This window comes from Sminthopsis crassicaudata, chromosome 5 (genome assembly GCF_048593235.1).
Source record: "Sminthopsis crassicaudata isolate SCR6 chromosome 5, ASM4859323v1, whole genome shotgun sequence".
Lineage (NCBI taxonomy): Eukaryota > Metazoa > Chordata > Mammalia > Dasyuromorphia > Dasyuridae > Sminthopsis > Sminthopsis crassicaudata.
In genome coordinates, this window is record NC_133621.1 from 75,923,601 (window position 1) to 75,995,689 (window position 72,089).

Consider the following 72,089-nt stretch of genomic DNA (forward strand, 5'->3'; position numbering starts at 1 on the left):
AATGATTTTTGTTGTATCTTTTGTTGTTAGTGTATTGTTAACCTTTGTACTTTGTTATGACTTGTCAGAGCTTATATTACTGTAGCACAATCTTTAATAATCCAGGACCATTTTTAAAATGTGATGAAGTGAGAAAGTCATTATACTTTGACTCTCTTATTTTATATAATTCACTAGTTAGCAGAACATATTAGGGGCTTTTCTTTTGAGCTTTTGATAGAGATCAGACAATATCTGCAGTCCTTGATTAGATCTTAACAAATTGAGGTCACTGTATACTTAATTAGAATTATTTCACTTTCCTAGACAGTTTACAAAGACTGATAGATGGTGACCAAAACCAAAATGATACTGGTTGCTTAATAGCAAAAATGGTAGATATATACATATATTTGTAAGCGTGTATGTGTGTGTATATATATATATATATGCATTCATTATATATATGTGTGTGTATGTGTATATGTGTATATGATTGTGTGTATGTACATGAATCCTTTTTATCTACAAGTGTGTACATAAGTGCACATGCATGCATAATTAATAGTGTTTCTTAAAAGAAGAAAGCTCTTTCTATACTGGCACAGCTCCTTCTATAACAGATTTATGCAATGGCAGTCCAACAGTTGTGGTGCCATTAAATCTTCACAATGCTGAATAGTTTTCAAAATTACAAAGGATGAAACAACTTCCCCACATCTCATTTAAAAATAAACTCTAAATTAAACTTTCCTCTTTTTATGGATTGAAATTTGTTAGCTTAAAAAGTACTTACTTTAGAACTGACCTTAATGTTTCTGCACCACCTTCTTTACACATGGAAAACTTTTACAGGGGTTCTTGACTGAGAATCATTTAATTAAAAAAAAAAGATTTTATTAAATATATTTCAGGATATTTGGTTTCCTCTATAATCCCATTTAGTGAATTGGATTTTACTTAATGTATTTAAATCATTCTTTTGAGAAAGAGGCCACAGGCTTCATCAGACTGCTAAGGGTTTCATAACATAGGACAACTTAAGAACATCTGCATAAAGGCTTAAAGAATTGAATTGAATTGTTTGGATATCAGTGCCTAGATTAGATTGGAAGAGATGCTATGCAAAAGTTCTTCCTAAAGATGAAATGGCTTACAAATCAAAGCTATTATAATTATTAGACATTGATTCTTACCTATACTTCAAAATAATTTTTTTTTCTGGGAAACTTCTTAAACATGAGATATTTTGGTTAAATAGTATTTCAAGAAAGTAGAGAACTACCCATGAAATATCAGACTTTTTAAAAAATCTCAATTTTTATATTTTTAGTGAATATGAAAGCTATTGCTTGAAATGTGATGTTAAGTGAAAATTCATTCTGAAGTGTTTTGTTGCTCCTATCTTCCTACCCATCAACCTTACATATGTCAAAATGCTCTGTTGTACTTAATACAAAAAGAGAAAACTTGATGGGCCCGTTGGTCCTTAAGATCACATTTTCAAAGAGCAGGAGTTTTTACTTTTGTCATCCACCTTTCTTATCTTTTTATCTTTGTTTTTTCCCTAACTTCCCAACAGTGGAGGGATTAAAAAAATAAAGGATACATAAAAGTAAAAGGAACAGAATAGATCATTCTATTTTTTTTTTAGTAGCAGCTACATTTTATACTTTAAAAATCGTAAATAGCTTTATTTCCTGCTAATGGAGTAATTTATATAGTACCTACTATCTTCATTGACAGTGCCTTTTACCCAGTAGCAAATGTGCAGCATTTACTGAATCAATTACTTGAGTTATGAAGAGGAGCACAAAGCTTCATTGCCACTCCATTCTTCTCAATAACAAAGGAGAAAACACATTAAAAACTAGCATTGATGGGTTGTTGTGAGATTCAGTCAATGAGCTCTCCCAGAGTTGAAATTAAAAGGCAGTTAGGAGAAAATTGTTTTCTCTGGTCATCAGTCACAATGTGAAAGGCCTTTTTCACAATGATTAATTAAAAGCCAAAAGAGAGAGAGGAGAGAGTGAACTTTAATAAAGTATCTAGCTGGTTTTCAGTAGCATCATGAGTTAATGGACAGTGGTTTGCCTTGACTAAGTGTTATTGCTCCAGTCCATAATTTCATCTTGAAAATGGGCAAGGGAGTGAATCTTCCTCTTAGTAATTGAGTATTGATTTGAAAATAAATGGCAGTGAAACTCCCACTGAACTGTCAGGATATATTCTGGACAGCACTGACAATAAATGATTTCTGGTTCATGTGAAAGTTATGGATCAGCTTGATACTTAAATACATAGAGGGCTCCTGCAATCAGTCTTCCATTTTATCAAGTTTCAGATGGTCAATAGATGACACCACATAGAAAATAGCATTCAGGCAACTGGGGCTCAGCTCCCTCCCTATTATGATCTTCCTTTGTAAAATGTTTCCTTGAATTTAGGAAGCTTTTTTGAAAAAAAAAATCAGGTCCAGATGTTTGGTTCACCTTCCAAATAATAGTCTTTCTCTAAATACATCACTTAAAGTACTTTTGAATGCATTTTCAATGGAAAAAGTTTAAAACATCATTATAAACATTTCAACTTGTTTCATAGATCCCTTTCCTTTTCCTGTACTAAGTGGTAAAATTGGTTGTGAACTGACCCAGCACTAAAATTGTGCCACTTTCTAAACTGTATTTTATCCTTTCATTCAGACTCAGTATAGATGAAGCTACATGGGAAATGGGAAACTATTCGAGGGGGGGTTTGAAAACTGAACTCAAAGAAAAAAAAAACCTAGAAGAATAATGGAGTAAAATAAAGACAGATTTAAGAAAAAAATCTTAGACTCATTTGAATATATTCTTCTCCGCAAAGCCTCTAAAGTTGTTTTAATATATAGTTTTCTCTACAAAGCCATGTAATTGACAGGTCCCTGGAATAATCAAACAATGTTAATTACAGTTGGAGACCAGCAGCTAACTCTAGTTCATTGATATTCACAATAGCTGAGGCTTTGCTGTCTGCATGCCATCCTGCCATTATGGCTTCCACTCACACACTAGCCCCACAACCTACCCTGATATTTAACATTTCCACATTAGCAATTTTTATGTCATAATAATAATAATAAAAAGAACAAAATGATAGCAGGAGGAAAATACTGCTCCTTATCCTCCTTTCTTATTAATTACCAAGCTGTGCACAGCTGAGAATGTTTTATTAACGACTCAGGAGGTCTATCTAATGTATCTTCTGATTGTTAGAAAGATTTCACAGATTATTTTCCTTATTAGGAATGAAGGGGCTGTTGTATCCTGTCAATTTCAGCTCCAAACTCAGAAAAATGGAAGAATTTTATGATTATGATGCTATCTGAATTGTAACTATTAAATTAATAGACACAGGTTAAGCTAAAGGAAAGGGACTCTACAAATTGCACTTAAATGATATCTCAAAAATAGCAATCACTTCTCCAAAAGCCATTTTAGCATTCTTACTTTTCTCACCTGATATTGAAAACTTTCTCTATCAAAGCACATAGATGATTGCTTTAAAATGTATAATCTTGGACACTGGCATGAGAATACAGTAAGAGGTTAAATACCTTTCCCAAAGTGGTACAATTAGTATGTGTGAAATGCAGGACTTCGACTCAAGCCTCCTTGAAGTGGAGATCACTCTCCATCCATATTTTCTTGTAAGGTTTTCTTAAAAATAGAAAACATGTTAAATCTTCAATGCACAAATACACAAGTTATTTCAGTCGTTTTTTTTTTCCCCCCTGAGGCTGGGGTTAAGTGACTTGTCCAGGGTCACACAGCTAGGAAATGTTAAGTGTCTGAGATCAGATTTGAACTCGGATCCTCCTGAATTCAAAGCTGGTGCTCTATCCACTGCGCTACCTAGCTGCCCCCAAGTTATTTCAGTTTTAACAAAAGTTGCTTTTAATGTTAGTTCTCCAGTAAAATTGTGACTTTCAGACTAGATTATCTTTTTTGTCCCTTCAGATTACTCAGTTGAACCATTGTGAAAAAGTCACTTAGTTCTAAAATGAAAATGTACTCATTATCATTTGTAGACAATAGTTATTACCATGGCAACGCTAAATATTACAACTTGACTTGGGGAGTCTAAAGTTGGAATTGATCCAATCAATGACCTATGAAATCATATTTTCTTATGCTATATTCAGCATACTAAGTGTCAAAAATAAAGTAGTCTTGCCTCAATTTTCTTATATTTATAAAGAAGGCCAATGGGGCACACATAAATAAGTAAATAAATGTGTATATTTATTTATGTATTTATATGCATATATATATATATGCACACATTACTACTATATTTTATACAGCATACTATAATACTCTACACACATACACATATAACCTATATACATATATTTATAGATAGACAGACAGATAGATAGATAAACAAGTATACCAGTTTTTCTGGAACATGTATTTGCAGCTATACTTTATTATTAGCTTAGAAATAGGGATTATGATTGTGAAGAACTGTATTTTTAGGAAATCCCACATTTAGATCAATGTGGTCTACTTGGCATTTTATTCTGTTTAGGAGCAATTCTTCTGATTCATGAGAGTCAAACCTATAATCCCACTTAATTCCCAATTCAAATGGCATAGATGTGATTTATGAAATCTTGAAGAGTCAGTTCAGCCAAGGAAAACCACTCTGCACTTTTCCTAAGTGACAGTTATAAAGTAATTCTGAACTAGGAGAATTTAACTTTCTGTATTTGTTTAAGGTCATTTTTATGTCATAGAATCAGAAAGATTAATGGATATAAAGAATTCAAATTCTATTTTAATGCAATCCAATTTCTCCTCATCACCACTTTTTTGACAGTTAATAATAAATAAGATGATTATATTGGTTCATACCCCATCTCTAATGAATATTATCTGTGTTAACATAGAGAAATCACACATTCTAGAATTTCAGTTTTTTCCTTTGTAAAATGAAAGATTAAACTAAATAGTGTAAATTCTGGATTTGCCCTTAGTACTTTGTTTTTTGGTAGATAATTCTAGGCACATTTAAAAGGTATTTTTGAGAGACATTTAGTCCTTTCCTTCATCTCTAATTGTAATTTGGTATAGAACAAAGAAGAATCAATTCTCTTTTTTGAAAATGAAGCAAAAATTTGGTCCTCTTTCAAAGTAACTCCTTCTAATCCCAAAGATTAAGAAAATTCTAATGCACTTCCTTTTATCTGAGATTTCTCCAACTAAAATAGAAGCTCATCTTTTCTTGTTTATTCTTTCACTGAAACGAAAGACAATCATTATTTGTGGGACTTGATATATTTGCTAAGTTGTTCTTTCTTTTAAAGTGTAAAAACTTCATTGATTCATCTCCATTTTCAACAAGGAATTAAGAAAAAATATTATTTTAAGTTCTATTTTCATATGTGACAAAAGTTTATTTTTAAATGGTTTGGGGAATTAAACTACAAAGCTGTGAATAGGAACTACTTCTAAATGCAAATTCTCTCAATTGTATTCTCCCTTTGCATGTATTTTCTTTCTCATGAATGTTTTCTTTATACAAGAGAAGCAAAATACTAAGTCTGTATGTATGTGTGTATGTACATATGTGCACAAACCTATGTATTTTGAGATATATATCTATGTGTTTATATACAAATCAGTTTATATAGCTGTGCATATGTGCTTATGTGCGTATATATACAAATAAGTCCAAATATTTTTTTAAAGGTAAAAGACAATTTGATGGGAAAAATAGTATTCTAAGTCAGCCATTTAAGAGAGAGATTTGGCAATATAAATTGAAGGATAAGGATTAGTAATCGCATTGCCATAATCATCAGCAAATATTAATTGAGCACCCATATTCAGGACTCAGAATTAAGTAGTGAGGAATCAAAAGAAATATAAGACATGATATTTGACCTTGACACAGAGCCAAAACTAGTGTACTATGAGTAGAAGTTTACCTGAATTCATTAACATTCAGAGACAATTGGGGCAGCTAGGTGGCGCAGTGGATAGAACACAAGCCTTGAATTCAGGAGGACTGGAGTTCAAATCTAGTCTCAGACACTTAACACTTCCTAGCTGTGTGACCCTGGGCAAGTCACTTAACCCCAGCCTCAAAAAAAAAAAAAAAAAAAAAAAAAAAAAAAAAGGAAAATGTTGGACTTTCAGAGACAATTGATAAAATTTATATCCCTTTAGGAGTATAGAAACAACTGACCTTACTTATTATTTAGAAAGAATAATTAGTCAAAATAAGCTACCAGATGATATGTATTCTTTCTCCCACTTATCTGCAACATTTCAGGTCAGCTATTTTCCCTTTCTGTCCATGGAGATTGGGTATCTTTTGGTCTCTGCACTATCCCCTCAAGGGATTCTATCTTCTATACTTAATTTGAAGTTCTTACCACACTGGTTTGTCTTAATGATAATTGCGAAATACTTTTCCTGGAAAGGAAAAAATGGTAGCTATCATTCTGTCTTGGCAGATTTATAGCATAATCAAAGGGACAGGTGTATGTATGTATGTATACACATACAGCTATGTATGTGTGTGTATATACATACATATGTATGTATGTATGTATATACACAAATATATAAATATGTGCATATATGTATGCATGCAAGCATGCATACACACATATAATTAATAATGTGCTTGGTGCCAAGTGATCAGGTCAGACAAAGTACAGTCATTCCCGGGAAGGAAGGATTTCATAGGATTGTGGCAATTCAAATAGCCTTTATGTAGAAGTGACAAATTAATCTTGAAGGAATGGAAAGGATTTAAAATGGGAAAGTACTTAAATTTTATATTGTTCCCTCTGCCAAGAAGAAAAATATTTGGACTGGGAAGAACAGAATAAAAATGGTTAACAGGGAGTTGTTTGCCAAGCTAAGTAGGAAAATAGTAAGAACATTTAATTGTCTTTAATGCACCAAGCCAAAATGAGCCATACCTCAGAGAACTGAAAAAATTGGCAGATATGATTGCTGAGCCACTGTCAGTATATTTTGAAAGACTGTGGAGAATAAGAGAGGCCTTGTCCCTAATTATCATTCTTTCTCTGAGAAGTTTAATTGATATTAAACAGTTGACATCAATCAAGAGGTTGAAAGAGCCCCCACAAGAGCCTTCGTTAGCAAACTTTTAATCTTGCCAAGTGGAGAGACATAGCAGCCAAGAAAAAAACAAAAACAAGCTAACATATAAGTTCATTTGTAAATTATGACAGAGGTGGTTGGCAGAAACTTATAGACAATATCTTCCGCAAAGCAATGAAGAGAGTTAGAAAGTTCGTTAGAAATTAGATTAAGACTAACATGTTAAACTAAAATGGTTATAATATCTAAATATTAAGGACATAGTATCTAAAAATTAAATGTAAATGGGAAGAGATAGTTTGCATAATTATAATTCAGATGCCAGGTATTAAATATTAGGTAAACATAAAAAATAATTTTGGTTATATAATTTTATTTATTTTTAACAATATTTTATTTTTCTAAATACATGTAAAGACAGTTGTTAACATCAAATTTTCAAATATTTCTTCCTCCCACCATTATCTTCTCCCTCTCCATGAAAGTAAGTAATCTGATATAGATTAAATATGTTCCTTTTAAACATATTTCCATATTTTTCAAGTTGTGCAAGAAAAAATCAGGCCAAAAGAAAGAAAAAACACGAGAAAAAAACAAAAAAAAAATACTATGCTTTAATCCACATTCATTATCTATAGTTTTCTCTCTGGATATGATTAACCTTTTCCATCCCAAGTCTATTGAAATTGTCTTGAATTATCACATAGCTAAGAAGAGACAAGATCACAGATCATCATCACATAATCTTCCTGTTACTGTGCATAACGTTTTCCTCTTCTGCTTATTTCACTCAGCACTGGTTCATGTAGATATTTCCAAGCTCTTCTAAAATCAATCTGGTTATCATTTCTTATGGAATAATAATATTCCATTACCATCATATATCATAACTTATTCAGTCATACCCCAACTGACCGGTCTCCAATCAATTTTCAATTTTTTTGCCACTATAAAAAGAGCTGCTACAAACATTTCTGCATATATGGAAACTTTTCCCTTTTTTTTTATTTCCTTGGAATATAGGCCCAGCAGTGAAACTCCTGGATCAAAGTGAATAGTTTCATATCCTTTTGGGCATAGTTCCAAATTGCTCTCCAAAATGGTTAAATCAGTTTACAAGTCCACCAAAAATAGATCAGTTTCCCAGTTTTCCCACATTCCTTCCAGCATTTATTATCTTTTCCTATCATTTTACAGGTTTGATGTTACACCTCAGGCTTATCTTAATTTGCATTTTTTTAATCAATAGTGATTTAGAGCATTTTTCATGTAGCTAGAAGTGACTTCAATTTTATCATCTGAAAATTGTCAGTTTATATCTTTTGACCATTTAACAATTGTGGAATGACTTTTATTCTTATAAATTTGATTCAATTCTTTATAAACGAAGCCTTTATCAGAAATACTGGTTGTAAATTCCCCCATCCACCTCCAGCTTTCTGTTTTCCTTTGTCACTTGGCTGCTTTGTCTTTATTTGCGAAAAACCTTTTAAATTTAAAGTAATCAATATTTTCAAGTTTGCATTTCATAATGTTCTCAAGTTCTTCTTTGACCATAAATTCCTCCCTTTTCTACAAATCTGACTGGTAGACTATACCTTGCTCTATTAATTTGCTTATATTGTCACATTACTTCAAAATCATGAAGATATTAGAATCTTATCTTAGTATATGGTGGTAAGTGTTGCTCAATGTCTATTCTCTGCCATACGATTTCCCAAATTTCTCAACAATTTTTTTTAATCACATAATGTTTTTTTTTCCCCCCAGAACCTGGAATCTTTGAATTTATCAAACACTAGATTACTATAATCATGGACTATTGTGTCTTCTAACTCTATGAAATATTTTTTGGCAATTTGATTGGTACTGTACTAAATAACTAGACTAATTTAAGTACAATTGTCATTTCTATTATATTAGCTCAGCCTACCCATAAGCAATTGATATTTTTCCAATTACTTAGGTCTGATTTTATTTGTGTGAAAATTTTTTGTAATTGTATTCATACAATTCTTGGCTTTGATTTGGCAGCTAAACTCCCAAATAATTTATATTGTATGCAATTATTTTCAATGTGATTTGCTTTTCTGTTTCTTGTTCTTGGATTTTGTTGGTAACATAGAATTGCTGATTATATGTATGGGTTTATTTTATATCCTGCAACTTTGCTAAATTTTTTATTTATATATTTTTATATATCATCAAATTCCCCCCAATATCCCTTCCTTGACTGTCCCAGAAGATCAGTTCATATAACAATATTTTTGTAAACAAAAAAAAAGGATAAAAGAAAAGAAGAGGGAAAAAGCAATGTATACAAAGTTAATGTCAGAAAATATGCAATATAGCATGTGTCCTCTCACTTCTGCAAAGAAGTGAGCACATTTTCTTATGTCTCTTTCTGAAGCCATGTTTGAAATGAGCAATATACAATTTTAATTTTTTAATTTTTTTCTTTCCATTTTCATATGTTTTTATCATATTTATTATTTTCTTGACTGCACATACTTCACTCTGCATGAGTTGATATACTTCTTTTTACTTCTCTATTTTCATCACATTCATCATTTCTTAGAGCACAGTCATATACCCATTACATTCACATATTATAATTTGTTTAGATATTCTTCAATTGATGGGCATTTTCTGTTTTTTTTTTTCACTATATAAAAAACTCAATATTTCTCACCGTATCTGCCATTATCTCCAGTCATCTTCACCTGTGTCTTGCCATTAGACTCAGATGACCTTAGAAGACAGAATAAAGTTGATGATTGCACAACCCTACCTCATTTGAATTCAGTTTACTTATGTTAAGATATCTTCCTCCTGGTGTCATTGGTTCTCTTTGAGAACAAAGGACAAACTACAACAATCCAGAATTTTCTATCCTTGTCTTACCACTCAGATAGAAATCATGGTGTAGAATGTATTTAGAACTCTCCCTCTCTCACCAAAATAATAGCAGATGCAGTGGACAGTGTCAGACTGGAGTGAGGAAAACCTGAGTTCAAATCTGGCTTCAGACACTTCCTAGCTGTGTGGTCTGGCCAGATCACTTAATGCTCTTTGCCTCTGTTCCTCATATAAAATAGTCTGGAGAAGGAAATAGCAAGCCAGTACTGTATCTTTGCTAAGAAAAATCTAAATAAAACCAGGAAGAATAAGTTTTGGCTAAAATAACTGAACAATGAAAACATTACTAAAATAAAATGGTAACAGATTCCACTAGATGATCTCGTGCCTTTTTTGACTTGATATGCTGTAATTTCAACATTTTTAATTTTAGTACTACCTCTAGTTTTAATTAAAATATTGAATTCTTGAAAATTCACTTATCCCCATATAATTTCATTTCTTCTTCTCAAGAATAAGAATAGTGACCAAGGTCAGGTCAAAATGGGCTCATGACCTAAGCATAAAGAATAAGATTATAAATAAATTAGAGGAACATAGGATAGTTTACCTCTCAGACCTGTGGAAGAGCAATGAATTTATGTCCAAAGAAGAACTAGCGATAATTATTGATCACAAAGTAGAAAACTTTGATTATATCAAATTGAAAAGTTTTTGTGCAAACAAAACTAATGGAGATAATATTAGAAGGGAAACAATAAACTGGAAAACATTTTTATAGTCAAAGGTTCTGATAAAGGCCTCATTTCGAAAATTATATATAGAGAATTGACTCTAATTTATAAGAAATCAAGCCATTCTCCAATTGATAAATGGTCAAAAGAATATGAACAGACAATTCTCAGATGAAGAAATTGAAACTATTTCTAGCCATATGAAAAGATGCTCCAAGTCATTATTAATCAGAGAAATGCAAATTAAGACAACTCTGAGATAACACTACACACCTGTCAGATTGGCTAGAATGACAGAGAAAGACAATGCAGAATATTGGAGGGGATGTGGGAAAATAGGGACACTGATACATTGTTGGTGGAATTGTGAATACATCCAGCCATTCTGGAGAGCAATTTGGAACTATGCTCAAAAAGTTATCAAACTGTGCATACCCTTTGACCCACTACTGGGTTTATATCCCAAAGAGATCTTAAAGAAGGGAAAGGGAGCTGTATGTGCAAGAATGTTTGTGGCAGCCCTCTTTGTAGTGGCCAGAAACTGGAAACTAAGTGCATGCCCATGAACTGGAGAATGACTGAATAAATTGTGGTATATGAATATTATGGAATGTTATTGTTCTATAAGAAATGACTAACAGGATGATTTCAGAAAGGCCTGGAAAGACTTACATGAACTGATGCTGAGTGAAATGAGTAGGACCAGGAGATCATTGTATACATTGTATACAACAACACTATATGATGATCAATTCTGATGGATGTAGCCATTGTCAACAATGAGATGAACCAAATCAGTTTCAATAGTGAAGTAATGAACTGAACCAGCTGCACCCAGCGAAAGAACTCTGGGAGATGACTATGAACCACTACATAGAATTCCCAATCCCTCTATTTTTGTCTGCCTGCATTTTTTATTTCCTTCACAGGCTAATTGTACACTATTTCAAAGTCCAATTCTTTTTGTACAGCAAAAACAACTGTTTGGTCATGTATACATATATTGTATTTAATTTATACTTTAACATATTTAACATATATTGGTCAACCTGCCATCTGGGAGGGGGAAAGAGGGGAAAAATTAGAACAAAAGGTTTGGCAATTGTCAATGTTGTAAAAATACTCATGCATATATCTGGTAAATAAAAACTAATAAAATAAAAAATAAAAGAATAAGAATAGTGAGACAGATCTTTTTCCTCAAAATATGAAGTCAACAATTAGGATTAGTCAAATATTAATGTAAAGTCAGCTAAATACTTTGCTCCTTTTACAGTATGTCTGCCTAATATCTCTAACGCTTTCTGAAACAGAATCATATTCTTCACCTGGTTTCTTGAAGAGGCAAAATTTTCATCTGTACATGCCCAGGTTTTCCTCCTGTGCAATTTGGTGACATTTTGTCATTAGTAAAAGCAGCTTTTGCCGCTCACACGGCTTTCTGTCTAACAAAATGAAGCTTGTGCATCACAGTCAGATCTGAAGGTCAATGGTTAAATTGCTCTTGCTTGAGAAGACACGTTTTCATGTGCTGAATTGTATCCATGAGATTAGCATCGTTTGTACTTGCAATAAGGATACAGGTGGGATGGTGCAAAGGGAGTCAGAAGAAAAATGCTTAAAATCTCTCATAGCTGCCTAGAATTTACTGCTGCAAATTATCCAATTTTTATTTATTTGAAGGCTTTTATTGAAAAGAAAGATTTAACTTTTAAAAATTTTGTTTTAAGGAGATAGATTTAGGAATTTATTTCTAAAATAGTAGAATGAACAGTAAAGTATGAGTTGAAAAATGAATTGAAAAACTTGTTTTAATTAGCTTTGACATAACTAGCTATTTCATCTTGTAAGTCATTTAACTTCTCTCTGACTCAGTTTCCTAAGAAGTAATTTTCAAACCTAGCATTCTGTTAAAGGACAGGTCAATTCTCCAAGATCCTCCACATCATAACATCTGAAGGAGTTGCAAAGCAGCCTTTGCTGACACAGGTGTTGCGGACTATGAATGAAATAAATTGTAGGCAGAGGGAAAAGGAGAGTGGTCAGACAATGCAATGGCCTCTCAGTCAGAGAGGTCAGAGAACAGCAACTGCTTCTCAGTCTCCCTGTAAAATCCTCTCACACAAGGAGATCCATTCTGCAAGTCTGGATTGAATCTCCAGCAGGCATTGTCAGGGGGCTCTCTTAAGGACAACAGCATTCTTTGCTTCAGAAGATGGCTCTTTATCCACCATGGCATGCTTCTTCTGAACCCTAATTCACTTAGAGTTGTCAGAGAAATATGTAGGATAAACAAATCTCTTTGCCTGAAACAGTGAAGTGACAACCAAACTGGTGATTAACAGCCAACATAGCCTCTAGTCATAAACATTAGACAGTTTGTACCAATGTCTTTGAAGACTTTCTAACTTGGTAAAAACTTCTAGAAGCTATAATTAACTTTCATAACCTTTGAGATCTCAACTTTACCAACATTTCATGAAAAGGCATTTGGGGATAGAACTTTGGCAAAGCATTTGAGTAAGATAAATAATCAGCAACATTAGCTAAGTGCTCACGGTTTTATCTTTTGTTTGCTCATGAAAACATTTTAATTTTTTGGTTTTATTATTAAAACTTTTTATTTACAAAACATATGCATAGATAATTTTCAGCATTCATCCTTGCAAAACCTTATGTTTCAATTCTTTTCCCCTCCCTTCTCTTCACCCCTTCCCCTCAATGGCAAGTAATGCAGTATATGTAAAATATGTGCAAATCTTCATGAAAACATTTTAAAAAGTGATTATGACAGTAGAAGAAAAAACATAAAATGCTTTTTTTTATCATTTCCTCATATGTTGCCTTCTAGGAATTTATATTCATAGTCTCATTGCTTGGTATTTGAAATATGTTATTCTTATTTTGGGATTTCAATTTAGTAGTATAGTATCATTCAAGGAGGTCAGATGGATTAGTAGAAATGGTCATCCTAATTTACTTAAAATTGTCAGTATAATTTGGGCTATTAATAAACTGTGACAGTATAATTCCCCTTTATCAGAATAGGAAGCCTTGACAGACCAGTTTCCAAACAAATACATGTAGGCTGTACTGTTTTTTTTTTTTTTTTAATAAATCCATGGCTTAAAAAACCTATGGGTATTAAGTATGAAAAGAAAAGGGAATTAGTAGTAGAATGCTAGGGATACTTACAAAAATCAGGTACACAAAACACATTCTACGACTTTCAATTTAAGTTTTCTAAGCCTCAGTTTCCTTATCTGTAAAATGAAAGATAGGATTATATGATCTCCAGGGTCCAGTACAATATAACAATTCTAGTAGTAAAATCAGTTCGTAATTGCTTTATATATATATATATATATATATATATATATATATATATATATATATATATATATATATATATATATATATATATATATATATATATATATGTTTGATGAAGAATGTTAAGAGGGATTCTTCTCTGCTTAAATTTTTTGCATTTCTAATTAGATATACTTGGAGAACTGGACTAGTATAAATCCACAGGGGAGCCCTTTATCTATTTCTGCATATGTAGAATTTTCTTGTGTTCTTCCTGTGAGAAGCACTCTTCATGTCTTCTTAATAGCCATGACCTTCAAGGAATGGAAGGATTATGCTGTCTAGAAATTCTTTAACTAGCTTGACACTAAAACTATTGAATTTTCAGAACTGAAAGGAACATTAGGGATCATTCTTCTTCCTTACTCAGAGAATGCACCACCCAGTTTATTGTCTTCTCTCCACACCAAACCCCATTCTTATATTTAGAATTTTTAACTTATGCTAGGGGATCTTAATCTGGTGTTGTTTTTTATTAATATTTTGGTAACCATATTTCAATATAATTGAATTGCACTTGTAATTCTATGCATTTTATTTTTTTTTTCATCTAAATATGCTACTCTGAAGTGTTCTTAAGTTTCACTAATCTGCTAAAGGGGTCCATGACATTGGAGTAGTTTGACATCTCCCTTTCCAGCTCATTTTTACAGATGAAGGACTGAGGATAACAGGGGTTAAGTGATTTGCCCATGATCTCAGAGCTAGTAAGTAACTGAAGCCAGATTTGAATTCACATCCACTTGATAACAGTACAAATACCTTATCTACTGTGCCAAGCAATATTAGGTGGAAGATACTTACCTCCTAGGTTTGTTGTGAGGAAAATACCTCACAAACTTTGAAACACTGTGAAGAATAAATATGAGTCTTGTGATTATAACTAATTTTACACTACCTAAAAATCCATAAAATCACTCTTCTCTAAAATTTATAAGTAGTATTTGTAAGTGATGAATTTCTCACCTAAAATTAAAAGTATTTTTTACAAAGTGGGATGAGGCCATAGCCACTTCCAGAGTCTAGCACCTGAATTGAGACATGGCTTTTGACAAATGCACTGCTAATTGCTTTTGGCACCAATCAACTCCTACAATGAGTGGTTGTTGTACACAATTTACCTCTGAGACTAAGTGACAACAAAACAGTTATTATAGGGAAGGAATAGGTGAAAAGCCAGTCATTCTGTTCATTAGTCACTGAAACTTCATGTCTGAAACAAAAATATTTTAGAATACAGCTATTTCTCTTTCCAAAGCACTTTCTTACTCTCACTGTTAGTCTTTAACTTTATCATCTTACTATATTATCACCTGAGGGTTAGCATCTGCTTTTTTTTCCATTTTGTATTATTTAATAAGAACACACCATTGGTTGTGATAAAATCATTTTGTTTTTGGGGGAAAGATTTCAGTGGTTACAAAGTTCAATTCATACCTTCACTTAAATCTTCTCAATAACATCCTTATATTGTGTTCATGAAGCCTTCACTTGAAGACTTCCAATAATCAAGACTACCAATTTGTCTATCATAATATAGTACTGTTTTCATTTAAAATGTACATCTTTATTTTTTAGGGAGCTTATTGGTCTTGCATGTAGAAGTTGTATTTCTAGCCATATCTATGAAGAACTACTACAGACTGTAAGTATTGAAAAATCATTTATTCTTTCTGTCTCTCTTTCACTCTGGCTCTGGCTCTCCATCTCTTTATTTTTCTGTGTTTATCTCTTTTTCTGTCTTTCTCTGTTTCTGTGTCTCTGTCTCTATCTCCCTTTCTTTCTTTCTCTTTTGAAAGGTCTCTCAGAAGAACTTTAGTATAAATTGTGAAGCATGGGAGACTCTTATCATTGGACTACTCAGTATGCATGTCTGCATCAAACAAGGTGCTGTGGTCTTTGAGCAAAACAGAATTTCAGTAGCACGAAGGAAATATAGAGACATCTCCAATCTTCAAATTCAAAATTTGTGCCCAACCAAGGGCAGAGTGTTCCAAGCTCATATTGAACTGAGAAGCCACAATTGAAGATACTGTATCTTGCCCTCAACTTCGTGATGTCATTGATGCTCTTCTTTTTCTGCCTCTGTCTTTTTTTTCTGCCTCTGTCTTTTTCTGTCTCTCTCTGTCTCTGTCTCTCTCTCTGTCTCTGTCTCTCTCTGTCTCTCTCTGTCTCTCTCTCTCTGTCTCTCTCTCTCTCTCTCTCTCTCTCTCTCTCTCTCTCTCTCTCTGTGTGTCTCTGTGTCTCTCTGTGTCTCTGTCTCTCACTCATTATCTCTCATAAAATCAAGATAATAATTATAGCATGTGTTTCATTGGGCTATTGTAAAAGTCTTCTCTTAATTGAAGGGTGCTAAATGTTCGGACTGTGATTTGTTCCCTTTCTATTGTTTAAATAAACATATTTAGAAATAAATTATCATGTAGGAGAACATCATACTTATTGTGACCTTTTTAGCTGTTTAAATAAGGTTATGCTTTCAGATAACAAAAATGTTGAAAACACAAACATGAAAATAGCATTTTGTGGCAAAAGAAAAAAATAAACAGAACTGTTTCCAGGTTGTAAATTTTAAAAGTTACCAGTAACAACCAAATATGGTCTTTTTAACTCAACATAGGCTATAAATTGTTTATTGGTTAATTTGTTTTGTCCTGAAATATTTTTTAATCAATATATTTTAGCTCATAGCTGGCAGAATTTTTCTTCTTCAAGGAATGGTAACAGGTTACTATGCAATGCCAAATATTTCTCTAAAAACTGGCCACAATAGGGAGGCATTTCAAATCAAAGAATCAAAAAGACATAATGACACTTTGCCAGGAATACCAATTTGACATCTGAGAGGCACAGAGTAGGAGCAGTCTCTGTGCTCCCTTCATTCTAGGATTGTGAAACTCATGTGCAATTCACTTACTTGATCCAAAAGGCAATATCAAAGCAGTTTTAGCCACTGAAATTTGAAAAACACCAAACTATGAAACTTATATTTAATTTGTTTGTAATTATTTTTTGAGTTATGAAAGTCATATGAATATATTAGCACAAGTACTTTGAGCATGTTGAATTTAATTGACAGAAACCTTTTAATTGCATTAACTCACACCTACATTATATCAGTTTAAAGTATTTTATAAGTTGTCATCTTAAGGTCAATAATTCAAAATATAGGAATAGTCACAAGTGACAGAAAAGAATCAAGGAACACTGAGAAGTTCTGAAAGGCTTTCTGGTTCTGTTTTGTCCTATTCAACTCATCTTCCCACCCCCTTCAGTTTACTGGGACTCAATTCTATCACAGCACAGATTGTCACAATTCACCAATGCAAGCAGACTAGTTTTCCATCATTCATACATACTCCCTTAACCTCTCTCCATCTGATATGGTATCTTTCCTCATTTCTTTTACTATTTCACATGCTTCTAAATGTGATGTGGGAGAGGGATGTTGATTGTTGAGTAGATCCACAGGAAAAAAGTTTATCTGGGTAGCTGGGATGAGCCTCTTCACTATCAGCTCAATCAGGTTAAGCACCTGGGGCTTGTCTGAGTTTAATTCATTTCCTTCCCTCACCATTTTCTCAACCTCTCTCCCTCTTCGAAATGGAGGAAGGTGTGGGAGGAGGGAGAAAAACTTTCTCCTTGTCCCAAAATCCTGAGAGAGGATAGATGAATTTAGTCTCCCCAGTAAACATCCCCAATTAGCTGCACAATAGGAAGAGATTATAATCTGGGACGGAGTCTTGGGCCTGCTTCCTCTGCATAATTTTTCAGTCTGTCAAAGGAAACCTCTGTGAATCTTGGGTGTTACCTTAGTGTCAGTCACCCTTTACCCCAGGCACTAGAGATGAAGAGATTCAAAAAGTATTTGTAGAGAAGAAAAATCAATGCAACCAAAATCATCTAGAATCTCTTCTCAATAGAAGAATGAAGCAGGTAATGGTAAATTTGGCTCATCATTGGTAACATTATGTTTCTATTCTGAATTCCTCTTTCACTTCCACCAACAAATGCCATGGTATGGGACTCAGTATATAATGGAAAGAATTTAATAATTTTTAAAATAGCAATGACTAGCATTTATGCAGTGCTTCAAAGTTTGCAGTGTGTTTACATATTTTTATTTCTTTTAATCCTCACAACCAGCTTGGGAGGTAGGCACAATCACCTCCATTTTACAAGTGATGAAATTAAGTATAAAAATGATTAAATCATTTAGCTTTTATTTTATGTCTCACTTAAACTAGATACCTAAATCACCTATCTTTCTAAACTTGGATATAGTAAGAAGGTTATGGAGGAACTTTTCCCTTTTCTGTTGCTTTGGGATGAGGTAGAAATAGTAATCTGAAAGAAGGAATATTTTAGCTCAGTTTAAAGAGACATTAAGAGGCAATTTAGATAGAACAGGCTGGCCCATGACACATGCTAATGCCAGTACCCTAAACCTGTGTTCTTCACACTATTTTAACAGTGTAGTCTCATCAGTAAAAAAAAAAAAAAAAAAAAAAAAAAAAAAGGTTTATAAATTATATGCATGTATTACATTTCAATATTTTTATATTATGAATCATACATATGATTCATAATATAAAAATATTGAAATGTAATACATTATATATATACATATATATATATATATATATATATATATATAGAGAGAGAGAGAGAGAGAGAGAGAGAGAGAGAGAGAGAGAGAGAGAGAGAGAGAGAGAATGAGAATGTAGGCATTAAAAACAGGTATAGTCATTTTTGTCTTCAAGGCTTTCTTTATTTGATAGTTTGGTTGGCAAGACACTGAATAGGTAAATTAATACAGATAAATTGTCATTTTTATTATGTTAGCTCTGCCTACCTTTGAGGAATTGATATTTTTTCCAGTAGTTTAGATTTCACTTTTTTATGTAAGAAGTATTTTGTAATTGTGGTCATAAAGTTCCTGCGTTTGTCTTGGCAGGTAGTCTTCCAAATGTTTTATATTATCTACAGTTATTTTAAGTGGAATTTCTTGTCTTTTGCTGCTCAGCTTTGTTGATAGTAAAAATGCTAATGATTTATGTGGATTTATTTTATATCCTGCAACTTTGCTTAAGTTGTTAATTGTTTCAAGTGGTTTTTTATTTGATTCTCTTCTCTAAATATACCATCATATCTTCTCTAAAGAGTGATGGTTATGTTTTCTTATTGCCTAGTTCTTCAATATCTGTTAGGATTCTTACAAGGTGCTAATTTATCATGATTCAATACGATTGATCTGATTCTATAAGGAGATGTTATGGGCCAGAAGTTGAGACAAGGTAATTTACTTAGTTCACACCTTTAAAGGAGTTCACTCATTGGTTCACACATTAGACTTACCACCTTTAGAGAGCATATATAAGGAGGAAAGGAAAAGCCTGCTCATGGACTTTGGGGGATTCACAACTAGGATTGATTTGGGTAAGATTCACAAGCCCACAGAAACCCACAATCCAACTCTCAAAGGTGGAGTCAAGAATCATTCCACTTCCCACCTTTGTGCTGGCTGGAGACATTGGGAAGATGAGAGACTGAAGCTGGCAGAAACAAAGGACTAGCAGCAAGAGCTCACGGGAACCAAGGAGAGAGGAAGGCCTCCAGAAAACTAGCCTAGCCCCAAGTGAAGGAGATAAGATTTTGGAAGAGACAATAAAGGAGATGGACTTTAACTCCTGGCTGCATTTGGGATTATTGAACTGAACTGAAACTAAGGCTGCCTGCAGAAGCTCCCCAAGAGATCTGCTCCAAGAGAACGATTATAATTTAGAGAAGAGAACATTACAATCCTTTTCTTCACTTATTGCTAAAGCTGAAATTTCTAGTACAACATTGAATAATAGTTATGATAATGCACATCCTTATTTCATCCCTGATCTGATTAGAAATTCTTTTAAAATACCCAAATACCCTATTACATGGTTTTAGATAATTAAGGCTTTTAATTTTAAGGAAAACTCAAATAACATCTATCATGTCTAGTGTTTTTAATGGTAATGGGTATTGGATTTTGACAAAAGTTCTTTCTGCATCTGTTGAGATAATCTTATGATGTCTTTTAGTTTTATTATTGATACGGTCAATTATGCTAATAGTCTTTCTAATATTGAACCAGTTCTGCATTCCTGATATAAATCCCAAATGATCATAGTGTACTATTTTTGTGCTAAATTGCACTAAATTTTTTGAGTAATATTTGGTTTAAATTTTTTGTATCAATATTTATTAGGAAAATTGATCTATGATTTTCTTTCTCTTTTGTGGCTTTTTCTGATTTAAGCATTACCACCATATTTGGGTCATAAAAGAAATCTAATATAATTCTATCTACGTCTATATTTCCAAATGCTTTACATGGTATCATACTTAATTATTCTTTAAAGATTTCATAGAATTCACTTAAAAACACATCTGGCTCTACAGATTTTTTTTTTTTTTTATGGGAGTGCATTGATGATTCATTTATTTTTTTTTTTCAAAAAAAGAAGTTAGTTAAATATTTGATTTCTTCTGTTAATTTGTGCAATTTACATATTTTGTGCAAATATTCATTCATTTCATTTATATTGTCAGATTTGTTGGTATAGTTAAGCAAGATAGCTTCTAATTGATGTTTTAATTTCCTCTTCTTTCATGGTAAATTTCACAATTCAATTTTTGATGTTGATAATTTGGTTTTGTTTCATTTTTAAATCAAATTAACCAAAGATTTATCCAATATATTGCCCTACCCATAAAATTCAGCTCTTAGTTTATTTATTAGTTTAATAATTTTTTTTATTTTCAATGCTATTAATCTCTCCTTTGATTTTTCAGAATTTCTAATTTGGTATTATAATGGAGATTTTTAATTTACTCCTTTTCTAGCCTTTTCAGTTGCATTCCAATTGATTGATTTATTTTTTTTCAATTTTACTCACATAAGCATTTAGAGATGCAAAATACTTTTAGAATAGTATATTAATGATGTAAAACATTTTTCTTCTCACTAAAATGACACTTTAAAAATCTTTAAATTATTAAAATGTAAATAACAGAATATTTTCTAAGTTTAGAGAAGTTATCTACTTTTATTGTCCTATATTTGATTCTTACAATTTCTCATGATCACTTACTACCTGCTAAAACTTTCGGGGTACATTCCCTAAATTTTTAATAATTCACAAATTGGCCAATATTATATAACAATTAATGCTATGATTGTTACTATAATAAACATAAACTCTAAAATATATTACATAACAAAGGGGCATATAATAGTTGCCATCAAAATGAGATTTCTTCTAATTCATCATATTGCATATGACTATCTTCTGAGTACATAAACTATCATAAACAATATTTTAGAATAAAATATTGTTATAAATATGTAACAATAATTGAAGCAAAACTTTCACTTGATTTAATTTTCTTAAACTATAATTTGATAGATTTTGCATATTTAATGCAAAGTGATTATTATTTTAATTTTAATAAAATTATTGTATTTGAAGTTCACAAAAGAGCATTATGAAATAGAAAGTTTATTTTAACATTTTCTTCTCTGATTTATTTTTAAGATAACAATTTACATTTTAGAGTAAGAAGCAACAAAAATTATCCTTAAAATGTTCTATTTCATGAAAATTAACATCATTAATAGGGTCTTTTATAAAGTACCTTTTTTCCTTATAGAAAATGTGCCAATAAATTTACAATAAAGTTTTTGTTCACTTTTTTTTTCTTTGACATGTGCTGTTGCAAAAAAAAAAAAGAGCATTATTTTGAACTTTTCTTGGGATGTTGCTACAGAGTAGTGGTGGGTTATTTGATATAGATTTAAGTTTCTGATATCAGCCATCAAATGATATTGAAGCCTCTTCCTGAAAATGATACCATAGATATTTGTGGTGTTTTGAGGAACTATGGACACTATAATAGTAAAGTTAGCCATCACAGTATAATCAGTTTTAGAGAAATACCAGATGAATAGTATTGCAAATAGGAGAATTAGAGGGATGGCATTTACTCTAACAGTCCATGTTCTCATACGATTCCCGATGTTCAGATATGTGTAGATAATTGAGCATAAAATTTATTTGTCCTAGGGCAGCTAGCTGGATAGAGCACCAGCCCTGAAGTCAGGAAGACCTGAGTTCAAATATGATCTCAGACACTTAATACTTCCTAGATATGTTACCCTGGGCAAGTCACTTAACCCCAATTGCCTAAAGGAAAAGAGAGAGAGAGAGAGAGAGAGAGAGAGAGAGAGAGAGAGAGAGAGAGAGAGAGAGAGAGAGAGAGAGAGAAATTCTTCATCTTGTTTTCCTGTCCTATGTGGGTGGTTAGGTCAAATATCTTTGAGATATGGAATTCTTTCAGGAGATTCTTCAATATTTACAGGTGTGATGCAATTAACACAAAGATCTGTTTTGGTTCCTAGCCTCAACTTTTCAGGCAAACCATAGAGCTGAAAGATTTATATTCACTATTTGTATTCACTCGTGTGATGAAAATGGTTGAAATCCAAAATGAAAAAGGAATTCCTGGATGGGAAGATACTAAAGAATATATATATATATATATATATATTCTATATTTTAATGATGTACTTTCCCCCACCTTTTTATACCCTATCTCAAAGAGAAAATTATTGTGATATATAGTGAAAGAAGTTAGTCTAAACCTAATTTCTGTCGCACTAATTTCTAGTTTTTTTCACATGATTTTGTTGACGTGGGAATCTTTAGGGATTGGTATCATTGAGCTTATCAAACTCTAGACTTCTATATCTCATTGTTTTTTCATTGTCTACTTTATTTTACTAATCTAGGAAATGATCTATTTCTTTTTATATTGCTAACATCTTGCCTAGCATATAGTATGAATTGATAGTTGATAAACTGATAGATTAACTTTTATAATTTCTAACTATAATGTGAACAGTTACTGTTATGTTATTTTTTTTTTTTTTGCAATTTGGCAAAAATTCATTCATTCATTTTTCATCATTTTTATTTAGATTCTTGAGCTTATCTTCCTATACAGATGAATGTCACTTTTATTTTTTCTATATCTACAACTACTCTATAGTAGGTGGATTTTTATGTGTTTAATGTACAAATTAATTCATGTACTATTATCATTTATGTCATATCAGCACAGCCATAATCTGAACAATGAAAATCTCTTTGAGTATTTAAATTCTATAGAGAATGTTTTGTATTTTTGATCATATAATACCTGATTGTGCCTTTGTTGGCTACCTTCTAGATATTTTACAAATTTTATATTTATTTTGAATGGAATTTCCTTTTCTTCTTCCTGCTGGATTTTGTTTGTAGCAGTGTAAGAGATCTATCACAGTATATTGCAATACAAGATTTAAAAAAATATTAATCATTAAGTGCTACAGATTTTATTATCCCTATTTTTTAAAATTAAAAACAAGAAACTGAATGATTTTCCTAGGATCAAATTTATTGTTTAAAGTAGGATTCAAACTTAGGATGGTTCTAATTTAAGTACACTTTCCATCACACAGACTGTCCTCAAGAAACCCTCATTTAAACTTAAAATTCCTGTTGGATACTCATTTTTCTTGTCTTTATTTTTTGAATATGAACTGATAGATGCTTTAATGTTTGAAAATTAGCCTTTCAGAAGCAAAGTTATTTCAGAGAGTGCTGAAGGAAACATAGTGTGAGGGGAAAGTAGAGTTTATTTATCTGGCTTGTGGATAAAGATTTTTTTTTAAATGATATTGTAATTGGCAACCACCATAATGTGTCTATCCTAATGTATCAGTGTTAGCCATGACATAATATTCCCTAGGGAAATAGAGCAGCAAAGAAATAATTAACTTACCATTCAGGATCTCTACTTTGCTTGCAGTGAAAGACTAATGAAATACAAAGTAGCAGCCTCATTGTATGGGTTGTTCCATTACTGCTGACGATTATCAGACAATAGTGACAAAGAATAATGGCATACGCAGAGACAATTTCTGTATACCAGGTATGATTAGACAGCTTCTAGTAGTAGCAATGATCTGCTCACATCTGGTTTCTCTCCCTAATTAGTATGAGATTCTATTCACTTCATGTATTACAACTGCCTAGCCAGCAAGAAAGTAAAGCTCAGTTGGAAGATATCACTACCTTACCTGGGTGCCATAAGATAAAACTATTATAGGCAATCTTTAGTGGTTGAACACATTGTGATCTGGTATGTTAGAGAGAAGGGAAAGATGTAAAATGCAAGAGAGTCATAATTATATTACCTTTTGGAAAGGTTAACTTGTCCATTCCTTAGTCCCTAGAAGGACAAATATCTAAATTATCCTCAAACAAATGAGCAGTGCTGATTGCAGGCAAATTTATGCTACAGGTAATTTGTCTTTTATACCTTTTATCTTTTTGGGGGTACTCTAGGTCCCAAGCACTTAGTTCCTTTGAACTATTTTATTTCTTAAAAAAAAAAAAGAAAGAAAAGAAAACATTACAATGCCTCTGAGAGAAATGAATGTGGTTGGCTAAGAGAATATTCACAGGTAATTATTTTGCAATTACATTATTATCTTCACATCCCTAGTAGCCCCAAACAATATTCTATTTGTGCCTTAGTTTGCTCATCTGTAAAATGAGGAATTTAGTCTAAATGAATCTCAAGTGTCTTTTCTAACTCAGACTATGCTCACTCCATGCTCTTAGCCTAAGGAAGAATAATTTAAAATGCCATATAAATCATAGGTATCTATTAATAAAGCACTTGAAGTTGATGAGAGAAGCAAAGATTTGGCACAAATAGTAATGAAAACCCAATTTCCACATCTCCATCTACAGTTTCCAGTCATGGTACTCTTATTTGCTTTCCCAGCTATTAGTCCTTGTTCTAGACCTGACTCTGGGGTATTTTGTAGTCAAGATTACTGATAGAATAAAATGAACACCAAAGCCATTTAACAGTAAACAAAAGAAATGCTCCCCAACAATCCCCAACATAGAAAAGGTAGGACATTGATTCAATTGGAGCATATTTCCAGTCTTCAAATTTACCCTGGTGCCACTGCCATAATTTGCTAAGCTGGGCAGATGAACCATTGACTCCTCTTACACTGATTTTTGTAGTGAAGTGACAAGGAAGTTAGACAATGGTTCAAGTATAGTTACCAGATCAATTAAATCTTGTGGACAGTCTCAATTATCTTGTGTGGGCCAAAGTAACCTAACCTATATGGAGGTAGACAGTGATCCTAGAAATTCCCTTTATTGTACTCTCTTTCATTCATAATCATTGCTAGCTCAACTTTATACTGCCCCTTTACCTTTAAGTCACTATTTTCCCCTCCTCTCTCTACACTTTCCCAAATTGCAGCATTGTGTTAACCCACTCTTTGAAATATATTCCCAAAATCATTAAATATCTTTTAATAATCTTAATTTTGAAGGGTAACAGGACACATAATTTAATTTAGGGTTAGGGTTAGGAATTTTAATTCAGGTGAAAGAATCCAGTTGTTAGAATTCCATATTGTTTGTAATCTTTTCATCATATCAAAACATAGCTTTTAAAAAAGTTGAATTAAGTGCCCCAGTTGAATAAATCAGATCTTTAAGAATATAGCATATTTTAAGAAAGCTATAATATTTTAAGTAACTATAACCAGGGATACTTTATCTTTTTTTTTTGCTTGTAATAAAATATATTGAGTATTACAATGGTAGATTAATGACAAAAATGAATTGAAGAGTTGCAAATGTTGCATGAGTTTAATATTAAGATCTATCCATACATTTACTAAGCACATAGATGTTGCTGCTTCTATAAAATCTGACAACAGAATATAATTTTAAACAAAATCATTATGTCCCTAGGATGCTGCTGAACTCTTTCTCAGAATATGTCAATCCTTCACAATTGGCATTACATTCTATAGCATTAGTATATCCCAAACAATCTCTCAGATTCTTCATGAGGGTAAAGCTTGTACAGTTGTAGCAACCATATCCTATTTCTATCTCAATTGTAAAACCAATCATTCTCAATATATGTGGAAAGATGATATATACAACATTAACCATAACCAAGGTTTATAGTAGTAGTGTCAAAGGAAATATTACCGTCCAGAGGTCAGTTTTTCAACCCAAAGAGCAATACATTTTCCTATAAGCTAAAAAGTATAGTCCACATTTTTTTATTAGACTATTGAGGTGGTAGTTTGGAACTATGTTCTCTTCTCCTCAAATTCACCCATTGCTAGGAAGACCACCATTTCTATCCTTTTCCTTAAGATATGTGTTTGAATGCTATTATTAGGTCAAGAAACCCCCAATTTTCCATTAGGGATTAAAGTGAGCAAACCCTTTTTGATTTTTTTCTTCCATTTTCATTGTTATTATGGAGTGATTTCATTTTAAGAATAAAAAAATTTCAAATGATTTGCTATCTTTCAGTAAAATAAGTTTTTCTGGGAGAAATATTGCCCTGAGTACGAGTAAGAGCTATGCCTACAAAAAAAAAACAAACCACATATTATACCAAATATACACAATAACAGTAGGATTTCTTCTATCAAAGAAGTTATAACCTTTTATTTCCTTATAGCCCTTTTCCTGTGAAAATAACAAAACCTCGAATGATTCAGCATTGTAGATGTACAGAAAGTAATCTAATTTATGACTATATACATATACATAGACATATACAGAGTATAGGTAGAATATACAGAAACTTCTTAAAAGGAATAGTTAATGGATTACTATTTTAAAATAAGTTTCTGTATATTCTAAATTTTAGTTTTTCTTATATTGGCTTAGCATGAAACATGTAGTAAGCAGCTATCTATTATGAAGTATTATGCTAATTACCTGAATTCAATTTTTAAAGTTAATTGCCTGCTTTCTGTTCATATTTTACTTAAATCTTATCAATGTAGTCTTTTAAAAAGACACAGAAGTCCAGCTTTCATTAATCTGTTTTTAAAAATTTTCTACATGACATTAGCTGATTCTCCCAATCTAAATTTATGATTTAAAATATAAAGCCTTACCAAATACATAAAATTTTAAAAATACAATATCTATCCATTTCAAATAACTGGTGAAATTTTGCCCTTTTTCAGTGAAATTTTTAAGAATGTATTTTTAAGAATAGCTCACATTCACTAGTTTTTCTTTATACTTTTATTTTTAAATAAAATATGAGAATTATTGAAGTTACCCTTGATGAAAACAGGTGATGAAATTAGGTAGACTTTCATAAATGATTCTTTCTAACAAAGTATAATTAGGCAGTCACACAGTTGAAAAGAGGTATGGGAGCAGTTAGGTGGAGCAGGAGATAGAGCATCAGTCCTGAAGTTAGGAGGACTTGAGTGCAAATCTAATCTCAGACACCTAACACTTCCTAGGTGTGAGACTCTGATCAAGTCATTTAACCCTTATTTAACCCCTCAGCAAAAAAGAAAAAAAAAATATGCCAGTTTGGATAGTTTGGACAGTTTGGACTTGGTTCAAAGGACATAGATCAGAATCTGGCCTCTTGAATTTATTCCTCACTTGGCTACTTCCTAGAGTAAAGAAATCACATGAACAGACTCTAACTTTAATACCTACTACCTCTATCAACTCCTGGGTTGATGAACTTAACTTGTTCATACTTCAGTTTCCACAAATAAAGATACTACCTGTATTGTCTATCTAGTAATACTGTTGTGAGGTTATAATTTAGGTTAGTTGTCTTTAAAATAAATATGAATTATAAATGTAGTAGTCTGGTTAATAATCATTATTCATCTATTTTTTTCCTTTAGAAACTGCTTAAATTGATTTATCTTGGGCAATCAGGAATATCAAGAAGGAGACCTTCCATTAGGAAGATATTACTTATAATTACTAATCTAAACAAGGCAAAGAAAATGAAATTCTTTTGTATTGTAGATTATACCCCCACCCCCTCTTATAAAACAACTCTTTGCAATTCCATTTGTCTTATGATGGACAAAACATAGATAAAGGCTCTCCTCTACAAAGAATTTCCCATGCATACAGAAAATCCATAAAATTCCTTATGGTGTTCCAATGAAAATAATTGTTCAATAATTTTCTAATTGTTAGTTTTAGGTATGGTAAAAGGCAGAAGGTATAAGAAGATAAAATATGTTGCCTTCTATTATAGAGAATTCTAGTACAAGGTCCTAATAGAAGAAGGATTCTGTGTAAATGATGAAGGCATTTAAATGCTTTTATTTGTTTATGACATTGTCCTTCATGTATCAACTACCCAAAACACTCTCAGGTCTCCTTCGTGATATTCCTGATTGCCCAAGAGAAATTAATTTAAGCAGTTTCCAAAGGAAAAAAAAATGGATGAATAATGATTATTAACCAGACTACTACATACACCAATATAAGCAATATGTTGAATGGGCATATAAGCACAAAGATCAGGGAAATTTACTGCAGATAAACCATGCACTGCAATGAACAATAAATTAGAGGGAAGAAATGGATTGTCTGACATTTAAGAATGCTTTAAACAATCTCAATTTTTTCTTCAACACACACACACGTACATGTACATGAACACATACACACATCTTTTAAATATGTCTCCCCTTTTACCTTGCCTCCCTGGAATGCTCTATGGTTGAAAATTCTGAAATACTATAAACTCTAAAGAATCAGAGTTGTAGGCAACCAAAAGGTTCATGGAGAAATGATTCAAAAAGAGGTTATTTCCAATGGTGATCTCTGAACAAGGTAATAGATGATATACAGAAAACACACATTCAAAAAGAAGTGAATTGTTAAGTGGCAAAGATGAAGGGAATATGAATATGGCAATGTGTTCCATTGGTAACCATGAAATCTGAAAAAAAGCTGAAACTTTTAGGGGAAGATTTCCAAAAATTTAAGTTCCTTCTATTTAAAGTTTCTATGAAAGAATGAAGTAAGACTTATATATGATGAAAAAACATATCTGGGTTGTGATTTGAATTGATGGATTTGAACAAACTTTTATTAAATGTCTACTATGTGCAGACACTATGCTAAGTAGTATATAACAAATATTATCTCTTTAGTTATTTTTGATGACATGATATATTTTAAATAGTTCTTTACAGGTTCAACATCCTTTTAGGTTATTTAATCTTTAAAATAAATCATTGAAGTAAATAAATATATTGTTATATCTCTTTTACTGGTGAGAATATTAAGGTTTAAACAATAAATTACCAAGTATTGAAAAGTTGTAGGATGAAGGCTTAAATGCAAGTCTTATAAGTTCAATTGTACCACAATACCTCCTCCCCTAATTGTGATTATTAAAAGTGAAATATTTATAAAAAATAAATACTACTTATTTTGCCATCAAAAGTAAAACTTATTGCAAATTTTAGAAGAGAAAAGTAATATTTTTTTCAATTTAGTTTTATTTTTAAGGTTATACATATACATTTTTACATATATCCATATGAATCAGGATGGCAGAGAAAAATCAGAACAAAAGTGAAAAAAAAATGAGAGAAAAAAAAAAAAGTGAAAATAGTGTTGGTTGAGTTGTCAACTGATCCAACCATTATGGAGAGCAATTTGGAACTATGTTCAAAGGGCTATAAAACTATGCATATCTTTTGATCCAGTAATGTATCTACTAGTTCTGTATCCCAAAGAAATACTCAAAAAAAAGGTTAAACATATGCAAAAATGTTTATAGCAGCCCTTTTTGTAGTGGCAAGGAACTGGAAACTCAGTGGATGCTCAGTTGAAAATGACTGAATAAGTTATGGTATATGAATGTTATGGAATATTATTGTTGAATAAGAAATGATCAACAGGATGATTTCTGAGAGGTCTTGAGGTATTTACATAAACTGATGCTAAGTGAAGTGACTAGAACCAAGAAAACATTGTACACATCAACAAGAAGATTATGTGATAATCGACTGTGATGGACTTGTCTCTTTTCAACATTGAGGTGATTCAGGCCAATTCTAATAGATGTGATAGAGCCATCCGCATTCAGAGGGAAGACTATAAGGACTCAATGTGGATTACAAGATATATTATTTTCATCCTTTTTGTTAATTTTTTTTGTTTGTTTGCATGTTCCCCTCCCCTTTTTATTTTTTGATCTAATTTTTCTAGTGCAGCATGCTACATGGCAAAATATGTTTAGAAGAATAACAGTTTAACCCATTTGGATTATTTGTCTAGGGAAGAGGGGAGGAAGGAGGGGATGAAGAAAAAAATTTTTGAAGAAGATTTGCAAGAATAAATGTTGAAAACTATCTTTGCATGTATGTTGAAAAATAAAAATATTGTTATAAAAAGTAAATAAATAAATAAACATGGGAAGAAAGAAAATAGTATGTTGATCCATATTCAATCTCCATAGATCTCTATCTCTATATGTATGATGTTTTCTATCCAAAATTTATTGGGATTGCCTTGTATTATTGAGTTGCTGAGAATAACCAAATCTATAATAGCTGATCACACAATCTTATTGTTTCTGTATATGATGTTTTTCTGATTCTGCTTACTTCACTCTGAATAGAGTTCATGTAAATCTTTCCAGGTTTTACTAAAATCAGCCTGTTTGTTATTTTATATAGAACAATGATATCCCATTACTTTCATATACCATACTTTATCCAGCCATTCTGTAACTGATGAGCATTTCCTCATTTTCCAATTCCTCTCCATGGCAAAAAGGACTGCTACACCCATTTTGTAGAAATGGATTCTTTCCCTTCTTTATGATCTCTTTGGGAGACAGACTCAGTAGTAAGACTGATGGATCAAAGTTTTATAGCCTTTTGGAAATAGTTACAAATTGTTCTCCAGAATGGTTGGATCAGTTCACAATTCTGCCAACAATAATCAGTGTCCCTGTTTTCCTACATCTCCTCCAACAGTTATTATCTTTTCCTGCCATTTTAGCCAATCTGAAAGGTGTGAGGAATTTTTGTCAGAGTTGAATTTATTTGCATTTTTCTAATCAATAGTGACTCGGAGCATGATTATGGATGGCTTTAATTTTTTCATCTGAAAATGATCTATTCATATCTTTGTACCATTTATCAATTGAGGAATGATATTAATTCTTATAAATGTGAGTTAATTTTCTATATATTTTAGAAATGAAGGCTTTATCAGAAACACTCCTTGTAAAAAAATTTCCAAGCTTTCTGCTTCCCTTCTAATCTTGGCTGCATTAGTTTTCTTTGTGCAAAACCTTTTAAATTTAATGTAATCAAAATTATCCATTTTGTATTTCATAATGTTCTCTAGTTCTTCATTAGCCAGAAACCCTCCCTTCTCCACAGTTTTGATAGTAAACTATTGCTCTTCTAATTTGCTTATAGTATTACTCTTTATGCTTAACTCATGGACACATTTTGACCTTAATTTCATATGGGGTGTGAGACAAAGGGGTCTATGCTGAATTTGTGACATATTGTTTTCCAATGTTCCCAGCAATTTTTATCAAATAGTGAGTTCTTTTCTCAGAAGTTGGAGCCTTTAGGTTTGTCAAACACTAGATTACTATAGTCATTGATTATTGTGTCTTGTAACCTAACCTATTCTATTGATACCACTCTATTTCTCAGGCAGTGCTAGATGGTTTTGATGCTGCTTTTTATAATATAGTTTTAGATCTGATATTGGTACATCACAGTCCTTTGCAAATTTTTTCCATTATTTCCCTTGATATACTTTACCTTTTCTTCTTCTAGTTTAATTTTGCTATTTTTTTTCTAGCTCTATAAAATAATTTTTTTGCAATCTGGTATGTAATATCAGAGAAACTGAGGCAAATAGAGATTTTTTTTTTAATCTTTAATGTGTGGAATATAAGTTAGTTGACCAAATGAGACTCTTGTCCAAAGCATTTGGTGCAGATAAACTGAGGCAGATACTTTATGTAGGGTTTTAGCTAACTAGGATTTGCAAACAAAATACAAAACCTGAGTATACAATCTTATAGGGAAAGCAAAAGCAAATAAAGAGGGCAAGGACACTGGGAGGATAGACAAGTCATAATTCCAGAAAGGGATCATAACTTAATCCTGATAGGATAGGGCTCAAGATAAAAGGTGGAAGACAGGAGACCTTAAGGTGAGGGACAGTACTCAAAAGGAGGGGGAATTATCCTACCAAGGATCAACATAATGTACCTGGAGTTTATGAAACAATGGTATGTAAAGAGAGTCAGAGCTTCAAGGTTTTTCCTGGGCTCTTTTCTAAACTCACTTTTTGTCCTATTGGCAAGGAGGTGGTGACTCTGGTTTATTATCCAGGGTTCAATAGATATTACACTGAATAACTATGCTAATTTAGATAGAATTGTCATTTTATTATACTAGCTCAGTCTACTTATAAGCAATTGATATTTTTTGCTATAGATCTGACTTTATTTGTGTGAAAAGTTTTTTGTAATTATATTCATATAGTTCCTGGGTTTATCTTGGCAGGTAAACACTCAAATATTTTATTTTGTTTATACTTAATATATATATATATTTATTTATTTATTTATTTTTGCTGAGGCGATTGGAGCTAAGTGACTTGCCCAGAGTCACATAGCTAGGAAGTGTTAAGTGTCTGAGACCAGATTTGAACTCAAGTCCTCCTGACTTTAGGGCTGGTGTTCTATCTACTGTGCCAACTAGCTGCCCTTTTACACTTATTTTAAATGAGATTTCTTTCTCTAGTTCTTGCTGCTGAGCTTTGTTGATAACATATAGAAATGCTGATGATTTATGTGGTTTATTTTATATCCTACAACTCTGCTAAAGTTGTTAATTATTTCAGGTAGTTTTTTTGGTTGATTCTCTAAGTGTACCATGACATCATTTGCAAAAAGTGATAATTTTATCTTCTTCTTGCCTACTCTAATTCCCTCAATTTATCTTTCTCTTCTTAGAGGAGAATACATTTTATGTTAATTAAACAGTAAGTTACCTATTTAATTTTTGACTTTGTCCCTCAAATTCCATTATATTCCTTAAAGACTGCTCTTATAGTATGGCATTTAACTACAGCCATTTGAGAAGGCCCTGACTCCAATGAAATTTTATTTTCTTTAGAGAAAGCTAGGTCTTCCAAGGCAGCCACATAATAAGAAACTTTGGAATAATTGACAATTTTCTAATTATTGATATATATGAACCCTGCCTCCTAAGGAGAAAAGCTAGGTCCCAGATAAATGGGGACTGTTTGAATTTCATTTATAAAACATTTTCAGAATATTGAGATTAAAAGATTCATTTGCATTTGATCATTAAAGGCTTTGTTTTCAATGGCTATATGACATTAATTGTATTCAAAGCAAATCCTGCTTTACTAAGTTACTAAGAAGACTATAGAATGAAAATTTCTATTCATTCAAGGACATCAATTTAGTTACTCTGTGGAGTGAATGAACAAATAATGTACAAAATGTGCAGTAGGGTATGGCCAGAAATCTGTACTTTTGGAGAGAAAAAATAACATTGATAGGATCATAGCTACATTGTAATGTTGGACAGAGGGTAACACATTCAACACACAGAAATATATAATGAACCTCCTTCAGTACAATATAAAATACTTATTACATGGCTATAATGATATGTCATTTAAATACTATGAAGAAGTACTATTATATTAATTATATTAATTCTTGATGAAAATTGACTAGATTACCCACATTTTGAAAAAAATAGCTAGCTTTTCTATTTTGCCTATGAATAAATGTTCTCCCCTTTTCAAAATGATAGTCATAGTAGAACTATACTTTTTAAAAATTCAATTTTTTATTGCATAGGTAAAGTGTAATTGGAGAAATCCATTACACAAATCCATGATTTAAAACATTTGTTGAATATAAAATATATAAAAAATCACTCTCCTATTATTGTGATAAAGCATACAAATTAATAAATGTCAGTGAATATCAGAACTATAAATATGTATATTACAGTTGGGACCATTTTACTAGAGTAAGAAGTGGACAGCAAGAGTGCATTGGGACATCTAGTTCTATTTCCTTCCATGGCTATTTTTTTTTCCCCTGAGGCTGGGGTTAAGTGACTTGCCCAGGGTCATACAGCTAGGAAGTGTTAAGTGTCAGAGCTCAAATTTGAACTTGGGTCCTCCTGAATTCAGGGCTGGTGCTCTATCCACTGCACCACCTAGCTGCCCCCCATGGCTGGTTTTAAGGGAATATTGACTCTGGGAGAAAGAAAAGAAAGGAACCATGTCAATGGTACATTGGTATTCTGTAGATATTGTGGGAGGTCAGCATAGACCACTGGAGGACTGTACAATGAGATATAAACATCACAATTGTGTAGGGAGAAAAGCATTAAAAATGTGAAAAAAACCCCACTAACTTTTAAAGTATATCTTTCCTTTTACTGCATTCATTATTTTCCATAATTTGGCATTGAATTATCAATATGCTAACATATGTTCTTTGATTATTTATTATGAAATTATATATCACATTTACTATTAAGCAAATCTTTGAGAAAAAGTCCATTTTCCCTTAATTATAAGCCATAAGTTTTCAATAGATTTAAAATTAGATTGGTCCCCAAACTAATGAAACAAGTTTATCTCTAATTTGATACATTTCTTATTCTTTCATAATATGTATTATATTGCAAGATCATGATATGATATTCCTTTTCTACTTAGAAATTTTTTAAATTTGTGGATAATTCATCTTTAGAATATGCCAATATTTAATAAAGTTTATCATTTCCTCAGTGGAACATTAAATCAAGGACCACTAGATATTAAAAATAGTGTTATGAAGGCACCCAGTTCTTTGAGGGTCCTCTGAATTTTTTTCAAATTGTTTTTATATAGCCTTGAATGAAAAAGTGAATTTAAAATAACTTTTCTTTTAGTTTTATTACTCCAGATTTCCTATTAATCATCCATGAAAACATTTTTTCTTTATGATAACAGTATGACAACATACTTTTATGCACACTTATATACCAATACACACTTACATATATACATATATTTACTATTCTTCTAACTTCAAGAAGTCTACCCTACCCCACATGTAGAGGAATCAATAGCAAGTTCTTTCTAGTTGCCAGGTCCTGCTGAAGGTCTTTGATATTTTTCTCAGGATTAATTTAATTTATCCCTTTATTCTTTCAATATTTTGACCTTTGGATCAGCCTCTCTTAAATTTCTTTGATGCCAGCACAGACTACATAGAATTTAACAAAACATTTGATAAAGTTTCTCATGGTATTATTCAGAGAAGATGGAGAGATGTATCTTATGTGATATTTTTATGTTTTGTTTTGTTTAACAATTTTTCTTTTGAGCCACTAAACCTCCAGAGTGATCATTAATTGTTTAGTATTAATATATAATGTTTTCCAATGACATTTCTTAAGGATTTATGTATGTCTGTGTATGTGTAATGTATATACATACATTTTTAAGGACATATATACATAATACATTACTATTCCCTTTTCATTCTCCTACCTATTGAATCACTCCTCATTCTTTTTGCTGAATTTTTATAAAAGTCACACTCACCAATTATGAGTGTCCACCACAGTAATATCCTAGATTTTCTTCTCTTCTCCCTCTGTATTTTTTCACATGGTGTTCTCATAGATTCAATTATCAGCTTTATGATGATGCTTCTTAGATCTCATTATCAATCCCTAACCACTCTCCTAACATTGTTTCTTACCTCTCTTACCTATTGGGCATCTTGAACTGGATGTCTGTTAAAAACCTTAAATTTGACATTTATGAAACAGCTCATTATCTTTTCCTTAAAATCATCTTCCCTTTCTAATTTTCATATTACTTCTTCCAGTCATCTAGGCCTGTGTCTCCTTTCTCTTTTACTCTGCATGTCTAATTTGTGACCAAGTCCCACTGATTCCACCTTTATTAAAACTCTTGTGTATACCTTCTATTCTCTAATATTGCCACCCTTCAGGTTTCTCTCCAGTCTCAATAAAAATTCCCTGGCTTCAAAAAGTCCAATTTTTCTTAATGCTACTTTTCCACTTTCTTTTTATTGAATAACTTTAATTTGCATGCTTTTCCTCCCTGCTTTAGATTGTTAACTCTGAAAACCTATATAGTAAGCACTTAACAAATGTATGTTAATTGACAAAGTCTTTAATATTGCAGAATCTTTCTGATTACTTGTTGTCTCAATGTTCCAATTTACAACTAATTTTTTACCTTTCCATTTATTTTTTCCGAATGTTCTTAAGACTCTCTGGCTTACTTAAGTCTCATGCCCTCATGCAAGCTTTCTGCAGACTCATTTTGATTTCTATTGCCTTTTTTTTTTTTTTTTTTGTATTTTGTTATCTAACTATACTCATAATCTTCCTTCTTTCTCCCCTGTAATATTATGAAAATTATCTTGTTCTATAAAGTTTTATCACTTTTGATTGCCACTTTTGCCACCCCAATAGCCTATTTTATATTAGGCATAATTCACAAGTCGAAAGCTATGTTCAAAACTAGTGTTTTCAGTTTCTATATTACTTAATTTAGAAGACCAAATTTAAGCCATTTTAAGTGTTTTGTTTTCCTCCTTGCCAAAATTTTCTGTTAATTTAGATTTTTGCTATATTTAGTATTTTCTAACTGAAAATACTTGTGAATCAAGTGATATCTTCAATGGAGAAGTCCACCAATCCTCTTAATTGCTAGTATTTTTAACTTTTTTTTTTCCTATTTGTAGCGTTAAAAAGAAATAACACAATAAATGCATATTAGCTGATAGTTTTCTCTCTTCTCAAATTATTTTATATTTATCTATATGTAGCAGTCAGTCTCTTTTGCTCCAACATTTTGACTTGTAGTTACTCTGAATTTACCATTATATATATATACAGGACCATGATGAAGTCTACTTGAAAGCATATCCTTGGCAAATTTTAAGGGTGAGCATATATATCTTGGAAATGGAAAAATGCTACAAATTGTGAATCATTGATTACCTAGATATAAAAAGTGATGGTGAAAATTTTAGCAATGCACATTAAACATTTCCTCTGTATATTGTTAAAATAATGATATTTTATTTATTTTAGCATTTATTTAAAAAAAAGAACTGGATTCCCAAATCTTTCCCACCCTGCTAGTTCCTCTTTTATCCATTGAGAAGGCCAATGATAATATATCAGTTATAGAGGTTAACTCATGAAAAATTCCATATTATTTACATGGCTATATATATATATATATATATATATATATATATATATATATATTATATATATATATATATATATATATATATATATATATATATATTAAGGGGGAAGAGAGAAATATGCTGCAGTCTATATTCAGAGTTGATCAATTTCCTCTCTGTATGTAGATAGCATTTTTCTTTATATGAGTCCCTTGGAATTGTCTTAGATTATCATATTGATCAGTTGATTATTGTTATGCTTTTATTGCTTACAATATTCTCCTGATTCTGCTTACATTACTTTGTCTTTGTCAGACATCAAAGACACTAAAGTCATTCATTGAATCCTGGGCCAACACCAGTGCTCTTGACTTTTGGCTTGCAAATGGACATTGGTTACTGATTAAGTGAGGATGAGATGAATAACTTCGTGCAACTCCACTTCACTTGTGTACAGTTCATTCATAAATCAAGACATCATTCCATGAATTTTTTGTTCTCTTTAAAAAAATGGGAGGACAAAGAACAAGAATTTTTTAATATGATCATAGATAAGTTTGATGTATTTTTCTAAGGCAACCTAATACTTATCTTTTAATGATTTATCAAGTGGGGAATGATTCTTATTTTTATAAATTTATATTAGTTTCCTATATATTTAAGAAATGAAGTCTTTGTCAAGAAAACCATAAATTTCTCCCCCATTTCCTACTTTTCTTCTAATTTTGGCTGCATTTTTTTGAATGTGTGTGTGTGTTCAAAATATTTTTTTAATTTCATGTAATAAAATTATCCATTTTATTTCATATAATCCTCTCTATCTCTTGTTTGATGATTCATTCATTTCTTATCCATAAATATGACATACAAAATTTTCCATCCTCTATTAATTCATTAATGATATCAGCCTTTATGTCTAAGTTGTTTAATCATGTTTTACTTTATCTTGCTATATGATGTAAAAAGATGCTGGTTTATACTTAGCTTATGCCAAACTGCTTCCCAGTTTTCATAGCAATTTTGTCATATGTTGAGTTCTCAAAAAGCTTTTTTTCTTTAGGTTATCAAACACTAGATTACTATACTGTATATCATTTTTTTCAGCTGATCTACCACTTTATTTCTTAGGCAACGACCTGCTGCTTTGATGTTTTTCACTTAGTAATATAGTTAAAATTTGGTTCTTTTAGTTTGTGTTCCTTCAAAATTTTTCAAAATTGATTCTTTTGATATTCTTAATGTTTTGTTGTTCTAGATGAATTCTGTTGTTATTTTTTTTTCTAGCTCTTTAAAGTAATTCTTTGCTAGTAAGATCCCTCACCTTCTCATCTCTTAAATTGTCTTGGGCTGGATTTTTTTTTTCTGCCCAGCCTTTTCTTGGGTGTATCACTCTAAATTCTATTTGAGGGTTTATATTAAAGTTTTTTTGAGGGGAATATTGGAAGAGATGGGCTTCAATATTTCCTTTGTATCCTTCTGTGTATATATTTTGTTTCCAAAAAGCAATTTATTAATATTTATAACTCTTTTACATGAACAGTCCAATCTCCCAATAGAATGAATATGAACTTTTTCAGCACTGAACTATTTAATAAAAAATTCATTGATATATGTTGTATTGATGGGGGTTGATGTCCCTTTAAGATTCCTTTCTAATTGCCCAACCTATGGCTGGCCTTGATTCACAAATCCTGGTCAAAGGCACCCTTTGAACATCCAGGCTCAGCCCCATTATCAGCTCAGCTTCCCCCAGCCCTCAACTGATTTGAGCTAACTGAAAACCCCACCAAGAACTTGGGGGGTACCGCCCATCATCTTCTAGGTATAAAAGAAATGAGCTGGAGCGCCCTCTTGGCAGGAGCCCTCCCACCAACACATGGTATCCTTCAAGCCATGTAAGGGTTCCTGCCCGCCCAGCGGTCACCTCTGGCCCTGGAATCTTTCTAACTGAAATTTATTTCCAAATTTCTACAATAAACCTTTTATTTATAAATCTAGGTTTTCAGGCCTGTAAATTCATTTACAGGGGACACTGCACCTCATGGGATTATCTTATTATTTATGTGGTGAGAAATAGGGTTCCCCCTTTCCTTTCCCTCATTAGTATTACCTCAGGAGAATTTTGGTTTCTTAAACTTAGGAAGTTATTTTCTATTTGTCTTTGTACCAGTGTTAGTCTTTGACTCTCATATAGTAATCAATAAATGCTTGTTTTTTTAAGAATTTAAATTTAAAAAGAATTTCCACATTGGTAGATAACCAAGACAGAGTCAATTTCATTTTGTGATTGCCACAGACTGAGTGGATAATCACTTTATTCATCTTGAAATATATACCATGAGAAAATCACAGCTCCTTATCCTCTTAGAACCCCTAGAAACAAAATTAAGAAACTTAGCATTACATTGTACAAGGCACATGATCTGTTTGAAATAAAACAAGATGTGTTATAGAAACTTTATATCTTTGTAATATTACTTTCCTTCCCACATTCTATAACATAGACAAAATAGTCATCTTTTAGTTCTTTGCCAGATATTCTCTCTAGCATTTTTGAATATTTGCCCTGCCTTTTCCCTTGCCTCCAATATTTTCCCTCACCTCCAATATTTTCCCTCCCCATCTTCAAATTTTAGAATTTATCTCATTAAGACATAATTCAAGCATCATCTTCTGCAAGAAATTTTTTAAATTTCTTTCTAGTGCCATTCTTTGCCATTAAATTGCTTTGTACTTAATTACTTTTAATGAAGGTTTCCACTCTCCCAAAACCCAGGAAGGGAAAAGTGGTAAGGAAAAAGGAGTTGCAGTGGGACTTTGGGAAATTTAACTGAGGCTGATTAAGGAAGTAGGATTATAACTCTACTATGTGGAGAAGTACTTTCCCTCCAGTTCTCAGTGTTTTGGGACAATAACCCTGTCACTCCCTATTAGAGGTAGTTTTGATAAACTGCCTGAAAAAGATAACTAAATTGCTTATACAATTCTACTTTAGGTTGCTTTTGTACACTCATTAACAAAAGTTCTCAATTCCTTTATTTGCTTTTCTGAGGGGAAAAAAACATGCAACTAGGCATTCTTCCATTTAGATGTAACTTCTTTATGTCTTTTTGGTTTCATTTTTAATTAAGATGAAAATACTGATATAACTCAGTAGTATATTAACTTCTGGTTCAATGAACACTATTGAGAACATCAAACTTCAATATAAGTGTTTTACAAATTATCTGCTAATTAGCATGATGTTTTCTCTTTTCTACCACTTTTCCATTATCACTATCAAAATTGAAGGAGAAAAAGTGGATCATTTTAGAACTGTATATATTTTGAATCACCCTTGCTGAAGATTTGATCATTTAGAATCCAATATTGGTTTTTTTTTCTCAATATACTTAACTAGAATATTATATTAAGGAACTTGTAAGGCTTAAGGGAATCAGGAAAGATGATTGAGCTAATCTGTCTCTCCATCATTAAGGTACTGTCTAAATGAGCAGTTTTATGATATATTTGAAACCATCCTAGAAAAATAAAATATAGTCTACTTATAAAAATGTATGTATCTGTAGTGCAATTTTTTTGGAATGAAATTTTAGGGAGTGTTTTGTTGGCTCTTACTCTCATGTTAAGGTACATGGCTATTCATTATTCCCTGAATATTTCTAAGTTAAGTGTTATCTCCCAGGCTCACATGATCTCTGGTTTGGAACTTGCTGTAGATATCACCAGTATAAATGTCATCAAGTGGTATGTGTGCAGGATCAAAAGAAAGCAACAGCTCACTCATAAAAGCTTCTGCATCCTTACTATATATAAAAGAAACTGTTTTTACATGTGTTACATGATAATTTCTAGACAAAAAGACATTTTTACATGGCTAGTTGGTGATATGGGTATGTTACCCATATATGTATGTGTGTATGAATGTGTGTGTAAATATATATATATATATATATATATATATATATATATATATATATATATATATATAGTGTGTGTGTGTGTGTGTGTATGTTATCATATATAATATGGGTAACCATATGGATAGAGCAACTTTGCAGTTTGGTCAGGCTCAGGAATTAAAGTTATCAAACCAAAAGCAAACAAAATAATGTCAAAGATGCTACTATTAGAATCTAAATTTTTTGAAAGTAGAATCTGTTTTATTTTTGTCTTTGAAGCTCTTGGACCCTGCACAGTAACTAATTTATTTCAGAAACTTAATGAATGCATGTCAATAATTTATTTAGAGCAATTTTGAAGTCTTCTAATTTATTCTCTAAACTTTAAAGAACAAATTAGTAATCTATTCATATTTAGTAGTGTCTTATATATTCAAGATGAATTAACTGGCAAGTCCAGGAAATTAAAAGGGATCCCATTAAAATTAGTCTTTGGAGAAGAGAAAAAAAAAATATTTCTAGAACTGTACTCAAATCAGTTTTATTAGCAAGGTACAGGTTATCTCCTAGTTGTCTCTACCTGTACTGGCTTTTGGAGTCTCACTTTATTTCATTACTTATGTATTATTGAATGGTTTTAATATTTTGTTTTTATCTTTTTTTAACCACTCCCCATTAAAAGGTATTTTTCTTTTGTCAGTTTTTACTTAATTTCTCTCTTCTGGAGAATAAAGTGTTGCAGAGTTGTAGAGTCATCAGAAAGACATTAGGGTGAACCATAGTAAGCCCTCTCATAATTATAACTGAAATAAGGTCATTTCTGTAGTCACAGAATAGAGTTTCTCCTTAATGTCCTGAACAAATCAGTCTCCAAAGCAGTCTCATAAAACTTTTTTATTAAAGTAACACCATTGTCTTTTAAATAACAAAATAGCACAAAGGTATGCTAACTATTGCTCCTATCTCTACATTTCCATATGGGTAGTAGCTTAATATATCAAAAATATGCATTTGAATAAAAGAAACACTTCTATTTAAATGTGCACTATGGAAAATGAGAGGTCATTCCAGAACAATGAAGTAATCAAAGATAGAAAGAAAAGGCAGATGAATAACATTAGTGGTATCATGTTACTTGTTTGAGTCCTGACAATAAAAGCTAGCATCAAATGCAGTCTGGTTGTCCCAAATCCAGAACTGATGTTTAGTTTTATAATTAGCCAATGATATTGGTCAGATTTTACATAGGCAGGCCAGATGGCAGAAAATCAGACCAGATCCTTTTTTTTCTGGTGAGCATTTGTAAATGAATGTACAATCTAGGAGTAAATACCTGGGTAAGCTCATAGAAGGAAAAGCAAAACAAAACAAAACATATAAGGGATGAAAAAAAAGTAAATTGGAACCAGGAAAAGTTAATAGTCCTTTTTTTAAGTACTTTAAATTGGGGAGTATATGTCTTGTCTGTTCAGTTCTTTAAGGATGATTTTCAAATGACATTGTATCAGAGAAATCTCAAAACAAAGAAACAAAAAGAAATTATGAAATGGGTAAAGAAATATGTATAGGTGGCATTTTTTTTTCTTAAAGATCATAAAGGTAAGAGGAGAAAAAAGGAGAAGAAAAGGGATAGCTGCTGCTATCATATGGTTTTATAAATATAAGGTTAAGTGCTACATGAATATTTGTCATCTGAAACTATTGAGAGAGCATCTTTTTCATTGTTTTGGAAAAGATGAATTTCTCAGAGATCAAAGGATTCCACTTTTATAGGGGGAAAGGAACTTAATGTCTGTTTAGCACATTTTCTTTATTTTATATAGAGAGAAATGAAGGCACAAAGAGGTTGTGACTCATCTAGGGTCATATATGGAATGATAAACCAATAGCATGACTCTTTGCTTTTAAACCACAGTTTAAATCTTATTTTATGAAGCACCTCCTTAAATCCACATTATTTCCAGAAAGACACAAACACATTGAGTCCACACATAGACACATACATATATGAATATATATATATAAAACATAAATATCTATCTAATTTAAATAAAGATAAAGAAGCATCATAGTATAATACATAGAGACCTGGCCTCAAATCTAGCTGTATAACCCTGTATAACCTGTACTGCTTTGTGACTTTGGGCAAGTTATTTAAACCCATTTGCTTTTCTATCTGTAAAATAAGCTGGAGAAAGAAATGGTAAAATATTCTAGTATTTTTGCCAAGAAAACCACAAATAGGGTTATGAAGCGTTGAACAGGACTGAAATAAATGAAGCTCAATAATCGTAAAGTTATAGATATGTCTAAATTTGTCTGTTATCTATTTAATTTATTTTCTCTTATTTACCTTGTTGATCCAATCTATTTCTTTTTCACAAGGAAGTGCAAACCATTATCTTTCATTAGAATGGGAAGAAATAATCCAAGACAAATACTGTCCAGTCTAAATCATTCTTTTTAAAGATATGCAGATAAGGAAACTGAGCCTTAGAGAAATGAAGTGACTGAATCAGGATTACATAGGAAAGATATAGCAAAGATAGGATTTAAATTCAAATTCTCTAGCTCCAGACTGTTGTATCCCTGGCATTGTGGGACTCCCTCCCCTCCTTCTTTTTAAACTTTTTGAAAATCTACCACTGGACCTAAAATTTAGTTCACTAAAACCTATTGCTTGATTATTTCAGTTACATCTAACTTCCTATGACCCTATTTGGCGTTTTCTTGACAGATACTATAGTCATTTGTCCTTTCCTTCTTCTACTCATTTTATAGATGAGGAACTGAGGCATATGGTTAAATGGCTTGTCCAAGGTTACACAGGAAGCATCTAGTGAAATTTAGTTTCCTGATTCTATGCCCACTTCCTTTCTGTCCCATCCTGGAAGTACCCTATAAATGTCAATTGAAACACTGAAAATTATTGAATAAATAGCCCTTCTTTCTATCTGAATAAAATGTGTCAGTGCTTTAACCTAGCAAATCAGGTGGTAAAAGTTAATTCATACCCTTTGGCTTTTAGGACAGTCTGGTAATTGGTCTTTGAAAGACTTTTTATCTTAAAGATAAGAGAAAGTAAACCTGCATTATCAGAGATGAATCATGAACTTTTCAATTTGCCTTTAAGGTTATTTTCACTTCTTTCTTGATTCCATTAATGGATTAAAGCCTAAGAAAGAAAAAAAATAATAATGTTGGACTACAAATTTGATTCACTTCCTTAGGAAGGTACTTAATGAATTATATTATTCAGGAATGGTCATAATCTTTTCTTCTCAAGAAAAATTCCATCAGTTGTCTAGAAATAATAAAGTAGAAACTGCCCAAGGGAGGGACTTTCTATTTTGTAACCTATGTTTTTCTCTGGTTATCAATAAGGATCAATAAGGGCAAGGAAGCTTTTGACACATTTTTTTTTTTTTCCCCTCTGAAAAAATTACTATTAGAAAAATAACCCATTCTGAAAATCATTGCATCTTAAAACTACAGGCACTTGGAAGGAGTAAAACTCTAAGACACTTAAAGAAATAGAAAGATAAACCTGGTATGACACCCATAGGAGTACATAAAATACACTTCAAACCCATAGTTTAGGAAAGTGTTGGAGGATCAGTATATTCATTTAAAAGTTAATTGAACTAGTAATCACACTTTTCACAAGCTAGAGATAATGGTTTGCTTCCTTGTGAAAATGTTAATGAGGTTATGTCCTATGCATTAGCTGAATAGTCTTAAAAATGTTTATGAAGTTGACTAATAAAGTTATTATTATTAGAAGACCATAATTGGCTCTGGATATACTAACTACTTTGTGCATTGTCATGCATCCTATTATCCTTTAAAGTTCAGGAATTCCACTGGTTTGTCAGTATTTATTTCTTGTATTTATCTTAAATAACTGTCTTCTTATAAACTGATTTAAACATGTATATAAAAATTTAAATCCAATTGTATTCAGAAATCTCTATTAAGGTCCTATGAAGTGTAAGGCATTGTATTAGGTTCTGGAAATATGAAATAAAACCAAAATACTCTCTGCCCACTGAGAATTAAACTTCAACTGGGGAAGAAGGAAACTCAGATAAATAAACATAATCCAAATGCAAAGAAACTGAATGTAATTTCAAAAGAGAAAATTAACAGTGGGAACTTTGTACTGAATGTGGCAACTGAACTATAATTTTGTTGAGGTTAGGAAGGGGACCCCAAAAGTTTGGGGTCACAGACTGGTGTTGGGAGGTATCTCAAAAGAATTTGCAGGCTTGAGCCCATTTCCTTGTCAAAGGACAAAGTTTGTCATAATTGTAATGCAAGCAAACTGAATTTCAAAAGAAATTAGCAAAGAAACTGGAACAAGGAGACACATTTATCCAGTTTTCTATCATTGCCATGCTAATTCCACGGTGCATAGGTAAGGACAGAGAATAGTCTCTGGAGAATGATTTTCACTGACCAAATTCATCACTGACCAGATTATCAATCAGCAATGATGAATTGTCTATTTAGATTAAACAGATTGTTGTTCTTAGATTGGGAGTGTGGAGAGTGCCCGAGGCAGACTCCAAAGCCAGAAGATTTAGGATTACTGACATTATTAGAAACAGAAGTCCCCCCCAAATCAGGTGACCACAAAATTATTGTTATATTATATCACTTTGTGTAAGTATCCTAAGAGGCAAAGGTAAGGAAGGAAAATATTCCAAACAGAGAAGACATTCTAAATGTGCAAAGCCACAGTGTGGAAAGACAGTATTATATATGAGGGACAGCTAACAGATTAATTTGACTAGAACAGAGTCTATGAATGGTTAGATTATGCAATAAAAATGAAAAGGCATCATAGGCTATCTTCATCAATATGTCATTCAGTGAAAAATTAACCCAGTAATTAAGTTCCTAGTATATGCCAGGCAATCTACAAAGATTTAGGAATTCACATAAGAAAAAGAAAGAGAAACTCTGCCCTTACAGAGTTTAAAATGTAATTAGGGAAGGAAAAAACATTAGAAGAAGCTGAAATAGAGTAATAGGAATATTCAGCACAAGACCATGGTGGAGAAACTTAAAAGACTCAAGCTGGGTTAACAATAAAGGGATAGTTGGTCCAAGATCCCCTTTGAAAATCTCTTCACTGGGGGTAAGATGAGGAAATCGAAATTGGGGAGTAAAGGTAGGGACTTGCCTCTACTTTTCCCTAAGCTCCTCCAAATACCTTTAAATAATGCCTCCAAAAAATCTAGAGCAGCAGAACACAGAAAAGATGGAGTGAAACAATTTCCCAACCCAATTCAACTTACAAAATTGGCAGAAAAGGACTGACTGTTGCACGAGGGTGAGAATGGAGTTCTGTTGGGTACAAGCCACTCCAGCATAGCTCTAACCTCAGTAAATCAGGAACAGGTCTCAGGATAACTGAATAAGTGACAGCAATGACACTGTCCAGAAGTCTCACAGAAGTCTCACCTCATAAACACAAAGACAGCTTAAAAGGTTAGCAGGGAAGGTTTACCCCATTAGGGTGAGAGTAAACTGCAGTCCAGAATAGAACAAGGAGAAAATATTGAAAGCAGTAAAAAAAAAAAAGAAATGATTCAAGTATTATGTAATTGCAGTCAGGATAGCATAGGATTTAGCAGTTTCTACTTTAAAAGATCAGAGGGCTTGAAATATGATGTTATGGAGGGTAAAGGAGCTAAGATTACAACCAAGAATCAGCAAAGCTGCCCAACAAAACTGAACATAATTTTTCAGGGGGTGAAATGTATATTCGCTGAAATAGAAGAGTTTCAAGCATTCTTGATGAAAAGCCTTGGTGGAAAAAAAACTGAATAGAAAATTTGACTTTTAAATATAAGACTTTAGAAAGATATAACAATTTAAACATAAAAAATAAATCATAAAGGACTTAATGAGGTTGAACTATTTGGATTCCTACATGCAAAGAGGGTACTTGTAACTCAAAAGAAAGTTCTTATTATTGGGATATCTGGAGGAAGTATATACATACAGGGCCCATGTGTTAGTTGAATGTGAAGGGAAAATATCTAAAAAGGTGAAATTGAAGGATGAGAAAGAATAATATTGGGAAAAAGAAAAAGGGAAGTGAAATGGGATAAATTGTCACACATAAAAGAGGAAAGAAAGAACTTTTTCAGTGGAAGAGATAAAGGAGGAGTTGAGGAAGAGTAAGTGAACTTCTCTCCTGGTTCTACTCATTTCACTCAGCATCAGTTCATGTAAGTCTTTCCAAACGTCTCTGTATTCATTCTGCTGGTCATTTCTTACAGAACAATGGTATTCCATAGCATTCATATACTACAATTTACCCAATCATTCTCTGATTGATGGGCATCTATTCATTTTCCAGTTTCTAGCCACTAGAAAAAGGGCTGCCACAAACATTTTAACACATACAGGTCCCTTTCCCTTCTTTAGTATCTCTTTGAGATATAAGCCCAGTAGGAACACTGCTGGATCAAAGATGCACGCACAGTTTGATAATTTTTTTGGCATAATTTTAAATTGCTTTCCAGAATGTCTGAATTCGTTCACAACTTCACCAACAATGCATCAGTGTCCCAGTTTTCCCACATACCCTCATTGTTATCTTTTCCTGTAATCTTAGACAATCCTTAAGGTGTATATTGGTATCTCAAAATTGTCTTAATTTACATTTTTCTGATCAATAGTGATTTGGAACACCTTTTCATATGAGTAGAAATAGTTCCAATTTCATCATCTGAAAATTGTCTGTTGATATCCTTTGACCATTTATCAATTGGAGAATGGTTTGATTTCTTATAAATTAGGGTCAGTTCTCTATATATTTTGGAAATGAGGCCTTTATCAGAACCTTTAACTGTAAAAATGTTTTCCCAATGTGTTACTTCCCTTCTAATCTTATTTGCATTAGTTTTGTTTGTACAAAAGCTTTTTAATTTGATATAATCAAAATTTTCTATCTTGTGATCAATAATGATCTCTAGTTCTTCTTTGGTCACAAATTCCTTCCTCCTCCACAAGTCTGAGAGACAAACTATTCTATGTTTCTCTAATTTATTTATAAACTCATCCTTTATGCCTAAATCATGGACCCATTTTGATCTTATCTTGGTATATGGTGTTATGTGTGGATGCATATCTAATTTCTGCCATACTAATTTCCAGTTTTCTCAGCAGTTTTTGTCAAATACTGAATTCTTATCACAAAAGTTGGGATCTTTGAGTTTGTCAAACACTAGATTGCTATAGTTAATTATTATTTTGTCCTGTGAACCTAACCTATTCTACTGATCAAATAATTTATTTCTTAGCCAATGCCAAATGATTTTGATGATCCTTACTTTATAATATTATTTTAGATCAGGTAGAGCTAGGCCGCCTTCATTTGATTTTTTTTTTTTCATTAGTTCCCTTGAAATTATTGACCTTTTGTTCTTCCATATGAATTTTATTGTTATTTTTTCTAGGTCATTAAAATAGTTTCTTGAGAGTCTGATTGGTATAGCATTAAATAAATAAATAAATCTAGGTAGTATTGTCATCTTTATTATATTCGCTCAGCCTATTGAAGAACACTTAATATTTTTCCAATTATTCAAATCTGACTTTATTTGTGAGGAAAGTGTTTTGTAATTTTGCTCATATAATTCCTGACTTTTCTTTGGTAGATATATTCCCAAATATTTTGTGCTATCAACAGTTATTTTGAATGGAATTTCTCTTTGTATCTCTTGCTATTGGATTTTGTTGCTGATGTATAAAAATACTGATGATGTATGTAGATTTATTTTGGATCTGCAACTTTGCTAAAGTTGTGAATTATTTTTAATATCTTTTTAGTAGAATCTTTGGGGTTCTCTAAGTAAACCATCATACCATCTGCCAAGAATAATAATTCGGTTTCCTCATTACCTATTCTAATTCCTTTAATTGATTTTTCAACTATTATTACTGAAGCTAGAATTTCTAATACAATTATTGAATAATAATGGTGATAATGGACAACCTTGTTTCACTCCTTTTCTTACTGGGAAGGATTCCAGTTTATCCCCATTACATATGATGCCTACTGACAGCTTTAAATAGATGCTCATGACTATTTTAAGGAAAAGTCCATTTATTCCTATACTCTCAAGGGTTTTTATTAGGAATGGATGTTGGATTTTATCAAATGCTTTTTCTGCAGCTATTGAGACTATCTTATAGTTTTTATGAAATATGGTTATTGATATAGTCAATTATGATAATAGTTTTCCTAATATTGAACCAGCCCTGCATTCCTGGCATAAACTCTACTTGGTCATAGTGTATTATCCTGAGGATGATTTTCTCTAATTGTAAAGGGCTAGAACTGAGCAATGGACTTGGATAATGAAGCACATGAGACTAATTGCCAACTTGACAGTTCCCTATTAACTTGTTTGAAGGTTGACCCTCCCCAGCTGTTCTGTGCTGACTTGATTGGTGGGACAAGTAGAGGGAGGAGGAGAAACTTGGGTCCTGGAACTCATGCTCTCTTGCACTTGTAACCTGGCCTTGGAGTGTGACCATAAAAGATTAAGAATAAAGACATTTAGTATCCTGACTCCAGCTGATTTCTGAGAAGACAGAGTTCCAGCATTTTGGCGTTCAAGTGTGGGGCTGGCTCCCTACTTCCACTGAAGTCTTCAGGTGACCAGGAGAATAGGTGAGTATTCTAATAGAAATAAGGAACTTACCTTGTTAAGGACTAAACCAGCTACTAGAGTAGCTGAGATGGGGCAGGTGTTAGCTGAAAACATTCTTGTGGCCTCAGCTGACCCAGACACAGCCCCTGCTCCTGCTCCAGCCTCCCCTAATAGTAATCCTATAGAAGATATAAAGAAGAGAATTGATGAGAAAAGTTTACTTGTAACCATCCCACAAATGGATTGTCTATTAGACTCATTGAATTGCAGGTCCCCTTGGTTCTTAAAGGAAGAAAAACTAAGCATAGATAACTGGAAGCTAGTGGGATTTGAAATGAAAGAATTTTTTAAAATGGGCCTTATTCAATCACTGCAGAGGTATTTTATCTACACAACATGAATCAATTAGACTTAAGCTATCGGGCAAGTTATAGGAGAAGGAAAAGTGAACAGAGTAGAAAAGTGAGGAACGAAAGATAGAAAATAAGCAAACTCAAGGCCTTGCCAGAGGGCAAGGGGATTTGAATGAGGAATTAGGGTGTGTTGACTCTGATTATCCTGAAGAAATTTCAACCCCTCCTACAGAGCAGATTATTGATCGGCCCAATCAACTCCACCTTCAGGGACAGAGGGAGGAGGAGTAGTGGGAGGGGCAGTGATATCATCGGCACCTCCCCCACAACAATCACCAACCCCCATAACTAGATTACAGAAAGGGCTTATTGAAGCTATCAAAAATGGAAAAGAAATAGATAATGATTTCAAACTTCATATTTTTCCTGTGATTCAACAGCAGGTTGAATTCTGCAGGTCAAGAAAGTAGAAAATATGCTCCTTTTTAATATGGATGTCCTTAAAGACCTGCAAAAAGCTTGTACTCTCTTTGGGGCTACATCAAATTATGTTAAGATGTTAATACACAATTTGGCTTATTAAACTTTAACTCCTAGTGACTGGAAAATCATCACAAAGTTTTGCTTAGAACCTGGACGAAACTTGTTGTGGTTTTCTGAATATAGTGAGCTCTATAAGATTCAAGCTCAACAAAACAGTCAAAGTGGCATTAATACTTCAATCACCTGTGACCTACTAACAGGTGTAGGTTCTTATGCAGATACTTCAGTACAGATTAATTACTCCACAACAGCATTTGAGCAAATTGCTGCTGCTGCTATCAAAGCATGGGCTTCTCTCCCCAAGTAAAAATTACAAGGGTGAGACTTACACAAAAATTGTACAAGGACCAAATAAACCTTTTGCTGATTTTGTGGCAGGTTTGCAGACAGCTGTCACACAGACTAATGGTGAAAAGGAAGTAACAGACACTTTGGTAAGGCAACTTGATAGAGACAATGTCAATGAGGTTTGTAGAAGGATTATACTAGGACTAAATAGGGATGCTCCTTTAGAGGAGATCATAAGACTCTGTGCCACAGTGGGCACAAATACCTTTTATAGACAGGCTATGGTGCAGACTTCCCAAGATCCCAACATAGGAAGACAGGGTCCCTTTTGGCAAGGGACTTTCAGAGAGACTTGTCAATGCTTTCAATGCAGTAAAGTAGGCCATCTGAAAGCTCAATGTTGGCATACAGACAGAGTGAGAAAACAGGCTAGGAGAACAAGACCCAAAACCCCATGTCCAAAATGCAACAGAGGACTCCATTGGGCATCAGAGTGTAGACTGATTCAGGGAAACAGGATGAGGGGCCCAGCTCCAGGGCCCCAGGCAAAAAACACTTGGGGCATGATGGCAGCCAATGCCACACCCAGAGAGTGCCTCCAAGTCCAATACCCAGACATGACCAATCATCCAGGAAGCCATCTGATGGGAGAAAGGGACTACAATTAGGAAGGATAGCGTTGTATGCAGCTGGGACAACTGAGATACCCCCTGGAGAGGTGAAATCTGTTCCTCTCCAAACTATGGATCCCTTGCCTCCAGGGACAGTAGGCTTGACCATTTCATGTCCTGAGAGTACTTACAAGACAGTGTTCATTCATACACTGATGTGGGAAACTGGGGAATGTGTAGATAATATCCAAGTCACTAACACAGGTAGACAATGTGTGACTTATCAACCAGGGGAAGTAGTAGCATTGGGTTTATTGATACAGACCCCTAATAAGCAACCTGGTGACAGTCACCCATGTTCTGACTCCAAGCAGAAAAACCCAGGAATATACTGGACAGCAGCTGTGACAGCTGACCAACCTATGCTCACCATCTATATAAATGGCATACCATTAGAAGGACTGGTGGACACAGGTGCAGATCGCATAGTCATTAGAGGTGCCAACTGGCCCAATCACTGGCCAAAGACTAAGGCAGACACCTACATATCTGAGGTAGGAGGATCAATAGCAGCTGAAGTTAGTGGTACCCCTTTAAGATGGATATTTGAAGGAGAAACAGGAGTTTTTACTCCTTTTATAGTTGAAAAAATCCTCATCAATCTATGGGGAAAAGACATTTTACAACAATTAGGGTTAAAAATGAGTACTTCGGTTTTTTAGTCAGGGCTGCTGTTGAAGGCCTGCCAACACTTTCACCTGTTCCTAGCCAATGGAAAACTGATACACCAGTGTAGATAGAACAGTGGCCCTTAGGTAGCGATAAAATTCAGGCCTTACTAGATATAGTACAGGAACAACTTGACCAAGGACTCTTACAACCTTCTCTAAGTCCTTGGAATTCCCCAGTATTTGTTGTAAAAAGAAATGTGGAAAATGGAGGATGTTGACTGATTTAAGAAAGGTAAATGAACAGATGGAAACTATGGGAACTCTTCAACCTGGACTTCCATCTCCTACTCAGTTGCCTAGAGAATGGCCTCTGTGGATTATAGACATTAAGGATTATTTCTATTCTATCCCTCTAGATAAGGAGGATATGAAAAGATTTGCCTTTTCAGTGCCCAGCATTAACTTAGCTAAATCTTATAAAAGATATGAATGGACAGTTTTGCTACAGGAAATGAAAAACAGCCCTACTATGTGTCAAATGTATGTTGCTGCTACTCTTACTCCAGTAAGAAAAGCATTTCCAAAAGTAATGTTATTACATTACATGGATGATATATTGGGATGTGCACCTGAGGAACAAATGTTAGAAGCATGTCTACAAAAAAAGATAGAAACAGTAAGGAATTATAAATTGTACATAGTTTCAGAAAAGATTCAAAGACATGCTCCTTTTCAATATTTAGGATATGAAGCATATCCTAAGGTGCTTACAGTACAAAAACTCTCCTTAATAACAGAGAAGCAAACACCTTAAATGACTTCCAGAAATTGATAGGAGATATCCAATGGATGCGTCCCGTGCTAGGCTTGACTACCTGTCAATTGCAACCATTATATGTCATTTTAAGGGGAGACAGCACTTTAAATTCACCATGCCAGCTTATAAAAGAAGCTCAAGAGGCTTTAAGACAAGTTGAAGTGGCTTTATCCAATGTGGTTGAAAGAGTCACTCAAAAACCCTTGGAAATATCAGTTTTTGTTACACAAGAGGCACCCACAGCAGTCCTTCATCAAGGTGACAGTGTGATAAGAGTGGGTGAACCTCCCAGCACAACCAGAACAAAGCCTTATTCCTTACCCAGTGCTTGTGGCTAGAATTTTATTAAAGGCCATTAAACGAGCAGTACAATTATCTGGGATAAGACCTGACAAGATATATACCTTTTATACTAATGCACAAGTTAATGTGTGCTGTGAAACCATCCCAGAGTGGCAAATTTTATTAGCCATGGCTCCAAATTTTACACACGGATCTCCATTAAAGATAACCAGACTGTTACATAATTGGCAATGGATTCTTGAAGAAAAGGTTTCTAAAGTTCCTCTTAAAGGACCAACTATCTTTACAGATGCATCCAAACATAATATTTGTGCTGTATATTCTCGTGACTTAACTATAAAGAGAGTAGTCAGAACTCCTTTTCAATCCACTCAGCAGAATGAATTGTATGCAATTATTCTAGCTCTTACTTATTATCCAGGAGACATAAATATAATATCTGATTTGGCCTACTCAGTAGATGTGGCATAAAGAATTGCCACAGCCCAAATAAAATTTGTAGCCTCCAATATATATCAGCTCTTTAAGGAATTTCAAGAGCAAGTGAGAAAGCTTCCAGGTAAGATTTATAGCTTGCATGTCCACTCTCATAGTGGACTTCCAGGTCCTATTCTTGATGGTAATTCAAAGGCAGATAGCCTTTTAACTATGTTGGCCAATACTCCTTTATTTCAAGAAGCCCAAGAATCTCATTCTAAATATCATCAGGCTGCCCAAGCTTTACATTTACAATTTAGAATAACAAGAGAAGAAGCTAGGAGCATAGTAAAAGCCTGTATAGCTTGCCTGCCTTTCCATGCTCCTACACTCCCTCCAGGGAAGAACCCTCGTGGTTTGAGACCTAATAAAATTTGCAAATGGATGTGACCCATTATAAATCTTTTGGTTGTCTATCTTTTATCCATGTAGTGGTAGACACCTTTTCAGGATTCACATTTGCAATGCCAGCAGCAAAAGAGACAACCCGAGTGGTTACTGAATTCCTTATACAAGCATTTGTAATTATGAGAGTGCCACAAACAATAAAAACAGACAATGGACCTGCATATACGTCTAAACATTTTGCACACTTTTGTGCACAGTATAAGATTTTACATACCACGGGCATACCCTTTAATCCTCAAGGGCAGGCAATAGTAGAGAGAAGAAACAGAGATATTAAGACACTCCTCCAAAAACAAAAGAAAGGGGGAGCCACGGGTAACTCTAGAGAACTTCTCTATATCATTAATTTTTAAATTTTTGACAAAGATGCACTGGCTCTGGTAGACAGGTTTTATAACCCACCGGAAGGGCAGTGTCCAGTGCGAGCAGCTCCACTGTCTTTAGATAATCACCAGGTGATGTGGAGAGACCAAGAAAGTGGTGAATGGAAGGGACCAGATAGGTTAACTGCTTGGGGCAGAGGGTTTGCTTGTATCTCCACCGATGGAGAAGGAATCATATGGGTGCCAACGAGCCGTATTTGCCTTATCCATCGGAGACAGAAGGAGCAGACCCTTGAAACGAAGGAGAAGACCCAAGAAACATCAGATGGTTCCATTGCTGACTGTGCCCACCACTGAAAGAACCTGGCAGTTATGGTGTTTGACTCATGGACATCAAAAACTGTTGGACTTGAAAATCCTCAGAAATCATTGGATTCTCTGAGATGTGATAAGACTATTATAGGACTTAAAAGCCCTCAGGAATCATTGGATTCTCTGAGACATCATAAGACTATTGTAAGACTTGAAAGCCCTCAGGAATCACTGGATTCTCTAAGGCATCATAAGACTATTGTAGGACTGAAAGTCCTCAGGAATCATTGGATTCTCTGAGGCATCATAAGATTGTTGCAGGACTTCAAAACCTGTAGGGATCATTGGATTCCCTAACATATAAAAAGACTGATGTGGGGCTTCAAAAACTTGTGGGGATCATTGGATTCCCTAACACGTGAAGCAATGGACAATAGATTGGTTTTGGACTATATCTTGGTTGCTGAAGAAGGCATATGTGTGACTGACGTTTACATACCCTCCTTCTAGGACTTCTGGAAATCTCTTACAATACCATGTTGATTTATATTGTTTGTTATATCACTCCTTGCATGTACAATTCCTGTTTGTTACACCACATTGAGTCTGCACTGACTGTGGGGAGAGTCATCACTAATAGCCTCTGTGTTATTGTTATGTGCTTGTGTAATAAACCCATGCTGATGGGTTTGTGCATACTTGTCTCTAATAAGCCCCTTCAACCCAGAAACCTGCTAGCAAATCCCCACTTCTCTTTGGTGCTTTTCATCTCCCTTCCTGAGATGTCAGGGAGGGCGTGATTATCTCCTTTTTAGTGCTTTCATCTCCCCTCCTGAGAAGTCAGGGGGGGCGTGATCACCTCCTTTTTGGGGTTCTCACCTCCCTGAAAAGTCAGGGATGGTGCAACCACCTATGGTCTAAAACAAAAGAAAGTGGGACATGTAAAGGGCTAGAACTGAGCAATGCACTTGGCTAATGAAGCACATGAGACTAATTGCCAATTGGACAGTTCCCTATTAACTTGTTTGAAGGTTGACCCTCCCCAGCTGTTCTGTGCTGACTTGATTGGTAGGACAAAGAGGGGGAAGTGACTTGGGTGGGAGGAGTAGAGGGAGGAGGAGAAACTTGGGTCCTGGAACTCATGCTTTCTTGCACTTGTGACCTGGCTTTGGAGGGTGACCATAAAAGATCAAGAATAAAGACGTTTAGTGATCCTGACTCCAGCTGATTTCTGGGAAGACAGAGTTCCAGCATCTAATCTTTTGGCTAATATTTTATTTAAGATTTTAGCATCAATATTCATTAGGGAGATTGGTCTATAATTTTCTTTCTGTTTTCAACCTACCTGGTTTAGGTATCAGTACCATGTCTGGGTCATAAAAGGAATTTTTAAGGATTCTTTCAATCCCTATTTTTTCAAATAGTTTATATGGCATTGGAGTTAATTGTTATTTAAACATTTGGCAGAATTTACATGTAAATCTATCTGGTCCTGGGGATTTTTACTTAGGGAGTTGATTAATAGTTTGTTGTATTTCTTTTTCTAAGATGGGACTGTTAAACCAATTTACTTATTCCTCTGTTAATCTGGGCAAGCTATATTTTTGAAGGTATTCTTCCATTTCATTTAAGTTATTGAATTTATTGGCATCAAATTGGGCAAAGTACATCCTGATTATTGCTCTAATTTTCTCTTCATTAGTGGCGAGTTCTACCTTTTCATTTTTAAGACTAACAATTTGATTTTTCTCTTTCCTTTTTTTTAATCAGATTTACTAAAGGTTTATCTATTTTGTTAGTTTTTTTCATAGAACCAATTCTTAGTTTATTAATTAATTCAATAGTTTTATTTTATTTTTTTTACTTTCAATTTTATTAATCTCTCCTTTTATTTTTAGAATTTCGTGTTTAGTGTTTGAGAGTTTTTAATTTGTTCCTTTTTTAGCTTTTTTAGTTGCAAGCCCAATTCATTGATCTTCTCTTTCTATATTTTATGCAAGTAGGCCCCTAGAGATATAAACTTTCCCCTTATTACCGCTTTGGCTGCATCCCACACATTTTGGTATGATGTATCATTATTATATCCTCCCTTTTTATGATCCCTCACCTCACCTTAGAGTTCCTCCCCCTTTCTTACCTCTTTTCCTCACAATTTCTGTATTCCCTTCTGCTAGGTTACTCCTTCCCTTTTCACTTTTCCTCTCCCACTTTTCAATGAGATATGTGAAGTTTCTCTGTAAATCAAATATATCTAATATTTTTCTCTTTAAGCCAATTCTGATGAGAGTAAGATACATACTGTGTTCATCCTCCTCCTTTCTTTCCCTCAGATATAATAGGTTTCTTTTGCCTCTTCATGAGATGTAGTACCCCCACTTTATCCTTTTTCTGGTATAATTTCCTTTCCACCTCTAGTTTCTAGAACAAATTATACATGTGTTCTTTATGTATATTCATAACAAAATTATAGTTCCCAAGATTTCTTTTTACCTTGGGTTTCTCTTGAGTGCTCTATTTGGAGATCAACCTTTTTGTTTAGTTCCAGTTTTTTCATCAGAAATAGGTGAACTTCTCCTATTAAATTGAATGTCCATTTTCTTTCCTGGAAAAAATGCTAATTTTGGCTGGGTAAGTTATTCTTGGCTGCATACCAAGTTCCTTATTCTTTCAGAATATTAGCTTCTAGGCCCTTCAATCTTTTAATGTGCATGCTGCTAGATCCTGAGTTATCCTTATTGTGGCTCCTCTATATTTGAATTTTTTTTTCTAGCAGCTTGTTATATTTTTCTTTGGTCTGATAGTTATGGAATTTAGCCACAATATTTCTTGGAGTTTTGATTCTAGGGTCTCTTTCAGTAGGTGATTGATGAATTCTTTCAATGTCTATTTTATCCTCTGTTTCTATAATATCTGGGCAGTTCTCTTTGATAATTTCTTAGAAAATAGTGTCTAAGCTCTTTTTTTCATCATATTTTCAGGAAGTCCAATAATTCTCAGATTATGTCTCCTAGATCTATTTTCCAGGTCTGTTGTTTTCCCAAAAAAGTATTTGATGTTTTTTTTTTTTCCATTGTTTCATTTTTTTTTGGTTTTGCTTGACTGATTCTTGGTGTCTCCTCTAGTCATTCAATTCCATTTGTTCAATTCTGATTTTAATGAATTTTTTTTTCACTTTATTTTTATTTTTATTTTTTGTAATTGTCCAATTGAGTTTTTAAGTGAGTTGTTTTGTTCTATGGAATTTTTTTTCATTTCATCAAATTTATTTTTTTAGAGAGCTATTTTCTTTTTCCAATTCACTAATTCTGTTTTCCTTGGAATTGTTTACCTTTTCCAATTCACTAATTCTGTGTTTCAAGCATTTGATTTCTTTATCAATTCTATCTTTAAATGAGTGGGATGGATGACTTATCCAGACCCTCTTGCCAGGCTTCCTTTTCCTTTTCCCATTTTTCTTCTAGCTTTCTTATGAGAGCCTTTTTAATTTCTTCTATGTCTTGTGTATTGAGGACCAGATATATCTCCCTTTGGGAATTCATCTGGAGACAGTCTGTTTTTAGTCTCCTCAGGGTTTAAAGTCTGCTCTCTAGCCATATAGAAGCTCTCTATTGTTAGAGCACACTTTAATATTTTGTTCATTTTGTAAAAGAAGAATCAAAGAAAACTAACAAAAAATAAAGCAAATGCAGTCTGCTTTTTTTGGGGGGGGGAGGGGGCTGGATGGTATTACCAAGCTTTCTCTACAGATTGCAAGGGGCATCAGTGAGGCACTGGCAGGACAGCAATGCCTGCTCTGCATATTAGATCTGAGACTCTGAGAGCTTGCTAAGTCACTCCAGGTGTTGGGTGGGTGTGGCCAGGTCCTGAGAGACCCTTGCATTGGGGGGTTATAGTCTTTTCCCCCTGTGTTTATAGCTTTTCTGTTGATCTACTGGCTTGCTGCCAGGGCAAAGTAGCCACACTGTGGTAAAGTTCTTTCCACAGAAACAGCTGAAATCACAACCTACCCCCTCTCAGATCTGCTCAGTGTATGAGCTTCTTTGCTGTACTCTCACTGCCTTCCGTGCTCTTGCTGACTGCCTTCAGTCTCTGCCTGATCTGACCATTCCCACCGACAAGTAAAAACAGACAATGTACTTGTTGGTTTTTTTCAGTCAAGCACTAATTCCAAGGCCTTGTCGTGGAAAAAAAAAAAAAAAAAAAAAAAAAAAAAATATATATATATATATATATATATATATATATATATATATTCTGAGAGCAAGAAGGAACTTAGATAGATGTATATGTCCTCTCTGCCATGTGGCTGGAAGTCACAATATTTTCTTGGAAGAATCAAAACTGAGCTTAAAAGAGAGTTAGAAGAAAAGATGGGGAATCAAAATGAGAACTTTGGAGGAGAGTTTAGAAAAGGAAACAGAAATTATCTATAGAAAACTCCTTAAAAATGAGATTTGGTAAAGTTGAAAAAGAAAATAACTCCTTGAAAAACAGAAGTTGTGAAATGGAAAAAAAAAAAAAAAAAAAAAAAAAAACTTCTTAAAAGTTTAATTGGCCAAAGGCAAAAGGAGATAAAAAAGCTAACTGAAGACAAAATAAGTTCACTAAAAATTATAATTGAAAAAATGGAAATGGAAGACTCACTTAGACAGCAAGAATCAGTCAAACAAAGCCAAAAACATGAAAAAATAGAAGAGAATGTAAAATCCCTCATCAGAAAATGAACTAAGCTAGAAAAGAGATGCAGGAGAAACAATCTAAGAATTATTAAACTACCTGAAAACCATGATGGAAAAAAAAGGAGCCTAGAAAACATCTTTCACGAAATCATCAAGAAAAATAGCCATTGAAAGAATCCACTGATTACCTCCTTAAAGAGACTCCAAAATGAAAACTCCCTGGAATATTGAAACCAAATTTAGAATTATCAGATCAAGGAGAAAATACTGAAAACAGCCAGAAAGAAACAATTCAAGTATAAAGGAGCCACAATCAGGCTTACTTAGGACTTAGCAGCTTCCACTTTAAAGGACTGAAGAGCCTGGAATATGATATTCTGAAAGGTAAAGGAAGTTGTATTGCAGCCAATAATTAACCTTCCACCAAAATTAAGCTGTTTTTCCCCCCAAGGGAAAAAATGGATATTGAATAAAATAAGTGAATTTCATTTATTTTTTGCATGACAAAACCAGAGCTGAACAAACCTGAACAGAAAATTTGAATTTTCAAATATTGAATTGAATTTGCAAATATGAAACTCAAGAGAAGCACAAAAAGGTAAAAAAAGAAAAGAAAAAAAAAAGAACTGTTTTTCAAAAGTTAAAAAGCTTACATTCCCTTCATGGGAAGATAATATATATAACTTTTGAGAACTGCATCTTTGTATGTGAATATACTTAGATGGTGTAGGTATAATCTGAATTTATTGATATGATATAACAAAGAAACTAGGAGTGGAAAATGAATTGTAATGGAAGAATAGGGAATGGTAGGTAAAATGGGTTAAATTACACCTCATGAAGAGGCAAAAAAGACCTATTAAATTTGAGGAAAAAGAGGGAAGGGGGATGAGCATTATGTGAACTTTAATGTCATTGGATTTGCCTCAAGGAGAGAGTATCAGACTAATATAGTGTGATAGAGAAACTTGTTACACCCTATAGGGGAAATAGAAAGGGAAAATGGGAGGAAAAGAGAGGCTAACAGAAGGGATAACAGAAGTAGAAAGGCAAAAGGATAAGAAAAGTGAGAGGAGCTGTAAAAGGGAAAGGCTGTTTGAGGGAGATAGTGTTCATAAGGAAAACACAGTGGAGAAGGAAAAGGGGGAAAGGAAAGAGCTAAGTATAACTTGGGGAAAATAAGATGGCTGTAAATACAGAGTTAGTAATTTTAACTGTAAATGTGAAGGGGAAGAATTGTCCCATAAAACAGAAGCTGATGACAGACTGAATTGAAAACAAGAATTCTACAATATGTTGTTTAAAAGAAACACATTTAAAATAGAGTGGTACATGTAGAATAAAGATAAACAGCTGGATGGAGTACAATCTATTATGCTTCAACTGAAGTAAAAACAAACAAACAAACAACAACAAAAACTGGGAATGCATTCCTGATCTCAGATCAAGCAAAAGCAAAAATAGATTTAATTTAAAAAGATAAGGAAAGAAACTGTATTTTGTTAAAGGGTGCTGTAAATAATGAAGTAATATGAATACTAAACATATATGGACCAAATGGTATAGCATCAAGATTTCTAGAGAAGTTAAGAGAGCTGCAAGAAGAAACAGATAGCAAAATTATACTAGTGGGGGTGGCAGTGTCAAACTTACTCTGTCAGAATTAGATAAATCAAACCACAAAATAAATAAGAAAGAAGTTAAGGACATAAATAGAATTTTAGAAAAGTGAGGTATTACAGACCTTTGGGAAAAACTGAATGAGGAAAGAAAGGAATATACATTTTTCTTGGCAGTAGATGGAACCAATATTAAAATTAGGGGAAAATACCTCAAAATCAAATGTGGAAAGGCATAAATAGTAAACAGATCATGATGCAATAAAAATTACATGTAATAGAGGTCTAGGAAAAATAGACCAAAAATTCATTTGAAAATAAACAATCTAATCCTAAAATATAAATGGGTAGACAAAGAATAAAACAAGATCATTTTTGAGGGGATGCCAAGATGGCAGAGTCAAGTAAGGAGCTGCTAGAGCTCTCCTAGTTTTCCTCAAAAAACACATGAAACCAAGCTTCTGAACAGAGTCTGGCAGAATGAAACCCTTCTCCAGCTCAAGATAGACTGAAAAAAATTCAAGAAATGTCTGTCCCACGGTGGTAAAAAAGTATTCATCTTAGGTCAGGTAGACTCTGGGAAAGCCAGTGAGAAGGCTTAAGCACAGCAAATAAGCAACTAAGACCCTCAGTCCTGGCTCAGTAGAGGAGCAAATCAGTAGGGTGCCAGTAGCAGCCCAAAAGGCAAACTCTGGGAAATGAAGCTGTTTCCTAAAAAGACCAGGCAAAACTACTCCCTTCAAGTACAAGGGGCCCCTGTTCTCAAAGCCAAAGCTCAGAGCTGCTCAGGAAACTTGGGACATCACCACCTTTAATTTACACCATGTAGTGTTCTTGGTGGTTTTCTGGAAGTCTCAGGGCAGTCTTCTTTTCAGTCAGAGTAGTCACCAAAAGAATAGCCTCGTGTTAAAGTTCAAAAATTGTCTCCTTCACCTGATGCTCATCTAATTTTTTCTTAGCCTTCAGACTGGACTTGGTTTTAGTGGAGAAAATGCAGGAGGATAAGCCACCACAGTGGTATGAGTCTGAGTCCAAGGTTTGTGCTTCAGTGTCCAGTCCTCTTGTCTTCTCTAGTGCTGATTGAATCTGGCTGAGGTTCCCAGCTTATATGCCCTACACTGAGTATAAACCAATCATTATATCACTAGGAAACCATTGTATTATAAGATTAAATCAATCATACTGAACTTAGAGAACTATTAAGCATCATGGTAAATTAGACAAACATTGTCTTTATCAATTCCACTGACTTAGCACCTTGTCAAAATCCTTGTTTCAAGTTCAGAGTTCTGGCCCATAACAACAACAGGAGCAGATTGCTCCCTTAAGAGTAAAAAAAGAAGAAATACCAAAAGAAAAGGGGAAAACATGAGCAAGAAACAGAAAAGAATCTTTACCATAGTACTATGATCATTTGTACCATGATGACTGGGCGTACCAAAACACAAACTCAAACAAGGACAGAATGTCCACAGAAGAAATCTCAAAGAGTGACATGAAATCTCAAAGAGGCTTCTTGGAAGTGCTCATAAAAGACTTTAAAAGGCAAATGAAAAGTAGAAGAAAAAAAATGAGAAAAGAAAGAAGAGATATTCAAGATAGAGTCAACAGATTGGAAAAGGAAAGAATTGTATGAGAAAAACTACTCTTTCAAAAGTAGAATGAACCAAATGCAAAAAGAGATACAAAAGCTAATTGCAGAAAATCACACATTAAAAGCAAATGGAAACTAATAACTGTGAGCCAGCAAGAATCAGTCAATAATAATAATAATAATAATAATAATAATAATAACAATAATAAATAAATAAATAAATAAAAACAAATGTGCCTCATTGGAAAAATAGCCAACTTAGAAAAATAGATCCAGACATAACAATTTAAAAAATTTAAAAAAATATTAGCCTACCTGAAGACCATGACCAACAACAACAACAACAACAACAACAACAACAACAACAACAACAACAACAAAGGAGGCTGAATAGCATTCTTCAATAGATCATTAAGGAAAACTACCTTGATATTCTAAAAACACAGGAGGAATAACTCATTGAAAGTATCCACAATTCAAATATCAAGGGGTAACAGTCAGGATTATACAGAATTTGGTAGCTTCTACAATAAAGGATTGGAAGGCCTAGAATACTGTATTACAGAAAGCATAGGACTGACAGTTGCAACCAAGAATTAACTATCAACTAGACTCAGGATCATCTTTCAGCGGAAGCATGGAGCTTCAGTCAAGTAAGAGACTTACAATCATTTCTATTGAACAGAACTCAAGAGAAGCATAGGAAGGTAAATAGAGAAAAATATATATTATTTACATCCCTAGATGGAAAAAAAGATTTCTGTAACTCTTGAGAACTGTATCTGTCAGTGAGGCAGACCAAGGGGAGCATCACATGTACTGAGGATGTGGTTCTGAATGGACTCTGATGTGAAGATATCAAAGAAAAAATATTAAGGGGTGGAAATCAGTCTGTACTTGAAAAAGAAAAAGGTGAGTTATAATGGGATAATTAGTTCACATGAAGAGGTGCAAAAGACCTATTACAATTGAGGGAGGAAAGAGAGGGGATGAGAATGTCAGAAGCTTAATGTTATCAGTTTTTGTTCTTAGAGGGAATAACTTAATCATTCAGTTGGATACATAAATTTATCTAATCCAATAAATAGGAGGAGAAATAGGAAGGAAAATTGAGAAGCAGAAACACTAGGGAAAAAGTTAAGAGATGGGGTAGGGGTGTTAGAAGGTAAGATAGTGGGCAAGGTGGGTAAAAAAAAAGAGAGAACAAAGGGTAGAAACAGAACAAAATATATACAGGGGAAAATAATATGGAACAAAATAGAGAATTGGTAATCATAACCCTAAATATCATTGGGATGAACTCTCCTATAAAATAGAAGGGAATAGAAGAATGAATTAAAAAAACAGAATCCTACAATATTTCATTTACAAGAAACACATTTAACACAAAGAGACACATACAGAGTAAAGATAAAAGGTTGGAAGAGGATTTATTGTGCTTCACCTGAAGTTAAAAAAGCAGGGATAGCAATTCTGATCTCAGATAAGGCAGAAGTACAAATAGATCTCAGTAAAAGAGATAATGAAGGAAGGGTACCATAAATAATGAAGTATTAATGATACTAAATGTGTATTTACCAAGTGGTATAGCAGCCAAATTCCCAAGGAGATTTTAAGTTAGTTACAAGAAGAAATTGACAGCAAAGCTATTCTACAGGTGGACTTCAGTCTTCTCCTTTCAGGATCAGACAAATATAAACACAAAATAAACAAGTAAGAAACTAGGCAGATTAATAGAATCCTAACAAAACAAAACAAAACAAAAAAAAACAACACCTAGATATGATAGACCTGTAGAGGAAACTGAATAGAAATAGAAAGGAATATACCTTTTTCTCTGCAGTACATGGCACCTTCACAAAAATTGACCATGTATTAGGGCATAAAAACCTCACAATGCAGAAAGGCATAAATAGTAAATGTTTTTTTTTTTTTTCAGACCATAATGCAATAAAAATTATACTCAATAAAGGACCAGAGAAAGATAGACTGAAAACCAATTGAAAATTAAATAATCTAATTCTAAAAAATGAATGGGTCAAACAATAAATCACAGAAACAAATCCATACTTTTATCCAAGAGAATGACAATAATAAGACAACATACCAAAAAAAATACTATGGGATGTAGCAAAAGCAGTTCTTAAGGGAAATTTCTAAATAGCTACATGAATAAAATAGAGAAAGAAGAGATCAGTGAAGTAAGCATACAACTAAAAAGCTAGAAAAAGAATAAATTATAATTAAATGTCAAATTAAAAATTCTGAAACTCAAAGGAAAGATTAACATACCAGAAATTAAGAAAACTAGGGGCCATCTAAGGTGGCACAGTGGATAGAGCACCAGCCTTGAATTCAAGAGTTCAAATCTGATCTCAGACACTTAACACTTTGTAGCTGTGTGACTCTGGGCAAGTCACTTAACCCCAGCCTCAGGGGAAAAAAAAAAAAAAAAAAAGAAAAAGAAAAAGAAATTAAGAAAACTCCTGAACTAATAAATAAAGCTAAGAGTTGGTTTTATGAAAAAACAAACAAACAAACAAACAAACAAAAAAACTAACAAAATAGATAAACCTTTCATGAGAAAAAGGTAAAGGAAAAAAAAAAATCACCATCATCAAAAATGAAAAGGGTGAACTTACCACCAAGGACAAAGAAACAAAACAATAATTAGGAACATTTTTGCACGCCATATGGCAGCAAGTCTGACAATCTAACAAAAATTGATTAATATTTACAAAAATATAAATTGCTCAGTGTAAAGGGCTAGAACTGAGCAAATGCACTTGGATAATGGAGCACTAATTGCCAATTGGACAATTTTCTATTAACATGTTTAAAGGATGACCCTCCCCAACTATTGAGTGCTGGATGGATCTTTGGGTGTGGACAAAGGAGGGGAAGTGACATGAGTGGGTGGAGTAAGAGGAGGAAATTGAGGCATTCTCTCCTGGTGGTGGAGAGAGAGGAAGGAGGTATGGACATTGCTAGATCTAATCCCCTGACTTTGACTGCAAAAGACCAAGAATAAAGACTTTGATTATCCTGACTCTGGCTGATTCCGGGAAGACAGGGTTCCAATAGCTCAGGTTAACAGAAGAGAAAATAAAATAAATTTCAAATAAAATAAAATCATCCCATTTTAGAAAAAGAAATTGAACAAGTCATTAATGAACTCCCTAAGAAAAAATCTCCAGGACCAGATAGATTCACAAGTGAATTTTATCAAGCATTTAAAAAACAATTAATTCCAATTATATGTAAACTATTTGGAAAAATTCCTTCTATGACACAAGTATAGCACTGATACCTAAACCAGGAACAGCTAAAACAGAGAAGAAAATTATAGAGCAATCTCCCTAATGAATATTGATGCCAAAAATTTAAATAAAATATTAGCAAAGAAATTACAGCAACTTATCACTATTACCTTAATAACAATAACATATCAATAACAAAACAAACAGAAACCATATGATAATCTCAATAGATACAGAAAGGCCTTTTGACAAAATACCATACCCATTCCTAATAAAAACATTAGAGGGCATAGGAATAAAGAGAGCCTTCTTTAAAATAATAAGCATTATATATATATATATATATATATATATACATATATATATATATATATATATATATATATATATGTAACCAACAATAACCATATTTATAATGGAGAGAACCTGGACACATTCCCAGTTAGATCAGGAGTACAACAAGGAGTCCTATTATCACCACTATCATCCAACATTGTACTAGGCATGTTGGTTTTAACAATAAGAAAAAACAAAAACAAAAAACAAATTGGGAGAATTAAAATAGGGAAGAAATAAAACTATCACTTTTTGCAAATGATGTGATGATATACTAAGAGAATTCTAGAAAATCATCAACAAACCTACTGGAAACAATTCACAGCTTTAGCAGAATTTCAGGATATAAAATAAACCCACACAAATCATCAGCATTTCTATATATCACTGACAAAGCCCATCAGCAAGAGATAGAGAAATTCCACTTAAAATTATTGTAAAGAAAACAAAATTCTCAGGGGGTCTAAGTGACAAGACAAAAGCAACATAATTACAAAACACTTCACACAAATCAAGTCAGATCTAAAGAATTGGAAAAAATATCAATTATTCATGGCTAGGTTGAGCTAATATAATAAAAATGACAATTCTGCCTAAATTGATCTACTTTTTCATGGCATACTAATCAAGTTGCCAAAACATTACTTTATAGAATAGAAAAAAACAATAGTAACCAACCCTGTTGTTATTGTTTAGTTGTGCTCTACTCTTTATGACCCCTTAGACTGGTCCATTGAGTCCCATTGGTAAAGATACTAGAATGGTTTCGATTTCCTTCTCCAAAGTGACCATTTTATAGTCAATGAATTGAGGCAAACAGCACTTAAATGATTTGTTTAGAGTCACATAACTTGTGTCTGAGGCCATATTTGAACACCAGGCCTAGTGCTCTATCCACTACACTCTACTCACTGTTTTTCCTGAAAATTTAATTCATACCAAAAGAATCTTTTAATCTTCTCCTCCCAATGGGATCAGTTGATAAAGTTTACATTTTTGGCAAAAACTTACATTTGACAACTAATTAGACAAAGTGCTAGGCTTGGAGTTGGGGAGACTTGAGTTCAGATCTGGATTCAGTCATTTACTAATTGTGACCTTGGGCAAGTCACTTAACTTCTCTCTGTCTTAAAGAATCCTATGAGCAAAGAAGGGATAATAATTGTACTTACTACCCAGAATTGTTGTAAAGATAAAATGAAACTTATGTAGTATATAGTAAGTGTTATACAAATAATCATTTTTGTTGAGATAAAATTTTGCATATATGTGCTGAATTAATTTTTGCTTGCAAACATCTCTTTGCTGTGTAAATATGCATAAAAGAAATATTCTTTTAGAACATTTTAAATAGCAGAAAAAATTTTTAAAGTACATCACGGTATACTTATAAATGAAAATAAGTTTTCACTTTGTCTATTGGTTTGTCCCAATATTTATATTTCTTCTTTATTAAAATTGTAATCATTAACTCCATTTGTGTAGGACACAGAAAAGCAGAATTCCTGATAGCCATACTCACTTGATCTCTCTGGCTACATTGCATTTTATTCTGTTCTGTTACATCTAGTTTCACTCAGTCATATCAAGGTTAATGAGAAAGTGTGAAAATGGTTCCTATTCATACAAAGCTGTGGAAATCTAAAGGGGTTTGATATCACTGAATTTTCTTTAGTGTCATAATAAAACATTAAGTATTTGCAAATATCTTCATTTCAACCATTAACTACTATAAATAAACTGACAAAATTCTCGGGCTTTAATATGGAATATGAACACTGTTCAGTATTTAAGATGATTTTATTTTAGTTTTGGTGAGGGTGGACATGGAGGGTGAGGGTAGGACAGGAGCTCTGGACACATAGTTTGATCCTCTTTGGGGAAGTATTAGTATGGAAATTCTTTTCACCAATATAGATCATGCACTGGTTCATGTACTGACTGGGACAAACTAATTTTTTTCTTAGTTTTTGTTTAGAGCATGGAAATGTGTTTATATAATTTAAAATGAGGACCTATATCATGATAATCATAATGATTCATATAATTGCTGGCCTGTTATTCTTCTTGAACATGTCTTCATTTCTGACATATTTTGGGATTTTGTCTCTGACAATTTATGTTTAAATTCTGTAGTTCCTCACTATCTGTCTGGTAAAACTTGTTGCATTTTTAGACCATAATCTATAAAGACAATGACATTCATTTAGAGACAGCTACAGGTTGCAGAAATAATCATCGTTATCATTACTAATAATTATCACAGCTCTTACTAGGCACTGGATGCTTTACAATTGTTATCCCATTTGATCCTAACAGCCTTCCTGGGAGGAAGGTGCTACTATTATCATCCTCATTTTACAAATAAGGAAACCGAAGCAAACTAAGGTTAAGTGACTTGACCAAGGTCACACAGCTGGTAAGTATCTGAGGCTGAATTTGAACCAAGTTCTTCCTTAATTCTTGACCAACACTCTATCGAGTGTGTTGCTAAACATCCAGTTTAGTTGCTAAAAAAGAAATACAATGGGAGAAAAATATGTTTTCAGTACTGAGCTAAAAGCTGAAAAGGGATAAGGGAATCTTCATTGCTTAGTTTTCCCTTGAGTCTACCTTTCTTGGCAAAGATATTGCAGTGATTTGACCTTTCCTTCTCTAGAGGACTGAGTGACTTGCCAAGGTCACATAGTTAGGTGTGAGTCTCAGGTTGGATTTAAAATTGGGTTTTTCTGACTCCAGATCCAATGCTCTATCTACAGAATCAAGAGACCATCTAGTCCATGTCTTTCCTGAACAGAGGTCCCTTCTGCAATATCTATTTCATCCAGAACCTGCAACATTTGAAGAAAAGCAATAATACAAAGTCTTGATAACTATAGTAGTTAGAAAGTTTTCCATCACACAGAGAGAAAATCTACTACTTTAAGCATTGTCTCAAGTCTGTCCTCATGACTAATAGAAATACTTGACAATTATTCTCCTCCCTTTTCAACAATATTTTATTTATATCATTTTAAAATTTATATATTCATTATATTTTTTGCTATTCATCTTTACAAGATTCTGAGTTCCAAATTTTTCCCCTTCCTTTTTTTAAAAGGGTATGCAATTTGATATAGGTTATACATATAGAACATATTTTTGCATTGGTCACTGTTGCAAAGGAAGAAACAGATAAAAAGAAAACAAAGATTAAAGTAAGTTTAAAAAAAAAAAGGATGCTTCAATCTGCATATAGTCAGTTCTTCATCTGGATGTGAAAAGCATTTTCTTTCCTTCTTGAATCATTTCCATTTATCTTGGATAACTATGTTCCTGAGAAAAGTTGAGACATTCACAGTTAATCATCATGTAATGTTGCTGATACTATATACAATGTTTTCCTAGTTCTGCTCATCTTCCTTTGTATTATTTGTACAAGTTTTTCCAGGGTTAGCTGAAATCTGCCTGTTCATCATTTCTTATTGCATAATAATATTCCATTACAATCATCCACCTCTTATTTAGCCATACCCCTCTTGGGGAGCTGTAGGCCTGACTGTTTACCTGGTGCTACACTGATGTTATCCTGAGGTCCACCTGAGTATCCATGTGCCTAGTACTATGCTGAAAGGATGGTGGGGGTGGCACTACTAGAGTATAGGGTCTGGCAGCTTACCTGGTGTGGAGCCAGGATCCTAGTGCTAGTATCTGTTTTGTGTTGAGGCCAGTGTGATTTTTCTAAATTTCCCTGGGTATACATTGAAGCATGTGGCTATCTGGCCACTGGAGTTTGCTTATTTATCTAGGACCATGTTCCAGGATGTGGAGATCTGGAGGTTGGAAGATGCCTGTTTGCCTGGTACTGTGATGAAGGTCTTAGGACTGGAATCTGCTCCTTACCCTGGGTTTGTTGAAGCATGTGGAGTTCCTCATGCTGGTATTTTCCTGCTCCACAGCATTGGGGCTCAGGATTTTCCACTGGTTTGCTGAGGTGAGACTTATTACCAGTTTACTGGGATGCTTTTTGTTCTGGATCAGATTACCCTTTTGCCTGAGCAAAACAGATTTTTCTTTTATATCCTCTAAGTTTCTTGTGCAAAAATATTGTTTCACCAATTTTTTTTGCTGTTTAGGTTATTTCAGTGTTTGTTCCTGGACAAATGTTCTGCCATTTCTTGGTTGTTTGGAGGTGAATATAGGAATTATTGCTTACTCCGCCATCTTGGCTGCTGGAAGTCCCACATGACAGATTTGGAGGAAGATTTCCCTGAATCCTCTTTCCCCATATGTCCCTGATTTCAACTGATATCTTATGATCTCATGTCCAATTTCCATTTCCTGTTATCTCCCCGATATGATTTCCCAATCCATTCCTTCTCACCTTCACTAGAAACTTAGGACTTCACTTCTGGAATCTCCCAGCTCAGATGAATGAACTTTCTTTTCCTTGTCTAGATATAATCATATCACTACAACATTTCTTGCATTCCCTCCCTCTTTCCCTTCCAGTAATTACCTTTCCCTTCTTTCTAGCATCCTTTAATGTGCTATATTTCCTCATTAGAATGTAAGCTCTTTGGAAGCAAGTACTATTTTGTTTGCTTTTATATGCATTTCCAATATTAGCATAGTTGCATAGTAAGTGTGTATTAAGAATTTATCTATCAATCCTGGACATTATTCTCTTGATGCTCTCCAGGTTGTCAATATCCATCCTACAGTGTGGTACCTATAGGAATGAAAGAAGAAAAGAAGGATGAAGGAAGGGGAAAAGGAGGAAAAAGGGAAGTAGGAAAGGAAGAAAGGGGAAAAAAGTAAAAGAATGAATGAAGAAAGAAAGGAAAGAATTTATGGCAATGAGGATTATTTAGCTTCAAAATTTAGGTTCAATATCTCATTTAAAAAATTCATAATTCATGGACTTGGGCTTAAAGTGAATCTTGAGAGGGAGTAGATTCCTTATAATAGACTTTCATATTTTCAAATATTATTTTAAAATTATCTCATGACTATCTCATTCAAGCTAAATAATCTCATTTTTCCTGTTATTTTTTCATAGGTACTGCTTTGTAACCCTTTAATCATCCTCTTTTTTTTTTTCTTTTAATCTTATGAGCATAAAATTTTGAAATGATTTTGAAAGGTCATCTATTATCTTATTCCTTTTATGCACATATCCCAGATGAATGAGTACTTACTCTAAAATTTTAGTAGTCTGTATTTTTAATCCATGTGTGTTTTTTTCTACCTGACAACCATCATATTCCTTTTATAAATCAGGAAAATTGCTCTGGGTGAATGATTCAAGACCCTAAAGTCAACCTGGTAATGACTTCTCTCCTCAGAGGTCTCTGAGCTTCCATTCAAAATCTTCCTAGCTGAGTTAGAGCCTTCCAGAGTGTTTGCAACCATGAGCTTCATTATCACAAACCAATGTTACTTCTATGCAAATCATAAATTATTATTCATTTTTCTATAGTGCTCTCAGATTCATAAAGCACTTTTCTCCCAGTATTCCAATGAGACAGTAGGTAGGTACAAGTAAGTATTGCTTCCATTTTACAAATAAAGAAAAAAGTTGTTTAGAAGTTTAATTACTTGCTTATGTCACTTAGAGACAATCTGAGACAAAATTTGAAATCAATTCCCTTGGCTCAAATTAAAATATTATTTCT